This window comes from Chenopodium quinoa, unplaced genomic scaffold (assembly GCF_001683475.1).
Source record: "Chenopodium quinoa cultivar QQ74 unplaced genomic scaffold, ASM168347v1, whole genome shotgun sequence".
Taxonomy (NCBI): Eukaryota; Viridiplantae; Streptophyta; class Magnoliopsida; order Caryophyllales; family Amaranthaceae; genus Chenopodium; species Chenopodium quinoa.
In genome coordinates, this window is record NW_018742204.1 from 9,525,027 (window position 1) to 9,596,699 (window position 71,673).

Genomic DNA, 71,673 nt, shown 5'->3' on the forward strand with positions numbered 1-71,673 from the left:
CATCTTCATACCAAAATGCAGTTTTTGAGCTGGTTTTTGAATCCAAATGGATGCCAAGAAGTTCATTCAGTTGGTCGAGGAGAAGAAGAAGCGAGTTTTGGAAAGGAAAGAAGCCCCGTTTAAATGGCAGCAGAGGCTAGAAGCTGCTGCAAAAGCAAGAGCTGATGCCGAAGCCAGAGAAAGGAAGGCAAAGTTGGCAAAAAAGAATAAAAGAAAATCTGTATCTGGTTACGAGAGTGAGAGTGAATCTGACAGCAGTCATGGGGACAGAAAGTCCAGAAAAAGATCTCATAAGAAGCACAGAAAGCACTCCCATTCTGATTCTGGGGATGAGAAGAGGGAGAAGAAATCCAAGCATAGGTCAAAGAGACGCTCTTCGGACTCAAATGACAGCAGTGATGATTGTGATAGCTCTGAAGAAGATAGAAGAAGGAGGAAGTGCTCTCAGAGAAAGCACAGTCGGCAATCTCGCAATGGTTCAAGATCCGAGGATTCTAGTTCTGATTACTCTTCTGGTGAAGATGCTGCTGTGAGGAGATCTCACAAGAGGCACCACAAACGCAACAAGAAGTCAGACTCTGATTCTTCTGATTACTCTGAAGCGGATGATCGGAGGAGAAGCCATTCCAAGCACCACAAGCGTCATCGTCGATCCAGGTCTAATGACTCAGATTCTTCTAGTGATGATGACTCGCTGGAAAAGAGAAATCACAGGAGGTCCCGCAAACAGCACAGAAGATCACACAGTGTTGATTCTTCGGATTCTCATGGCCACAAGCATGATAGGAGGAGCCGATCACTAGGAAAATCATCTGATGATAACTGTGATGAAGCTGCCAAACATAGACACAAGAAAGGTGATCGTCACCACCATCATCACCATCACAAGCATGCAAACCACAGCAGCGTGAAAGAACTTGCTGCTTCGGGCAGTCAACCATCTGAAGCAAATGGAAATTATCTGCAGCATGGAGATACCAATACCAATTGCCATTTGAATGGCAGCTGCTCAAAACAAGAGGTTGGCACAGAGGTGAAAGGAAAGATTGACCCTGAGAATGGACACCTTGCTGACCTCAGCAAGTAATTACGAAAGACTAAGTTTTTCGTTGAACTTGATTGTCGTCTTGTTTTAGCATTTTCTATCATTGTTAAGGGTTTCTGTGAGGAAGTCATCTTTCTCTTGGTTTCAGGAGTTATCCTAGCCTTTGCACAAGTATTGACCTTGCTTTACATTACCTAATGTGGGTTCATTGTTAATTGTACATCGACTTTAGTGTGTTTTGCTTTATACCAGTTCAGTCAGCTGATTTGATGAAATAGTTTTCTTTATTCTCTACTCTACACAATTAAGCCAATTTTAACTCTTGATGTTTTAGGGTGATTTTGGAGGATTAGGAGTTTTGGACAAGGTACCTTGGAATGTTGTGCTTTTTTTAGATATCACCCTGTATTTTCCAGTTTAATTAATCTTGCTGATCATTCCTGTCTGTAGTTCTGGTGATAACAAACTCAGCAACTATCCATTTTCACAGAGGTTTATTATGAAAAACATGGTCGTTGGGAAGAGTTATTCAATTCTCCGTGGTAACTTGTCTAGTGAGCGTGCTTTATGCAAACATTACATACAAGCATTTCACGGAGAACTTGGCATTTGAACAAGAAGGAATTGTCATGTTGTAGCTCATACATTTTGATCACTATGCTTATTGAGACTAATAAACAGCAGAAATTTGATAAAACAGCAGAAATTTATAGGATTATAAGATTTGTTCTCTTGGCGCTTCAATTACAAACCAAGATGTTGAAGAAATAGGGGCAAGTAATTGTAGAAAGAATATGACAGGCTTAATTATATACTTCTATATGATTTTCTAGTAATTTAGAAAAGTCAGAGTTAAATCTATTCAGCTAGTGTGAAAGGAATTTGCGAATTGGCTATAAGAGGCCATGGAAGGGTATCTTATAAATAAATACTTGTACAATAACTATGGGGTCAAGGGCCTCAAAGTTTGGTGTAGTGGTGAGAAGTTCGCCTTGTGACCTCATCCTCCAAATTGCAAAAAACCATGAGGGTTGATATTAATCAGGGTCCTCCTTACCATTTTGGTAAAGTGATACTTCTCTGTTATATTTATTTTTTGTATAATTTTCATTGTAATATTGTAATCAAAATATTATAAGATACGTATTTCCAGTAAAATAAATTCAAAACTAAAAATCGATTTTTTTTTCTTTTCTTTTTTAACAAAAAGCAAACCATGGAATAAATAGCAGAGTCAGCCAAAACAAAAGATTGAATTATGGTAGGGACTTTCTCTAACTAGACCCTACAACCCTCATAGGTTCTACTTAAACATGCCAAGTAATGAGCCACTTCGTTTCCAGATCTTCTCACTAATGAGTAAGACCACGAGCTACACGAGGAGCCTAACTGGAGGATGTCCTGATGCGCTTCCCATAATCTAAAGGTTCAAATTTCTTATTTTTAAGTGCATAGTATAACTTCAGATTATTGGTGTCAAGGACGAGGTTGTGAAATCCAACTTTTATGGTGATGCTAAGAGCATGACGAATAGCTAGTCCCTCGGTAACATCCACATTTGCACTGCCCTTGATCTGCTTACAAGTCTCCACCACAACATCACCTTCTGAGTCCCTCACCACACCCCTAAACCAATCTTACCCCTATCAAATACCGCAACAACCGAGTTAGCCTTATAAATTCCACCCATAGGATTCCTCCACTTAGAAGTATTTTCTCTTCCACTCCCCCCCCCCCCCTCTTCCCACCGTTTACATCAATAACTTCATATTCACTCACCAATTGCATTGCCTTGTGACTAATGACACCCCTCCAACTTTCCTTTATCAAACGCCCAGGTGTTTCTATAGAGCCACAAGCCCCACAAAATGAACCTAAAAACACTCCACCACCGAGGTCCATAAACAATCTTTAGCCACATTGACACACCACTGACGAAAGTTACCTCCTTCAAAATTTGGCACTTGTAAGTCTGTAACCTCATAACAAAATGCGACCAAACAATGCGCACTTCAAGACAAGTAACCAGCATATGCAATATTCTATCCTAGAAACAAAATCTGATTTTTAGAGGGATGACTTCAAGCCATAATTTTTTCCACTTGAACTCACCATATGAAGGAGAAGTAGAAGCTTTGCTATTTTTCAGCATGTTATACGCACTTTGCATACTAAAATCTCCATATTTGGAGTGTCTCCATGACCAAAAACCATCAATGTTAAACATGAACAGGGATTTTAAAATCGCCTCCACCTCAGCTTTCGAGAAAGGCTCATGCAGCAAGTCAATGTCCCAATGCCCATCTTTAGGTAACTCACTAACAAACTTGGGACCATGCCCCCTCCTAGATTGGCAAACTAAAAATTCGAAACTCTAGTAACGTAGGCACGCACCCACATATCTTCCTATATTTCATCCTTTACCCACTCCCAATCATCTTCTTTACTCCTTTTTCAAGGACCCATCAAGCATTAGCTATAGATTTCCAAGTATAGCTCGTTGTAGGACAAATTTTTGCATCCAGAAAAGAAGTATATGGAAAATATTTCCCTTTTAACACCTTAGTCATCAAAGAGCTCTCATTATTGAGGATTCACCATCCTTGCTTCACTAAGAGTGCTTCATTAAAACGTTCTATATTCTTGAACCACATACCTATACGGCTATACCCCCTTCTTTCTTGGGCATAAACATTTTTTCCTATGCCACCCAAGCTAATTTCCTCTATGGCCACATTTAACCACTAAAAGAATTATCTATACATCTTTTCACCTTCCTCAAGAATACCCTTTGGCAAAGCAAAACATTGCATACGCGCGAAATGGCTTGTGCAATAGCTTTGATGAGCACTTCTCTTCCCGCTTGCAAGAGAAATTTTTCCTTCTACCCGTCATCCTCTTCTAGATTCGATCTCGAATAATTTGGAAAATATTTTTCTTAGACGCACCAATATAAGTAGGAAGCCCAAGATATTTTTCATGGTCTTCAACTGCCTTAAATCGTCTGAAGCAATTTTTTCTTTGCAAGCTCCACATTTAGTCTAAAAGAGATCGACCTTAGATTTATCCATATTCAAAATCTGACCTGATACTGCTTCATAGATTTATAAAATATCGAGCATCTCATCTACTTCTTTTACACACGGTCGAACAAATAATAAGCTATCATTCACCAAAAAAAAAAAAAAAGGCTTGTGAGTGCAACCTTCTTAACTACCAAATAAATTATGAACGTTTGTGTACGACGTCTATACTATGTTGTGGAGAGAGACGTCTTACACAGATGCCTTTACCATGAAAAATACGTTTAACATAGACACCCCTACCATGGTATAAGCGTTTTTAAATCTCCGGGAGTCTCCATTGTGGCCTGGTATAGGCGTCTGCGTGAGATACCTAAATTATAGCATGGATGTTTGTCAAAAATGTCCATACCATTGTAAGGACATCTCCTACGAACGCGTATACCATGATGTAGGAGTCTCCGACAGACACCCATGAGCCAAAAACCTAAAAAAGTGATCCAAAATGGGTTTGACCTAAACATTCAGTACTTACGTAACTACGTTAGTGATAGCAAGGGTTTTCCATGACCGATCCTTCCTTTGATAAGGCATGTTCACAACGACTTTGATTAAAGGTGGTGGTGGCATGGGCTTACTTTGACGAGGTATGGTTGTGGTGGGTAGGAGCTAAGTGATTGCGGTAGGAAAACAGGTGGTTGGGGTGGAGACGATAACGCATCAAGTGGCTATAGAGAGGGGTTGAATAAATTAAGGGAAAGGGTTAGTGTAGGGAATATTTCAAACCATCCCACACTTGAGCCCCACTGTGACCATACACTTAAGCATGGTGGTGTCCAAAGGGAAGGAAGCTAAGCTAGAGCAAAAGAGTCGCCAACAAGTTTTAGGAACTTGTAAACCGTTCACAGGGTGAATGTTACACCCTTAACGATCCAGGAGATCGTTAACTCCAATAGGTCTGGAACCAAGATTGGAAGTTCGGGGATGAATGTACAAATACAATCTAAAAGAGAAAGAACTCGCCCTAATAATAGGCCTCTACTTTATTCTACTCGTATTTATGTGCGCTTTCTGACTAACATGCAATCAATAGATTTACCCTAAACCTGTTTAATCTATGTTGGTTGAATATTAATGCACAAATAAATTTTTATTGGCGATCACTTGAATTATAATCATGTTAACCATCAACAAGATTATTTATTATCTTATTAAGCGTGATTATAAGTACCAATTCCCTTTAAACATGCACAAAAGGTGTGATCAAGCAATAACAATAATAATAAACATCAAGCAACATAATAATCATAGTAATTATTATAATCATAATAACAATCATAATCATGTTAAAAATAAAACATAATATTAATAGCAAAATCCTAGGCAATGATACTAACAGGATTAATAACAAACCCTAGCATGTCATTAAACATTAAAGATCAAATCTTTTAGCCCTAACATGATACATGATATTAGGAAAGAAATAGGAAGCATTCATTTAATCATACTTGATATTAGAAATTTTAGTTGTTACCGTAAACATGATACTAGGAAGCAATAAAACATCATAACATGATACTAGGAATCAAAATAACAATCTAAGCATGATTTTTATATCAAAAGATCAATAAAGCAGTTAAATTACTTAACTGGATGTCTCATACCTCTTTCTAATAACAAAATACACACGTTAATAAATTCAATGAAAATAATAAAATCAAAACAATTAAATTAAATGATTGAAATAGAGATTTGAGACCAAACCCGCAGAAATATCAAACCTTTCACGTCTAGGACGAAGGCACCCTCGAACTTGGCTAGGTGTGTCTAGTGCTAATGTATGAAGAATTGTGTTTGTAAAAGGCTAGGCTAGAAAGAGAAGAGAGAGAATAAGCTTTAGCTTAGAGAGAGAGAAGAAGAAGAATTAGAGAATTCTGGTTATTGAAAAACGGAGGTCCAAGGACCCTATTTATAAGAAAATATTCCGAAATTGATTGAAAAGAATTAGAGTTCGAAAAGGAATAAAACACCCTTCGGTCGCCAACGACAGAGCTCGTCGCCAGGCGACGAATCTGTCGTCGGGCGGTGCAAGACAATTTTTGCGTATTTTTATTTTATCATATCTTTTGATCCAGAAATCCAAATAAGTCAAATAATATGTCGTTGAAAAGCTCTTGAAGTCTACTTTCCAATACAATTAGAATCAGATTAAAATATTTTGTATATAAAAAGATATGACCGAAAAAGTGGAAGGGTGTCAGTTTTGGATAGAGTTTCGTATTCCATTCATATCTTTTTCGTTTTAGCTCGGAATTAATATTATAATATATCATTGGAAAGATAATTCCAAGATCTATCAAACCATATAAGATTTGGATAAATATTATGAGGCACGAAAATAAAATCTGAATATATTCCATTTCGTACAAAACAAGGATTCTAAAAAGGAGTAGTTTTATTCAATTTCAAACTCTTTGAAACATAATTATCAATCCTAACTCCATTAGGATATAAGAGAACCTTATAGAGTATTCTAGAAGACTATAATCAATCCTAATAGCTTTAGGAATGATAATTAATAGGATTTTTTGTATATTACCACCCTAAAATTTAACATGTGTTGAAATAACCACCCATTTTTGTTGAAATTAAAAATAACCACCCATATTTTACAAAACTGTAGGTTTTACCACCCCTACCTATACTCTGGCCAGTTTTTCAAGCATGTGCCCCACAATTTCATCATGAAGAACCCTAATTTTCAATTCAAGTTAAATTGAATGAATCAAACAACGATTACATCATTAAATTCCTAATAAAACACATTCCAAACAAAAAATATTGTATAACTTGAATTTTACTTCATTAAAACATTGCAAAATAACTAAAGAAATAAAAATTAAGTGCGATCTTCAATTACCTTGTTGTACAAATCGGTGTAAAAAAATTTAAGTGCGTTCTTTAAAGGATTCGCTTGTCAATTTGCAAAACTTGGAGTAAAAATTGGTAGAATTTGTGAAAAAAATGAAAAATTTTAAGTTTGGGAGTAGTTTGTGAAACAAGGGAGGAAATAAATCGAGAAACAACTTTTATGAAAATAAAAAACAACCGTTATGTGGGGCCGATGCTCGAAAAACTGGTCGGAGTATAGGTTGGGTGGTAAAACCTACGTTTTTTGTAAAATAAAGGTGGTTATTTTTAATTTTAAAAAATATGGGTGGTTATTTCAATACATGGTACATTTTGGGGTGGTAATTTACAAAAAATCCTAATTAATAACATGCCCTCCTCTATATCATTGGGCCGCATGTAAGAATCAAACCGGGTCCAGTTTAGTATTTTGACCGTAACTCTCTCATTATTCATCGGAATTGGGTTTATAATATATCATTGGAAAGGTCTTTTCAAACCCCATCCAACTACACTATTATTGGACCCTTATCATGGACCAAACTAAACTGGAATGCACGTTTTTCATAAATAGGGTAAGAAAAGAAATATTTTCAAAAACAGAAAGAAGATATATTTTAATAAAAATATCCTTATAACTAGACTTTTCACACTTTCACTTTATTCGATTAAGATTCGACGCGAAAGGTATTAATCATTGGGTTTGGTTTTGGGGAGACACAAATGGGTGTCTACAGTTAAAATGATCATTTATAATGTCGTATGTTGTCAAATAGTAGCACTCTGGCCTTATGGTTGCGACCAATTGCAAATCAATGACAAATTTTTTAATTTTTTGTTTTGAAAAAAATAAATAATAAATTTTAAGAAAAAAAAATACGTAGCAGAAAAGTTTTTTTTTTAATTTTTTTTTTTTTGACAAGAAAATAATTTTTTTTTTTACAAGAAAATTAAAAAGTTACTCCTTTAAAAAAAAACACAAAAATTAGAAAAATAAGAAAAATCGGATCAAACAAAAAATTCAAAAATATTCACCACCTCCAAAATCTTCGCACGTAGAGGAAGTGAATTAGTAAAACAATACCACACCAACAAAGAGAAAACTCCTCCCTTTCTAAAAAACGATATCGTTTAACTCAACACCATCAAAACTTGTTCATTCGACCCTATATAGACCACACACTCAGTCACCTTCCCAAACCCTAGTCCCACTTTTCCCCCATTTTCTCTCTCCTCTTTCTCTCTCCTCCTCTCCAATGGCGTCGCGAAGGCTCATACACTCTTTCGCTCGCAACCTCCGCCGATCCTCCCGCCCTTCTCTCTCCTCCCCCAAACCCTCCGCCGCTCACCGCGCTTCCGCCCGCGGCTACCTCCTCAACCGCGTCGCCGATTACGCCTCATCCTCCGCTGCTGCTGCGCAGCCCTCGACCCCTGCTAAATCCGGTGGCGCCGGCGCCGGTAAGATCACCGATGAGTTTACCGGTAAAGGGTCTATTGGAAAGGTATGTCAGGTGATCGGTGCTGTTGTTGATGTTAGGTTTGAGGAGGGTTTGCCCCCGATCTTGACCGCTCTTGAGGTTCAAGATAATCAGACTCGATTGGTGCTTGAGGTTGCTCAGCATTTGGGTGAGAGTATGGTTAGGACTATTGCTATGGATGGTACTGAAGGTCTTGTTCGTGGTCAACCCGTTTTGAATACTGGATCTCCCATTACTGTAAGATCTCATTTTTTTGATTTGGTCAAAGTTTTTGTTTTGGGATTGGTGATTTGGAAATGTGGGGTGTTTTGTTTTTTAATTAATTTGTGATTTTTAAGGGTTTTGTTGATTTGCATTTTGAATTTTAGATCTGGGTCCAGATCGTTGGATCTGGATTTGTTGTGGTGCTTGATTTTTTAGAGATTGTTCATTCGATTTAGATTATTACTTTACTTTAGTTACCCCGTATTAGAGATTGCTCATTTTATTGTTGTGAATGATTACACATTTGAATTATTGCTTTTGTTTCGGGCTTTATCGATGAAACGGGTTATATGTTATACACTTTTCAATAGGCGTAATGTGTATGCGATCTCTGGATGTTGACCAAAGCTAGTTTGTGTTGAAAGGGAAAACCTTTGTATTTGTTGTATGGATTGAGGCGTGTTGTTGTATGATGTTAAAAAAGTGTTTGTTAGGGTCATATGCTTTTAAGAAATGAGGTCTTTTTTTGGTGCCGCCTCAAGTTATTCAATAATTTGGTCTAAAATTGTTGTCAATCATGAAAATGTATTTTATACTGTAGATTCCTGTTGGAAGAGCTACCCTTGGTCGTATTATGAATGTTATTGGAGAACCAATTGATCATAGGGGCGAGCTGAGTAAGTAGCTGACTACTCTAATCATTTATTAATTGTCTTAATGAATTTTATTAGAGTCTTAGGAATTTGGTGTTACTATGCTGACTTTTGTGGTGACATTGGCAGCAACCGATCACTATCTCCCCATTCACAGAGAAGCACCTGCCTTTGTTGAACAAGCAACTGAGCAGCAGATTCTTGTTACTGGAATTAAGGTGAATTTTACAATATAACTCCCATCTCCTCGTTGAACTGCTGTGACATTGTGGTGTTTTGTATGAGAGACTTGTATAAATCGCTTTGCCTGGATTTGCCTTTTCAAGGTCGTTGATCTTCTAGCTCCATACCAAAGGGGAGGAAAGATTGGGCTGTTCGGAGGTGCTGGTGTCGGGAAAACTGTGCTTATTATGGAACTTATCAATAATGTTGCCAAAGCTCATGGTATGTTTGCAATGGCACCTTTGCTCCATAGAATTTAATAGCTTTGTTTCAGTAGGTTTATGATGTTGGTTGTCATGATCAGGTGGTTTCTCCGTGTTTGCCGGAGTTGGTGAGCGTACTCGTGAGGGTAACGACTTGTACAGAGAAATGATTGAGAGTGGTGTCATTAAGCTAGGTGAAAAGCAGGTCCGTCACGATTTTGCATTAGATGTTTCATTTATGTGTCTATTTTACATTGGCTCATCCTTTGCCTAATCTTTCCTTTGTAGGCTGACAGTAAATGTGCCCTTGTCTACGGTCAAATGAATGAGCCCCCAGGTGCTCGTGCCCGTGTTGGTCTTACTGGACTAACTGTTGCAGAGCATTTCCGTGATGCTGAGGGACAAGATGTGCTACTCTTTATTGACAACATTTTCCGTTTCACCCAAGTATGAATTCTTGTTTGAATAACTTGTTTTTTTACCCGTTATTATAAATCTGTTGTTGGATGATTCCCTTAATTTATGACAATGCTTCTTTGGTTGATTTCAGGCTAACTCAGAGGTGTCTGCTTTACTTGGACGTATTCCCTCTGCTGTCGGTTACCAACCTACTTTGGCTACCGATCTTGGAGGTCTTCAGGAGCGTATTACAACTACCAAGAAGGGTTCTATTACTTCTGTCCAGGCTATCTACGTGCCTGCTGATGATTTGACAGATCCTGCTCCTGCTACAACTTTTGCTCACTTGGATGCCACAACTGTGTTGTCCCGACAGGTAATTTGAGGGATGACAGATGACCAAATGCTTTTATTCAAGTGCATCTAGTTTATCTTCTAACTTCCTACGTTTTGACCAGATCTCTGAGCTTGGTATCTACCCTGCTGTGGACCCTCTTGATTCTACATCTCGTATGCTTTCACCTCACATCTTGGGAGAAGAGCATTACAACACTGCTCGTGGTGTACAGAAGGTTCTCCAGAACTACAAGAATCTTCAGGATATCATTGCCATTTTGGGTATGGATGAGCTAAGTGAAGATGACAAATTGACTGTCGCTCGTGCCCGTAAGATCCAGAGATTCTTGAGTCAGCCCTTCCATGTTGCTGAAGTTTTCACGGGTGCACCCGGAAAGTACGTTGAGTTGAAGGAGAGCATCCAGAGTTTCCAGGTAATTGAAATTTCTCATGCTGGTCAAATGTGTAAATTTATCAGTTTACTGCTGCTCTAGTCTAGTTTTGCTTTTGGTTGATTGATTATAGACAGGTTGCACTTGTTCCTTTTATTGATATGTGATCATGCAATCTTTTACTTTCTCGATTTCTTATACGAAGTATTTATTTCAGTTTGTCTAATGTTGGTCGTGGCATATAATTTGCAGGGTGTCTTGGATGGTAAATATGATGACCTTTCTGAGCAATCTTTCTACATGGTTGGAGGAATCGAGGAGGTCATTGCCAAGGCTGAGAAGATTGCCAAGGAATCTGCAGCTTAAGGAAATCTGAGATAATTTGTTTTTTGACTTTTTTTTTTTCCTTTGGCTCTTTGCCTTGATAATTGCGAAAATAATTTTTAGTTGACATTGGCTTTACCAGCTCCCGGAGTTGAGAAGGATTTTTTTGGGAAGCCAAACATATGAACAAGGGTTTTTCCATTTTGTCTTATTTATCTTTGTTGCACAAGTGTGATGATGACGCTCCATTTTAACGGAGCAGAGAGGGTTAGCCTGCTAGTACAATCCCAACCCCCCCTCAGCTCCCTGTCATTGAATAACGGGAGCAGGAGACAACATATGGACACAATGTATATTTTTGTTCTTTTTGTCAAGTCCAGATTTTAAATGGTCTAATTACATTTTCATATAGCCTGCCTGTTTTTCAAGGTGAAAATGTATAATATTAATAAGCTCTTCTTGCAGCTAATAAGCAAACAGGTGTTTTAGATTTACACCATTAAAGATCACAGATTCACAGGTGGTTTGAATGTGTGTTGATGGGTGCGATGTTGGTTGGGATTTACAAAGGATTAACTACAAGATTAATTTGCCACTGTCACTCCTGTGAGTTCAGGCTGTCAAAGGTCAGGATGTGACTATGTGAGGGAAGAAATTGCTACTAGTTATGGCTCTTATGAGTACTATTAGGGTAATGTCCAGTAGTGTAGTCAATTTTAGTTGTCGAACTTTCCTCAATGTGCAACAAACCTCAGAAACAGTTACAATGCAACAAACCTCAGAAACAGTTACAATAGAGTATGGACAATACAGACGTATGTATCAATATAGGATCACTTATTATATACAAAGGTCAACTCAAATGGGACTTGTCGTGGGTGCCGTCTAAAGAGAGAAAATATTGTATAATTCCATCAAGGAAGCAATTAGCTTTGGAAGCTTACTGCTACGATACAATATACTACGTAACTAATAAAGGTACATAGGTTGTGCTAGCTTCTGTTAATAGCTCTTATCGAGTAAGACCAACTCTTAGAATCATGTTTTATTTATATGATTTTCTCTTATATGAACTCGTTAAACCATATTTAAATCCTGATAAAGAAATAAAAATTGATTTGTAGAAAATACTAGTATTACCTCCGTTACAGGTTATGTGCAACGATTAAACATTTTTCCTTTCTGTTTTATATCAAATCGTGACACATAACCTGTGATGAAGGTAGTGTAAAAAATGAATTTGGAGGCCAATAGGAGAAGCATGGATCATGCGGCTCCAATTGATTTGGATAAGTGATTACAAACCTCCCATCACAATTCACACCACAACTCCAAACAATGAGGTAAGTACTCGTAGTAGACTTCTCAACCCATTACAAAATCACACCACCTCCCATCTTTGACCACCTTCACCGGCACCATCTCCAAATCTCTACTACTTCTTTCCACCTTCCTCCACCTAACCAAACCTCATATAAACCCCCCAAAACAAACATGTCCATTTCTCTCTCCTCTTTACCCCACCTTTCACCTCTCCACCACCCTCATGCCCACCTCCACTCCACCCCTTCCATGTCTCTCCTCCGCCGCCTAACCCCCCCTCTCCGCCACCACCGCCACCGCTTCCTCTCCCTCGTCGCCTCCGCCGTCCGCCAAGACACCACTCTCTGGACACCCACCCCTATCTCCCTCATCGAACCCGCCGCCGAATCACTCTTCCACATCTCCATCAACGTCTCCGACGCCCCTCACATCGCCGCCTCCTACACTCGCCCTGGCCAGTACTTGCAGCTTAAAGTCCCTGACTCTCCTAAACCTTCTTTCCTCGCTATCGCCTCTCCTCCACTCCTTGCCGCTGAGCGCGGCGAGTTTCAGTTTCTTGTTAAGAATGTCGCGGGCTCTACCGCTGAGCTTCTATGTGGGTTGAATAAAGGGGATGTTGTTGAATTGACCGCTGTCATGGGGAATGGTTTTGATGTTGATCGGCTTTCGCCTCCCGAGGATTTTCCCACTGTTCTTGTCTTTGCCACTGGATCTGGAATCAGGTATTCTTCGTTTCATTATCACATACTATTAATTTTCAATTGTTCTTCTTTTTGACGTGATTGGTTGTAGAACTATATTTTAATTTTGCCAATTGAATTACTTGACATTTTCCCAGAATTTTATTGTGCATTTGTATACCAACTCTATGATCACTCAACTTCTGTGACTATAGTGTAAGGATGCTATTATTTATTCTCTATATGCCACAAAAGAGTTAAAGAGTGTAGTTACAAAGGTGCTTTTTTACTTATAGAATACGAGAAAGTAGGATTACATATAGAATATAGCTACTGTTGGATTCTTGTTTGTGCATTTGGGGATTCTCTCGATAGTCTTCGATTTTAATGTCAAGCTCTGTTCTTTACTCACTCTATGTTTGGATAGAGAGAAATAGAGGGAAATGAAGAGAATAGAAAAGGAAGGATGCATCATCCTTTGTTTGGATACTCTATGCAATAGGGAATTGGAAGGATCCAATTTCCTTCCCGTTTAAATAAACCAAACCCCTCTGTTGGAGAGATTTGAAAGGAAAATGGAAGTTCCATCTACAGATCTACTCTCTTCCCTCTTTTTCCTTCACCTCCCTTTCCCTTCACTATTGTTATCCAACCATAGCGTCAGGCTTTGGGCAATTGGAATTTTTTGGTTGAATTGATTAATGGGGGGGCTTAGTTCCTTCCTAGTTTTTGAGTTGATAAAATGGAAACCGATTTGTATCTTACTATATATTACGATGTACAAGTCCTTTAGCACTGCAGTTTGGCTTGCTGTATTTGGGTTTCATATGATGGTATTTGTTCATTGCGGCTTGCCTTTTTTGGTTTTTGTGAATCTTCCTTAGTCTGCTTTTAAGGTGCTAATGCTGTATTCCTTCATGACTATGTTACGATACCTGCTGTCTGACTTCCATATTTCCTCTTGACAATTTGCAGTCCAATCCGATCTCTTATTGAATCTGGCTTTAGTGCTGACAAGAGGTCAGATGTGAGGCTTTATTACGGAGCTAGAAATTTGCAAAGGATGGCATATCAGGTGGTTCACAAAAATACTTTGTTGGTCTATGAAAATATGTAATAGAATAAATTACAGAAAATCTCTCTCTTTTTCAGCTCTTTTTCTTATGTCTTATCTTTATTATACAGGATAGATTCAAAGATTGGGAATCTTCTGGTGTTAAGATAGTTCCAGTATTGTCACAACCGGATGAGAAATGGACAGGTGAAGCTGGCTATGTGCAGGTACTGTAAAATTTTTGTTGATAGGTGTGGCAAATTTTATTTTTAAGTACATTGGATGGTGTAATCATATATTAACACTTGTTTTTGGGGCAATTAAACAGGCTGCCTTTTGTAGATCCAAAAACATTTCAAACCCAAACTCTACTGGTGTTGTACTGTGTGGGCAGAAACAGATGACAGAGGTAATTGATCTTTAATGGTTTGATTTGCAGTGTTTTTCTTTTTTCTTTCTTATTTTCTTCTTAATGAGTACTCTACTATTTGTGGCACAATATCTTGCTTAGCTGTCATTATTAAAGATAATATTGTCGTACCGTAATTGTTTTAAGTGTCAGTTAAAGGATGCAGCTGATGTAATATGGTATTTGTTTAGTTCTAGAATTTGTTTTATTGCTTCATAGATTATCAAAAGTTCTAATGATCCATCAGCATCAGGTTTTCTTCTAGTTTGTTTGGGTTCGAAAATGAGGGTATTGGAGGAGAATTAGCATATGAAGGAATTTAGTCTGCACAAGACATAGTTTGTGGTATTTGTACTAATAAGATGAAGTAGTCCAGAATTCCAGGTGAAAGCTCAATCTTTGGAGGGACTTTGTTCATAGATTACCTCTCTAATTGTAATTCTCAGCAACCTTTGTTTTGCTAATTTAGAATAAGAAGAATTGAGTACTGAACAGAAGTAGATGACTCATCTTGGTCACCCTTACCATATCCATGTGTCCTGAAATTGAAGGTCCCTGATATCTTCATTGGATATTAGTAAATTGAATAACAACATAGGTAAGAAATCACAGCAGAGATGTAGAAAAGCATTCTAGAAGAGTTACTGATTTAGAGTACTTCTTTAACTTTATCTTATATGCTTATGACAGAGATTGATGTTCCCACAACTCAGTATTTTTCATAATTTTTATCTTGACAGTCAACACACAAGTCAGACAACTAAGGGAAACATTATATTAAGGTCCTTCTATAAGACGCAAAACCAAATAGGAAAATAAGAAACTTCTCAGCCATATGTGAGCAAAATATATTTTTGTGGTGTTCTCTAAGGCCGTGGTGTTCTCTAAGGCAAGCCCTGAATCTACTCACATTATGCTCTTTTTTGGCTTAAGCTTAATGTTATCTTGTGGAACATAGGCTGACGGGTATGGATCTGAATTTACATATGTTGCTTAGACTCAGATTAAGGTGTTCAGTCTGAGTAGGATTCAGAGGATCTGACATTCTTCCCAAAAAATTCGGCCTATTCGTCGAAATGGTCAAAAGAGTGTCTTGGACTAGCTTTCTAGATAAAGCTAAGTATTTTGAAAAATGATTTTGACACTTAATCATACAATTATATATATAAAAAAAAAGATTTGTAGACAATGCTTTTGATGGCCTGTGAAGATGCACATTTTCTCAACATTTGTACCTCCTCCGTTTTTTTTTTCTTAACATTTTAGATAGTGTACACTTCACATACTTATCTTCAATTACATTTCGTGACATACATTTAAAGAAAAAATAGTCATATATCATATTGGAACTTGTTAGATTCGTCTCAATGTCTACTTTATTAGAATCTTTTTATAATTTTCACAAATGCATAATTAAAGATATAAATGGTTGAAGTTATGCATTGACGAACGTGAAAAAAACCGAAGTGTTACAAGTAAAATAAAATGAAGGAAGTAATTTTTTATAATATGATTATGAAACTAAACAAACCTACACACATGTTCCTAGAAGTTCTTGAAATTATCAGTGCCCAAATCAATCTTTTATTTCAAACACCTGTAGTTTTTGAGTAAGAAGGAGGTCTATTTGCTTGATACCAATGGATTAAATAAGAGTTATCAAATGTGCTCATAGGGGTTTGATGGAGTTGTTAAGAAATAGTATTGATACAAAACAAGTCCCTTATATGTAAAGCCCATCTTCCAACTCCTCCAAGTCTTCCCTTGTGGTGCCTATTACTTAATTTTATTTTATTTTATTTTATTTTTTTTTGGAAAAATTCTCAATGGTACTCATCATCCTTTTATTTTTCTCAATGGTAAACAACGAAAATTTTAATTATCTATGGCACTCATGTATTTTTAGTATATATTATCAATAATATTAATGATATATTTTGGTTAAAATATTTAACTAGGCTTAGTTTTATAATTATTTTTTAATAAAAAGAAAAAAACCCACCACCCACTCCCCCCCCCCCCCCCCCGCCATCCCCAATCCCCCCTGAACCCCTCCTCGGTGTCTGTGTCGGCCGCGCTCTTCCAGAACCCCTCCCGGCGTCGGCGCCGCGCTGAACCCCCCTTCCCTACACCGCGACCTCAGACGACAACCCGATTTAACCTCAACATTACCATTTATCTCCGGCAAACACCTCAAAAAACGTCAAACTGGAAAATGGATGATCTCAAACTCTTAAACAATAAAAGTTGGCATCAGTCACCAAATCTATAACTTTCTTCAAAATACTTCCTTGATCTAATCGTCTACATTTTTTTTTTGGGGATTTCAGATTTAGGGTGTGAGATAATATTAGAGTTTTGGGGGGAGGGGGATTGGGTTGGGTTGCACGACGAGTTTCGTGGGAGAGTGAGGGGATCGGTGGTTCATCGGGAGAGGGAGACGTGACAGGGGGAGGAGAGTCGATGCCGGCACTAGAGGAGGGTGGTATGGGCACCACCGGCGCCTGCAGAGTGGTTGGGGCCATAGTACGAAAATGCGGTTTTGGTTGCGATCGTGGAAATGGTCGCGTGATTCGGTAACAGAATTGATGCGTTGATCGTAGATCGTATCGTTGTTGTCGCGTAAGAAATTAAAATTAAATTTAAATTGTAAACTCTATATTTTTACAATGGTTTCTTTCTTAAATTTTGAAAATTTTATATTCTTAAAGAGGTATATTGCTGTATTTCCCTTTTTACTGCTATGTATTCTTACACGCCTCTTTATATTTAAATTTTTTTTTTTTTTGAGTGTGGGACCCATGTAGTAAATTAGTACTGGTAATTGAAAAAAGGGGAAGAGAAGGGGGGGGGGGTCACGTGGATGTGAGATAAGGAAAAAACAAAAGGATAGAGAAGTAGTGGGGTCAAGTCAATTTCAAAAGGGGATTAAAAGTGATGTACCAGTTGTATCCCATTTTTTTTTAAAGAAAACTCGACTTTTGTGGAGAATTCAGAACCCCTCGCCGGAAAAAATGTCTACAAAGCTTTTAACTCGGTGTTTTTTCTTCGGAAATTCGTTGGTAATGTTTGATGGGGCCGAATTTCACTTTAAAACGGTCGTACCGGCCGAAATCGCAGAGTATTGTAAAGCAGCATGCTATACCGATAAATATCAGAACGACAACTTCAAAATCTGTTACGTCTCGGCCGATTCGCGACATAACGACCGAGTTTTTGAACCATGATTGGGGCTGGTAGTTTTTTTTTCTTGTAAAAAAAAATATATTAAAACAATTTAATCATTAAAAAAACAAAAACAAACAAACCATGGTTAATAAATGATTAAATTGATAAACTAATGTTACCATTGAATTGATAAAGATAATTCATAAGTACCAAAGATGAAAGTTTTGTTGTTTATCAATGAGAAAATTAAAAAGCTTGTGAGCACCATTGAGAATTTCCCTTTTTTTTTTAAAAAAAAAAAAAAAAAAAAAAAAAACTTGCAACAATTCAACGAAGTATAACATTTACATACTCAACTTCAATAACATTTCGGGACTTATACTTTAGTATAAACATAATCATATGGAATTTTTATTTAAACCTAATTTTTACAAATGCATAATTTAAGATATTCTCTCTTCATCTCATTATACAATGCCTCTTTGGTTTTTTACGTGTGAATTAAGAAAGTTGTTAATTCCTTAAAATTAATGATTAGAAGTACATATACGCGCATATGTACTTCTAATCATTAATTTTGAGGTATTTAATAATAAGTTCGGGTCATTAGTGAATATAATCATCAATTCCCAACACTAATATAAATTCCCTTTTTATTAAAGTTGGGAAAATTGAAGAGATAGAGAGAGAGAAAGTGTTGGAAATTGATGTTAAAAGTACAAAAAAGAAAAGAAAAAAAGATGACAACTCATTAAAAATAGGGTAATAATGTCAAAAAAATAATACCTTTAAATAGAAAGAGACATTGGATTTTAGTTTACCCAAAAAGGAAAAGAGACATTATATTGTGAGGTGTGGAAGTATACAATTGAAGCTATGCGTTGGCAAACTTGAAAAACAGAGATGTTGCTACTAAACAAAAACAGAGGAAGTGTATTTTTTCCTCCTCCCGCCGCCACTCCTCCATCCTTTATCAATACCAAATCTTTTTGCTAAAACCATTTTCATTGTGCTGTTTTCACATTACCTTAAATGTCATCATTATCATCTCTCTTCATCTCATTTCTCAAATTTCTAACTGTGGCAAGGGACTCATCCTTTCATGGAGGCATAGTTTTCCATGATGGATGCACTAGAACTTTTAGAGGTTGGTTCCAGCCCCAACTAATCAGAGCCTTGATTGCTGTTATTGGCTTTCAAAGCATTAAACAAACCCATCATCTTAGAAAAAGGTGGTTGTCTCGTATAAGATATTCCAAAAGTTTTTTCTAGATGTTAGGCCTGTTTGAGAATGTGGAGATGGGGCGTTCTAGTTATAGGATGGATTGGGTTGTTGAAACTTTGACATTCATTAATGTTATGGTTCAGGAGTGGTGGTGGTGGTTGCTTACTCTAGTAGCTATAGTGGTGTGTTGGTTGTGGGTAGAGTTGGCAATACTGACCCGACCCGTGACACGAATTGACCCAAAACGTAAACCCGAAATTGACCCGAACACAAAGTTGACCCGACCTGACCCATACCCGACCCAAAGTGGAGTTGACCCGGAACCCGAATTGACCCGACCCATATTAACCCGACTCGAAATTGACCCAATACCCGAAGCGACCCAACTCAACCCGAAGTGACCCGAATTGATTGATCCGAACGGACCCAAAACCCGAAGTGACCCTAATTATACCCAAACTGACCCAACCCAAAATTCACAAATACTCAAAATCTTAACTGATTTCGGGCTTAATTACTTTAACCGAATGAAAATTTATCAAAAACAACCTAAATTAAACAGTATAGTATTGTGTGTATAATACTGCAGAAATGTGCATGTAATTTATTACTCGTAATTCATAAAGAGTTCTATTTGATTAGGAACACTAGTTTTTGATATTGTTATTATTACTCTTAGCTTCTTCATTTAAGTGTTACATTGAATTTTTTTCCACTATTCACTTTAGGCCTGTTCTGATTTATTGGCTGGCTGGATTGGATTGAACTGAATATTTTATGAGTGAAGGGAATTTGGAACTGATTGGAGCTCAAGAGAACAGATCCTTTATCTAATTTGAATTTATGACTAATTAATCAACTATAATGAATTAATGATCATACATATGAAATAATACTGTGTATATAGTACTTGTCTAATAAATGTATTATTAATATTCAATTGTTATACCTTATACTTATTCACAAGTATAATATATTATTGGTTAAATTTCTATATCGACATAAACGAAAATTGACCGGATCCGAATAAACCAGACCCGAACCCGAAGATTGACCCGACCTGAACTCTACCCAAAGTGTTGACCCGATACCCAACTCGACCTGAATTGCCATTGACCCGAAACTGACCCTAAACCCAAATTGACTCGACCCGACCCGTACTTGACCCGAACGACCCGTCTATCAGGTGGAGTTGTGGGTATGATGGTGCCATTGCAATAGCATAAGGATAGTGAACCGGACAAAAGGGCCTATGTTGAACATCTATCTCATTTAATGTATTAGTAATACTGAATTCATTTTCTCCTTTAATTTGTTTCTCTTGCATCTCCTTAGGTGATTTAGAATCAGGTTACATAATTATTGATGCTTAATGAAGTTTGGTGATGATATGTCCCAAGAATTTTAAGATATGATATCATGTGCTGTTTGGTATGACTGTATGAGTTAGTTTGGGTTCGGTTCTTTCTGCTCACATGGGATCAAAACATGGGAGCCAAAATGGAGTTGTTAGGATCTTGCCACCTTCTGCACATCACTATAGAACTACCCCAATGCCTTAACAGGGCTTCCGTTCTTTGTGCCTCAGACTTTATATCTCACCTGGAATCAACAATGCTTTCACTTGTATATGAATGAGTACATGACCTTCGATTCAATTACTAATGTTCTATTAAGAATTATGAGATAGGTTGTCATATTTGATTGGTAGGCATCTACTTGATTGTATGAAATAGAGTATTTATGAGAGCTGAAATAGAGTTGTTAGAAACCTGTCAGCTGTCACCATGAGCAAGCACTATAGGACTACCCCAATGCCTCCGACAGGACTTTCGAACTGTGTTGCTTGAACATGTTTTCACCTGAAGTGTTCCCACCAGATAACGATGCTTTGAAACTGTATGTAGCCATTTCTGGTTCTTTGGTCATGTACTATTGCTCAACACTAGCAGCCAAGTTTAGGTAATGTAATTCTTGTCTACTGTAGGGTTGGGTGGAGGAGGTGGGGGGAGACGTATGAATCTCTGTACGACACAGACTATACTTCTTCTGTAGGCCACAAAAAATGAAACATTGAAATAGTTGAAATTATTCATTCAAAAATAATTGAAATTATTTATTGGTTCTTTTTGCATGTAAGGGCTAAGGGGTTGGATTTAAATGCTACTTCTGCCGTTTCTATTTAGTTGACGCGTTTAATTTAGGCACACATATGAAGGAGTGGAGAGAGAAAGAGAATGATAGAGCAAGTGGGGTACACAAGTAAATGTAAGGTATAAAACTTACCCAAAAAGAAAACGTGTCAACTAAAAATAATCTTCCTAAAAAGGAATGTGTCAACTGAAAAAAAACGGAGGTAAGTATGATTATGGAAAAATTCACAACCATAGTAACCCATTGGACTGGTTAATTTTTATTTTTTTATTTTTTCCTATCTATCTCTTCCTCTTCAGCCTAGCCAAGCTCCTCCCATCCCGTGCCACCACTCTAGCTTCCCTCCCTTAGCCACTATAACCTAACCCTAACCACCACTACCACCATGAATAATACCTTCTCCCAACTACCACTGCCACCACCAGCCACCATAACCAGCACGAAACGAACCCTTTCTCCCTCTCTTTCCTCTTCTTCTCTCTCCTCCCATTCCATTGTCAACTGCAACAACCCATCCACCATTTTTCTGGCTTTTTGCTTTTCATTAAACCCTCAAATATCCCACAAAGTTTACTCAATTTAGGAGAGAATAAACCCTAATATATGAACAATATGCTTCCTCTGTCTTCATCCAAATCTCCATATCTTTCCTCATCTTTTACCTCTAATCATACCTGTCACCCTTCATCCTCCAAATTCATCCGTATACCTGTCACCTCCATCCTCAAACGACAATGTTTCATGTTTCAAAGCTCAGTTGCTCTGCTGGCCAAACACCCACACCCATACTCCTGTACCAAGGGCTGTGCACCGGTCCAAAACCGGAGCGGACCGGGACCGGAACCCGGAATAAGCTATTTTTAAGAACCGGAAACCGGACCGTATTCTGCCGGTCCGGTCCCGGTCTGGACCTGTTTAATACGGTCCATTCCGGTTTTGGACTGGTTGGGACCGACTGTACCTTCTTTTTTTTTTTTTTCCCTGCATTTTAACCTGTTTTTTTTTTTTAACCTGTGTACTTTCGAACTAGAACAGGAGCAATTTCCGGTGAGGGCTGTTAGGCGTCGACGGCTGGAGTGATCGGAGGAGGAGGCTGAGTTTAACAAATTGAATTTAATTAAACAAAAAAACAAAAACAAAAAAACGAAGAGAGGCTAACAATCGAACTAGAACATACCTGGAGGCCGGAAGTCGAAGAGGAGGGCGGTGCTACGGCCTGCGGAGATGAGGGCGGTGCCGTGGTCCGGGACCGTGGTTGAGAACAGGGGCGGAGCCGCGGCGGCGTTGGGCAGAGAGTGAGAACGGGAAAGAGGAGGACAGAGAGTGAGAGTGAAGAGGCGTGATTCGTGAATGAGATTGATAGAAGTTAGGGTTTTTAGGAAATTAAAAAAAAAAAAAAAAAAAAAAATATACACTTTTCATTAGCTCTGATGCATTTGAGGGTCTAAGAGAATTATCAGATATTCAGCCGTTGGCTGACAGTTTGTCACCGCTGGTAAGGATAGCAAACTCAGTTCTATTAGTTGCTGCTCTGCTTCGGCTGCTGGGTTTGGTTTAGGGTATCAATTTGGGGGTTCCCAAATGTTGCGCTTGGTGCTGCCAGTGGGTTTGAGTGAGGGAGACTTGTTCTTAGGGACATTAGAATCTGGTTGATTTATCCAAACTGAATTTGCACATAGCCTTGTTTTGTTGTTGTCTATCATGTTAAGTTCACGAACTAAATATTAAGTCGATTATACATCTTTGTTTTGCTATAGTCAACCACAAATTTGGGACTTTTAGAATTTTGCAATAGATGAACTATATTATGTGTCAGATTTTTTGGTTGTTTTTGGGTAGCAAATGGTTGACACATGAAATTGCATTTTATTTTCTTACCAGATTTAGTTAGTGGTGTCTGTTTTGGAAACTTTCAGAAGTTATATTAATAAATGCATGCTTATTGCAGGAAATCACTTCTATATTGACGGAAGATGGGGTCTCTACTGACAATATACTCAAGAACTTCTAATCTCATCAATTTCATGAGATGGAGCTCCTCTTCATCTGTTGTATAATTGTTACAGGAAGCAGTGATGTTCTTCCATTCATTTATTCCTCGTTGCTGAGTATCAATTTTCTCAGCTTGGAATAGCAAAAATAAATCTGATTTCTAAAATTTTGACATATATTACAACAGTAAATTAGCAATATTGTTCCAGTTATGCACCTTCCTTCGTGAGTCTATGCTGTATCTAGATACATAGTTGATAGTTCTCTAGATTCAACATCAGCTATACCACATTGTCGTCTCTCTCTTGAGAAAAGGATTAGGTATACCATATAACGTTGTATTATGAACTCTGTTTAAACTTTAAGCTTGTAATGTTCCCTGTATGTCTGCAATATAACAGTGGTTGAGTTGCTCAATCTTCTCGCTGATTAGTAGCTATATAGGCAATAAACAAGTAATAACATATATGGAGTAACTAGTTTGAAGCTGGGTTCTGTGTTCATGCCCGTAAAAAAAAAAAAAATTGTTCATGGAATAAGATTTAATTAAAATTTGTCAATTACTATCTCAAAAAAAAAAAATAAAAAAAAAATAAAAAAATAAGAAAACGAGATACATGCCTAATCCCACCATACAAAACCTTGAAATTGGGTTTAAATAGGTCATATTCGACCATGAAAACTTTAGATCATGATCGAATTTCATATGAAAACCTTCGACTTATTAAAATTTATACAGAGATGAAGGAATAAGAGAGAGAGGGAGGGCAGAGAAGAAAGAGAGAGAAGAGAAGAGAAAGGGAGGATCAAGGAGGGAAAGGGAGGATCGAGACATAGAAAAGAAGAAATAAGAGGAGAATATGAAATGAAGGGGGGACTGAGAGACAGAAGCGCTAATGTGAAATGAAGGGGGAAGGTGGGCGGCTGGATTAGTAGGGTTTTGTTTTTGTTTTTTGTTTTTTGTTTTTTTTTTTTTTTTTGACGAATTCCGTTATAAAATATGTACTTTATGACGGAATTAATCCGTAGGAAATTTCCTACGAAATCAAAATTCGTTAGAAATAAAGTATTTTCTAATGGATCCCCGTAAAAAAAAAAAAAAAAAAAAAAAAAAAAAAAAAAAAAAGTATTTTCTAATGGATTTAAATTCCAATAAAAATTTCCGATGGATTTTTCAAAGGAAAATTTATAATCGTTGGAAATTTTCGACGAAATTTGTCAGAATATTCGTATTTTCTAACGAATTTTCATGTCTGAATTGAAGTTATTCGTTGAAAATTGAGTCTTTTCTTATATTGATTTTATTAAATCCACCGTGGGAACTCTGTTTCATATAAAATAATTGCAATTATATAATTTGCTCTTCTTTTTACCCATTTCGAATCTTGTTTAGACTTTTTGTGTGTTTATGCTATCTTCACTTGAACAATTGATACAGTATGAAGGTGGTGCTGCAACTTGGGCCCCTATAGATGGTGTGCACATTTTTAGTTGCTATTATTTTGTGTCTAATTAAATGCATCGTTTATATGAAGAAAAAAAATGATTTTCTTAGATCGATTTAATCTAATTTTGCCTCCTTGATATTTAATTGGATAAATAACTTGTTATGTTATCTAATCTTCCTCGTGACCTTTAGGGCATATTTTTTCTGTGATTATTTTCTTTGCTTTTATATACTTGCAACACATTAAGGTATAAAATTTATATTGTAACAACTTAACAATAATGACATAATTTTTTTTCAATTAATTTGTATGTTTACCTAGTCTAATATGTTCTTTAATGTGCGTGTTAAAATGGCGTGGTTAATAAAAACAGGGTAAGTATATCACAAATTCACACAAGATCTAATTTTCATACAACAAGTCAATAAGAGTGAATAGAATTTTTTTTTTTTTTTTTTATTTTTTATTTTTATTTTTTTATGGTAATAAGAGTGAATAGATTGATTGTATTTTCTTTATATCTTTTTTAAAATCTAACCGAATGATCAAGTTTTATTGTATACATTCCGATTAATTTGTATCTCATTAGATGCATTTTTTTTAATAAAACAATTTCCACTATATTAATTTTAGATATTTTAATTTACTCTTTTAAGCTCTAATTGAACAAGTAGTGTTGTGCAGTTGTGCTTATGTAATCATCTGTTTCTCAATTTGGCATTTAGTACAGTGATCTTTTATCCTTCTTGTGACCTTATGAAGGATGTACACTATTTTTGTTACTTTTTTCCTCTGTTTTAAATTAGTGGAAAATTGTAAATTACTACCTTAAAAATAGGGGTGTAAATGAGCCGAGCCGAGTACTCAAAAAAAAAGTTGTTAATTAATAGCCCTAAAATTGATTAATTCTAGTAACTACTATCTTTTTCCCTAATCAGCCTACTTAATTATTTAAAAGCATCATTATCCGTCTAAATTGTAATTATTAGCTTTTTTTTGAAACAGTAATTATTAGCTTTTAAACATAATTAATTAGATAAACCCTTGCACCACCACCATACCACCATTGCACCACCTCCGGCAGCCTCCTTACCACCTGCAGTAGCTCCCCCACCGTGAATCTCGTTCCCCTTTCGATCCCCCATCGCGAAAACCACCTCTTCTGTTCCCCTAGCAAGAAATCCAATCTAATCCTCACTCGTTTCCCCGTCACGATTACCACCTTCCTCTCGCTTTCCACCTCAATTCCCATCCCACTCCTTCCCCTACCATGAAACTCATCCCTCTTCCGATCCCTCACAACTAATTGCATCCCCATCATGTGGCTGGACTATTTCCGAGGCTAAGGGGAAGGGGAAAGGTGGTAATCGCGATTTGGGAAAAGGGAGAGCTGGGTTTTAAGGGTTGGGGCAAAGGGATGAGCGATAATTACAGTGGATTTATGGTGGGAGAACAGGAGAGGATAGGTTTTGTGGTGAATGACCAAGAGGAGGATGAATTTCGGGGTGGGGGAGCTGCCGGAGGTGGTAAAGGGAATTTGTTGGAGGTGGTGTGGAGGTGGTGCTAGGATTTATATAATTAATTAAGGTTTTAAAGCTAATAATTACAATTTTATCAAATAATTATGTCATTAAAATCTTAAGTAGACCGATTAGGGAAATAGGTAGTAGTTACTAGTATTAATCGGTGTTAGGGGTTGTAATTAACATATTTTTTTAGGGGTAGTAATTAACAAAGGCCCTCTTTTTGAGATAGTAATTCACAAATTTTTCTAAATTAGTTGACAAATTTTAACATTTGATACTATTCATAAACTCTACATTGATGACTAGCTTATGTGATTCATTGATAAGAAATATCACTCTTATTAGATTTGTTGGAATTTTCTCAATGAGTTCAATTTATAAATATCAAATTTTTATTATTTTAACTTTTGTTAATTAGTGATATTTACAATTAAATTTATACATTGGCAAATGTGATAACTGTAATGTGCCAGCTAATTTATTGGAAGAAGGGTGTTTATTTGTTGTTCGTTTAATACATCACAAGAATTGTGTTTCATATAAACATTTTCTATTAGATTTATCTTTTGACCGTTTATTTAAGATTTTTTTTTTACTCTTTTTCAGGCTTTACCAGATATTCAGGTCTTTAGTATTTGACGTTAAGGATAAATTTTGTTGATGCCCCATATTACCTTATAAAGGATCGATGAAAAGGGGTTCACCTATTTCAAAATATCAATTTTTTTTTATTGCTAATAAAAATATTTATTGTTGAATTTATGCATTGGTAAACATGATAAATGCATCGTGTAAACTAAATTAGAGCAAAAGAAGAATTAATTTGTTTCTCGTTTTATATATTACAAGAATTGTGTTACATATAAACAATTTCAATTAAATTTATGTTGTTCTCATTTAATTTTACCCATTTTGAGTTATAATCTAAGCATATTTGTATTTTATGTCATTTCTTTTAAAGTATAAACATAGACGAGTTTCCTCGTGACTGTTTAATAGGTGTGCTTATTTTTTGATGCTATTAGTTTCTTTCACATTGAGGGCTTCAAGCAATAACCATGAGATCAATCTATCTTTTGACCCCTTTTTTAAGTTTTTTTTTTTACATATTTTCAGGCTTTACCGGATATTCAGGTCTTCTGTATTTGACAGTTAGCATGAACATTATTGATCCCTCTCATGACCCTATTTTTGTTGTTATTTAGTTTTGTCTTATAAAAAATATTATGTAACTTCTTATACATACAAATGGTCCATCACATGTCCCTCCCTCTCCCTCTCCCTCTCCCTCTCCCCTTAGCCTCGTAACATTAAAGAAGATCTCGTGTTAGCACTTAGCAAGATCCTAAAAATACATTTGCTATTTTGGACAGTTTTTCTTTGCTGGTTATGTTTTAATTATTTGATAAATTAATATGTATTTTAACATATATTTCCTCATGCAAATATTTCCAATGCAACGATTCTCCTACCAAAATATATTTACCTACTCCTAAAGCAACTATTCCTATTTATAAAAATATTCATTTACTCCCAACTTGAATATTCATATTTCTAATGTTGAATTAATTTCGCAACACCTTTTTTTTTTTTTTTTTTTTTTTGAGGAAAATTTCGCAACACTTGATATATGTGACAACTAATCATTACGTTATACTATCTCATTTTCCTTAATATCTGCGTAAAATCATTAAACTTAACAATTAAAGATTATATAAATTGATGTGTCAGCAATCTTTTATTGTAATTATTCTGAGTATCTATTTTTAAGAGAAATTATCTTAAATGACTTTATTAACGTCATATTGTTACATAACCTATTAAATGTAATAATTGACTATTATTTTAAAAACATTTAATAAAAAGTTGAAATAAATCTTTAATTTATAGAAATGCCCTACAAAGAAGATACTTCAATTAAAAAATATATTAAAGAAAAAGAAATCACTTTTAGTAATATATACACCTCATATTCAAGTATAACATAATAATTAAAATATACAAAAATGATGTACTTAAAAAAAATCAATTAAGAAAGAAAAATGGTGTACTTAAATAAAACGAAGGGAGTATACATTACGGTCCAAATCTACTACACCCAAAAATTGGTATAAGTATGAAAAAAACTGTATAAAAATGAGAACCGATTGAATAAAATAAGTATTGCAATCAATTATACGGGTACGTATGCTAATATATACTTTGATCAATAATATTTTTAATCATCAATATAATTATTTATTATAAAAATTTGATATTTAAAACTATGCATTAAAATAATTCTAACAAATATCCGTATAACTATATAGTCTTTTTTTTTTTGTATAAATCACAAACATTTGTCAAAAGTCAAACCGTAACACTTAAAAAAAAGGAGGGAGTAATAAGAAACGGATTTAGGCAGGCCTATTTGTACTCCTCTCTCTCTCTCTCTCTCACTCTCACTCTCACTCTCATTCTCTATTTCCCTCTTTCTCTCTCTAATTTTCTCTTTCTTAGTTTGCTAGCACACTCAACTTTCTCCATTGAGACTTCTGAAATTTCTATCCTCCATTGAAGCAACTTCTAAGGTATCATTTTTGTAATCACCCCTTAAAAATTTATGATTCTGTTGGGCTAATTAAAATGTCAGTTGTAATTGAATTAATTAAAAAGATTTCTGGGACTTTACCAGCTTTTATTTTTATTTTTATTATTATTACCATTCCTATAAACAATTTCAGAGCTTTTTTTTTTTTTTTTTTTTTTTTTTTGTTTTTTTTTTTCCCAAAAGTTGTTGATTTAATTTTTTTTTTCTTGTCTAAATAAATTTTCCTGAATTTTGCAGGTTATAAATAAAGGAAAATTGGGTTCAACCTGAAGGAGATTTTGCTGGAGAACATAGTTTTGAGGAAGAAATAATTTTTGGTCAATTTTAATTTTTGTTCTAAAAAAAAACGATTTTAATTATTTATTTTTACAAAAATAAAAAATAATATATGTTTTTTGTTGGAGAGTGATTTTCCAAAGAGTTGAGATGGAAAATTACAAAGGAAAATCAATTCCAATTGTAAATGATTTTGGTATCAATGGGCCATGGATTCCATTCACCCCTTTGAATCCTCATCTTGGACCGATCAATGAAAATGGTGATGTTGGAAATTATTTGTCAGCATTTTCTCAACAAAATAATCATGCTCAAACTCTTTTATCTTATTCAGGAACTCCTCCATCAATTAATAATGGTATTAGCAGTATTCCTAGTAGCAGTAGCAATACCAACCATCACCAACACCTTAGGTATGATGATGGTGGTAGATTAATGCAGAGAAGGGGTTTAGAGTATTATCTGCCTGCTTGGAATAGCCAAGGTATGAGAACTAATGTGGCTTATCCTTGGACAAACCCGACAGCAGCCGCGGCTCAGGGTAGTTATATCAGTGATTACCCCTACTTGAGTTCTTGGGAATCATCAATGCCGTGGACACAAAATGGGATCGGAGATGGCACATTCCCCGCCGCCTCCGCCTCCGCTGCAGCAATGGAGCAGTTTGAGACTATGTCATATACAGGCCTTTTATGCAGTAATGATATTTCTGGTCTGGGACTAGGAATGGGAAGTGAAGCAGTTTACCAAGGATGGGATTACAATCAGTATCTTGGAGGATATAATACTGATGTGTATGGAAACCCAATTTACAACCCGATTTTCCAAAGAGAAATGCAAAGTTGTAAGTTTTCTTGTGTTTTTCAAAAGCTTAGAGTATTTGCTTGTCAAATTGTTATGTGAAATGTGGGTATTCTTACCATTTTGCTTAGTCTTTCACAACATTCTTAGCACACATGCAGACCTCTAAAAAGTGGTGTAAATCTGGGTAAAAAAAACAGGGATGATTTTAGTGTTTTGTGATGAATATAAATACTCCCTCCGTGTTTTTTTTCAAGTATTACAATTTGATCGGCACATAATTTTAGACAATTTAATTGACTTAAATAAAATAAGAGGTAAGTTGGGTACTTGGAGTATTAAAAAAATATAAAAGAAAGACATTGGAATTAATAGTTTATTGAAAAGTAATGTGAGAGAAAATATATAATAAAAAAAATAGTAGTGGGTTTGCGTGGACCATGAAAGGAGAGATATAAAATTTTAGTGTAGCTTTTTGCCAAAAAAAAAAGTGTACCACTTAAAAAAATACGGCCGGAAATGAGAAGCGTAACACTTAAAAAACAGAGGGAGCTACAATTGAAATTAAAAAAAAATATATATCCACATAAAATAGACATTAAAAAAAATATTGTTAAGTAGGATTGCAGTAGTTTTTTGTTTGAAAAATATTACTCGTAGTTCCTATCTATTTTTTGTCGTGTGGTATGGGTAATTTATTCACTGGGTAGACGATTTTTCTACGGTATTTACCATTTAGCCATCTAAATTGATGATATGGCAAATTAAAAATCTAGTAAATATTATTAAAGTAACAACCACTGACGTTATCATTGCTTACGTGTCATTCTCTTATTTAATTTTTTTTCCACCAAAATGCAAGGATGATGTCATATTGTTTTCCCCTTTTTGAACTACCCTATTTAACATTATTTTGAAAATTAAATTCAAATTAAATTTTAAATTTTAGATTTTCTGCGCATATTACGCTATTTAATTATTTACAAGTAGTTGTTAAAAATAGTTAATAATATAGTTTAATTGATTATTCCTAATTAAATTTGAAAATAATGGATTTTTGGAAATTGTATTTTCACATTTAATTAGAAAGTAATTAGGAAGACAGAGAAAGTAGTTGTTTTCAACATGTTCTAAAGAGCCTATAATTTATATCATATTTTAAAACCGTACATTGCACGGGGCTAACCTAGTGTAAATAAAAAAAAGGAAAAAAAATTAGTTTCAATAACCCGAACTTTACACAAAATTCTTTAAAAAATCCCAATTTTGAATAATCCTAACTATGGATTGTTTATTTTCTTCAATCTTTATGACCGGTTACTTGTTAAAAAGATTTTTTTTATAATTAAATGCCACATGTCAAGAGCTAATTAGCCAAAAAAAATTATCAGAAAACCAAGCACCTCCTCCTTCCCTGACCAGCCCCACCACCCACCGAAACCCCACTCATCCCGCACCGGAAAACATGCACTCCTCCCGCCAGCCAACCCATCCCATCCACCCTCCTTGAACCACCAACCGCATTCTCCATAACCCCCTTCCCTCCCCTCGAAACACCCACAAAACACCTCCCCCACCCCTCCAAAAGCCCACGAAACAACTCTCCCACCCTCAAAACACCTAACCCAGGTTATTCTGGGTAGGGGGAGGGGTTTCGTAAGTGTTTGGAGGGGTGGGGGAGGGTTTTGTAGGTGTTTGAAGTTATGGGGATAGCGTGGTGGTTCAAGGGGAAGGGGTAGGGAAGACGGGACATATCACAATTAGACACGTGTCACATAACCTGTTATAACATGTCATTGACTTTTGTTGACCGGGTTGGGAATGAAGAAATTAAATACCCCCAAAATTTGGGTTATCTAAAGAAAACAAAGCAAACTTGAGATTATTAATATAATTTTTCCTAAAAAAACCGAGAAAAGAATAAGGAAAGATGATGAATGGATTCTATGCTTGCAAATTGAAATTTACTTACATCTTTTTTTAAATACCTTTCATTGGATATTACTGTTCTGACATTTCCCTAAGCTGATACTGAATTGCTGACAATAATAAGCAACGGTGTTGTAGGTGCTTCTCCTCATCAGTACCAGAGTGTTTATGATGCCAACTCTTCTCAAGATACAAAGCACGCAAATGGAAATTATTCCAATTTTGCTCCTGCAACTCCAGACTCTCGGTGGAGAATTGATAGTAATGAGGCTCCAGGGAACTCACCTTTTGGCACTTATCAAAGGTCAACTGAGCAGAACAGGTTGCCAGAACAAGTTAAACAAGTTGCTGCTGCTGTGATGATCAACGTTCACAATGTTCAAGAAGGAGTCACCATTCCCAATACACAAGAATCATCAACTGGTAAGGTCTCCATGACAGTAGAGAATCACAACCCTGACAAGGGAAGCGACCAAGTTATTGACCTAAACAAGACACCACAGAAGAAAACACGACGGAGAAAGTACACACCAAAGGTCTTGAGCGAAAAGAAACCTAAACATACTCCAAAACCTAAAACCCCCAAGCCCACTGATCCCAAGGAGGATACACAAGTTAAAAGAAAGTATGTGCGGAAGAACAAGGTGAACACACCTTTGGAAACTGCTACAGAAGGAGAGCAAACACCAGCAGGAGCAACTGAAGCAGGAGTGTCAACACCAACAGGAGAAACTGAAGCAAGAAACTCAAAACAATCAGGACTTGTCGCCAAGTCCTGCAGAAAATCCTTGAACTTTGACTTGAATGGACAAGCAGAAAGTAACTTCCCTCATATGCCAAATGGATATTTGCATGTTGTGCCACAGCCAAACATGTGTGACACTACTCTTAGAATGGGCCAAGAATTGATGGTTGAAACATCCAAGGTGTGTACTGCTTATGAGCTTAACTATACCCAACATCAGGAACTCAAAAAATACCTCTCACTTCCCACAAAAGACTACCAGAATAATACACAGCCTGACCTGATTAACCTCTCCAAGGAAATAGATGAGGGTCATCACAGTTTGTTAGGAAACAACACTGAGGTTTCTTCCAGAAATGAAGCTCATTTGGCACAAAGTCCCAATTCAAGCCCTTGTGCAAGTTCTAACGAACAGAAAATTTCAAGAGGATCAAAGAGGAGAAATTATTGCATGGCAGATATTGCCGCAGGAAGTGTGGATGCTGCCAATCACTGTACCTTCTGGCAGCCAAACCACTCAAATTTTGGAAATGCTACTACTGGAGAGCTTCATACATTTCTCTTTCCCGAAATTTTCAAGAAGAAGAGAACTGAAAAGGTACAAAGGCCACACATACCAAGTATGCCATCTACTACTGCTACATCCGAAGATATCAACCTGGTAGCCGACACTCAAAATCATTCAAGAGTTTATCCCACCACATCAAAGTACTACTGCAACCCTGCTTCTTATAGTAATAATGCAGTGTCTCATAATCATGCTGAGTTACTTATGGGAAGCGTTGAGGACACGGTGCAGCCCTTGGATAGTTGGACTGACATGGCAAAGTTGAAAAAGAAAAAGAGATCAAAAGGCACTACTCGTGTTAGTGATTTGGCCCCACTGAGGGGGAAACCAGGACCCAAAGGTCCTCGCAAAAAGACAAGTAATACTTCAGAACATGCTTCCACAGAGGCCCTAGAAGTTGACAGCACACCAAAGCCAAGATCAAAGAGGGAATCTAGGAAACAGAATTCTTCAAACAAGAGGGACCTAATCTTGTATGATGCTAATCAGCCTGCCAGAAAAGCAACAGGTAAATATTAGCTAATCAGCCATTTACATCATCCAAAGAGGAATATAACTCATTGTGCCACTTGCTGCAGGTTCTGTTCCAGCACTACCATGGGTAAGAACTAGCTCCAGCTCCATTGAAGATTTGACTGAAGGAATGAAGCTGCTGGATATCAACAGAGAAGGCTACAGCTTTTCACTTCAAGAACAGAATGCACTGGTCCCATACAAGGCAAAGAAGGTAAAAAATGCAAGAAACGGGCTAGTTGTTTACGGGAGAGAAGGGACTATAGTGCCATTTGACGGGCCATTTGATCCTGTTAGAAAGAGACACCAACGGCCTAAGGTTGACCTTGATGATGAGACCACTAAAGTGTGGAAACTTCTTCTTGAGAACAGTGACAATAAAGGTGTTGATGGAACTGATGAGGATAAAGCAAGATGGTGGGCAAATGAACGAAGTGTCTTCCATGGGCGTGTGGACTCATTTATAGCACGCATGCGTCTCGTTCAAGGTATCATACTCAAAATCCCTTTCATCTATTTTTTCATTTTTCAGTAATATAATAGTCCTATGGTTTATTCTAAAGAGAAAGAAAATAAGAATCACAAAGAGAGAGTCTCTAGTACATTCCTAAGGGGCTGGCATTCCAAGGTTGTAAATCCTAAATTAATACTATAAGCCTTGAAAGGTATACAGATTATTGATTTTTGAGATTAATCTAGACAGGTAATGTCTAATACAATTAAAACCTTGATGCTAACATTATTACTAGAGAATGTAATTTTGCAAAATAAAAAGTATACATGATAAAAGATAATAACTGTAGAGTTAAAATGTTTAACTTGATTACTAAAAATCATAAAAACAAGTCTTGGAACTTAATGTAAGATATAATTTATTTGACAAAAAGATCTGAACACATTAATATGCTAAAAATTATGCATAGCAACTAAATCAGCTACGAGTACATTTCATTCATTATTACTAGACAATGCAACTTTGCAAAATAAAGAGTGTACATGATAAAGATGATAATTGAAGAGTTAAATTGCTCAACTTGATTACTAAAAATCATATTACAAGTCTCGGAAGTTTGTAAGATACATATTATTTGGCAAAAAGATCTGAACACATTCATATGCTAATTATTATGTATTGCGAGTACATTTTATTCATTGTGAAAAGAGATTAAGCATATCCATTAATCAATTTTCAATTTAGACATGCCATTCAACAGATATCAATACTGAAATACTGATTGATGCATAACACAGGTTTGAAGCCTTAGAAAATTTCATAAAAGTTGCAATTATAGTTTACGAATTTACCTTCAGCCATAGTAATAAAGTTGGTAAGTAACAAAAAACGTTTGCTTCATACAGGAGATAGACGCTTCACTCCTTGGAAAGGCTCTGTTCTGGACTCTGTTATCGGAGTCTTTCTTACTCAGAATGTAGCAGACCATCTTTCGAGGTAACAACATGCTGAAATTGAGAGATCAATATATTCCATTAAAAACATACTTGAGTTGAGTACATAATTAACATAGTGTTTGGATAAAGGAACGGGAAAGAAAAGAAGGGGAGGTAGGGGAGGGAAGGGAAAGGAAAGGAAAGAGAGGGGATGGAAGAATTGAGGAGTTTTTCTTCCAAATCTCTCCATTGTTGGAGGGCTCAATTTCTCACAATTTAATCACCCCATTTCTCTCCCCTCCAATTCCCTTTCACATTTGTTATCCAAATGAACCCCTTCAATTCCCTTCCCTTTTTTCCTTCCATCTCCTTTAATCCAAACACACTGTAAAAGGTTTTCAAGAGAAATTACAGAGAAGGTAAAAGGGTGGAAATCAAAGTTGACTCATGAGCGGGTGTTCAAAAGTTATTATCTCAACCGCCGGGGGGGGGGGGGGGGGGGGGGGGTAAAACTTCCCCTCTACCTCTTCCTCCTTCCTGTCAAACACCAATTCCACAAATCTTCCCCTATTCATTTAATTTAACTGTTATCCCCTGAATTCTTTATCCTTGTCTAATCATTCCCTGAATGAGAAGTATCTTAAATCTTGTTTGATTGCAGTTCTGCCTTCATGAAAATGGCTGCTCATTTTCCACTCAAGTCAGAAGGGAGTGAAAGTACCCTCTCAGTGGAGTCAACAACTACAACTGCTTTGGCTGTTGAACCAAATATTTGCATAATTGAACCAGAGAAAAGCATTACTTGGAACGAGAAGACAGATAGTGAAGAGAAGGATGTTGTTAGTAGCAAAGAAGTGACTGGAAGAGCTCCTGGTTCAGTTAGCCCTAAGGATTACTCCAGTGAAAACAGCCAAAAAACCCCCAATAATTCAACAGTTGATAATGCAAATAGCCAAACTACAGAGACAGAGACAGCAAGTGTCTTAGGAGATGACAGAGCAAACGATGATGCAACTTCATCACAAGATTTACAACACTCAGCAGTGTCATCCCAGAACACTATCAACTCTCCAAATCTGCAGACTGCTGGAACAATGAGCATTTTTTCAGAGAATTATTCAAATACACAGCCTTTAGTAACTGGCTCCCAATCCAATTATTTTGATTGTTCCACCTTGTCTGTGAGTCGGCTAAAGATGGCAGAGAGTCCCTTCCTTAATGAACCTTACAGCCAAACCCAACAAGATCCGCTAGAGTGCATCAATCATGTAACAATCAGTTCTCTAGAATCACAAGGATTCTGCGCAAATAATGACCAGTTGAATCTGAATTTTCAATTACCAGACGTAGATAGAAGATCTCCCCATATATCAAGAAAAGATGAGAACAGCAAACCAACAGAACAAAGCAATCTGACTACAGAATCAGCGGTGCATCATTTTGCACAGGAGAAAAGTTCAGATAGCATTCCAAGATCTTTTCCTGATAATAACCACTCATTTCATGTTCTTGAGGGTGATAACATGGTGATGCATTCACAAAAGCAGTCAATGAAGGAGCCATCACATGATGTTTCATCTGCAAATGTTCAAACAAGTTCAAACTGGAAAAGTGCAAAATTGAAAAACGAAGTAACTACTGATGTTACCGAAAGTACTGCAGAATTAAAAAGGGCAAGCAATGATCTGAAAATAATTGAGAAAATATCTGAACAGAAATATGCATCAGGTGGAATTTCAGCGATGACAAATGCAAGCGCTGGCGAATCTGAGAAAGGAAAGGCAGAGGTAAAGGCTAACGCATTTGACTGGGATAGTTTGCGAAAACAAGTAGAACCAAATGGTATAAAAAAAGAAAGAACAGCAAATACAAGGGACTCAGCAGACTGGGAAGCAGTAAGACACGCTGATGTGAATGAAATTGCTGAAACCATTAAGGCTAGGGGCATGAGCATCAAGCTTGCAGGTCGGATAAAGGTGAGATTTATAGCTCATATATTCCACTTGTACAAATTTATCTGAGTTCAATCACATAAATTGTTTGCATCATTACTCATGTCAAATAATTGTACAGCGTCTGTTGGACAGGCTGGTCAAGGATCATGGCAGTATCGACATGGAATGGCTGAGAGACATTCCCCCAGACAAAACAAAGTATGAGAAAATAAATCATACGGAGTATTAAATTTCTCCTTAACACCAGCCATGACATGAACTACCATTAACCACTATAATGCCCAATTTTTTGTTAATGATCCAGAGAATACCTATTGAGCGTAAAAGGGTTGGGATTGAAGAGTGTAGAATGTGTGCGACTCTTGACACTGCACCATCTTGCTTTCCCAGTAAGTCTACTTACTGGTTCCATTCAAAAAAAAATTTAAAATTGAGATTTCATATTGACTGTTGCTATATTCAGGTTGACACCAATGTTGGACGTATAGCTGTGAGGCTAGGATGGGTTCCGCTTCAACCCCTACCAGAGTCTCTTCAATTGCATCTTTTAGAACTGTAAGCTCTACACAGTTTATGTTAATTGCTGCACAAATGACAATTTTCAAACGATATTAACACCATTTGCTGTCTCAGGTACCCTATCTTGGCATCCATTCAAAAGTACTTATGGCCACGGCTTTGCAAGCTGGACCAGAAGACTTTGTAAAAACAATATTCTCTTGATGAATTTTTTCTCTTTAATTTGATTATTGTATTCTTAAATGAGTACAAACATTAACAATTGAAAAATGTTATTGAATTTATCATTCTATTTGATGCAGATATGAGTTGCACTATCACTTGATCACTTTTGGAAAGGTACATTGACATTAAAAAAAGCTTTGTAGCCTTTGTTTTCATTATAGATCATAACAGGATTAATTTATATTACATGCAGGTATTTTGCACCAAACAGCAGCCTAATTGCAATGCATGTCCCATGAGAGGAGATTGCAGACATTTTGCCAGTGCATTTGCAAAGTAAGCATCCCAATTAAAAAACTTACCTTACAAGGTTTTGAACAAAACATCAAGCAGTTGTAACAGCTGTTAGCTCGCTTGAAAAAGCCTCCTTAAAATCTTGGAGAATTTTGTCTGCAAAACCTAGCAACACCATACAATGAAGTTTGAGCTCATTTTAAATGGTCTAAAAAAATATATAATGATAAAAAATACAATTGTTATCCTAGGAAGAGGCATGGGTTAAAGATGTATGATAACAGACTCAACCTTACAATTCACCTAAAATTATTTTTATCTTAGTGAATCATATATTGTCCTTGGAAGAGGTTTTCCCTCAAAAAAAATTCTTAAAGTGGCAAGGGTGAAATATATAATTACAGAATGAATTCTTGTATTACACCTTAATTTTATTTTTGACTATTAAAAAGTGATCATGCCTATGGTATATATTCAAAATTTTAAAAGTACCAGAGTGAAACAAATGAATACTAGATAGGTTATAGAGAAGACCTATTTGTAAGCATAGACTAGTATTGCCAAACAAGTTTCCCATATTATACATAAAGCTGCTATGTGCCTTATGTGTTACTAAACATTTATATTTCGGTAAATATTTGTTGTTTGCTGCAGTGCTAGATTTGCCCTTCCAAGGCCAGAAGAAAGAAGCATTATGCCTTCAAGTGGGGGCAGTTCAGCACATCCAAATTCTCAAGCTAGCACCAATCCTTTGCTTTTGCCCCCCTCTTATTCACAAAGCAACTGCGTTAATGGTGCTCCAATAAGTGCAGTTTCATCTTCCCCACTGGCACTACACTACCAACAGACTCAACTGGAGAGGCAATCTGAAATTAGGAACTGTGAACCAATAGTGGAAGTTCCTGCATCACCAGAACCATTACCAGAGCAGGAACAAACATTATGTGATATTGAAGACACATTTTACGACGATCCAAATGAAATCCCAATAGTTAAAATTCATATGGAACCATTGTCTCAGACTCTAGAGAATTGCAGGGATAGAAATTCAAGTGCCTTGGTGGCTTTAACACCTGAAGCTGCTTCCATTCCAACACCAAAGCTCAAGAATATAAGCCGACTGAGAACAGAGCATCATGTGTAAGTTAGCAACTCCATCCAAATCATGTATACTTGGAATGTTACTGTGACATAAATTCAAGATTTCCTAGTCTAGGTCAATAATTAAGGCAAGTTGGATGTGGTATGAGTACATCCCTACTCCCCTTTTCTTATCTTTTGCCTGTTTTATCGGGTGAAAATGTTAATGAAATAAACAGAAACCACTTACAGCTATTTCTCATGCAGGCTTCTAGCTAAAACTTTAATGTATACACACGCTTTCAACTAGCACGTCTAGTTGTATGCAATTTACTAAAATAAAAATAAAATTTTAAATTCAAGTCCCTTCTCAAGAAATATATGAATGTTTTCTATGCAATTTACTAAAACAATATTATATTTTACTAACTCTTTTCTGTATTACATTTGCAGCTATGAACTCCCCGACACACATCCTCTCTTGAAAGGGGTAAGTTATTTTTAAATTGCATTATCTGTGTACACTTTTTGCCTTGGTTACTTTCTCACTGTCGCTGCACAATTGTAGTTGGGAAAAAGAGAGCCTGACGACCCATGTTCATACCTACTTGCAATATGGACCCCAGGTCGGTACAATTAGTTTACATATATCATCACAATGATTCTACTGAGGACAGCCAGGGGGCTAGTTCCATTCCAGTTTTCATCTCAATAACTTAGATCAGAGATGCTAATTGATGGCTAAAACAGGTGAAACTGCAAGCTCTATTGAACCTCCTGAAAGAAAATGTCACTCTGAAGATCCCAGCATATTGTGCAATGAGGAGACATGTTCTTATTGCAACAGTCAGCGGGAATCAAACTCCCATAGCGTACGGGGAACACTTCTGGTAAGAGATTAAAACACAAACTGCATATATTGTGTTTACCTTCATTTGACATACTATGTCATGCTTGCCTCTATTTTTATATTCAGATACCATGCAGAACTGCAATGAGAGGCAGTTTCCCACTTAATGGAACATATTTCCAAGTGAATGAGGTAGGTTCAGTCGATTGGGTACATAAGAACTAGAAATTTTGTGCAAATCATTCTCCCACTCATAGCTTATTCGAATCGTATGCAGGTATTTGCTGACCATGAATCCAGTATTAATCCAATAGCAGTCCCCAGGACTTTGTTATGGAACCTTCCAAGACGTATGGTTTATTTTGGAACATCAATTCCAACCATCTTTAGAGGTACTGAAAGAAAAACTGCTTTGACTCCACACATGTGAGGATATTCTTTGTTCTCATTTCTAAAATTTACGTCCAGGTTTGACCACTGCAGACATTCAACGTTGCTTCTGGAGAGGTAAGCAATTATGGCACTAATCCTTAAGCAATTTAATCACAAATATTTCCCTCCCCTCTTGCAAATATTTCCATATCACCACAGAGATAGTAGAAGCATGAAGTACGAATCAAGGAAGAGAATTATACTTCTGACACAATAATATTGATAAAGAGGAAACCAAAAAACTATTGCTAAGACTGTTTGCTTCTTTCTCTCTATACCAGTTCCCAGACCCCCTAAGGTGCTTAAGATTAGTTACCAACTTACCAAAGTTAACCATACAGCAACATGCTTTTAAACAATTATTTCCAATTTAATCTTGAGCCCAAATAGATGAACAGATACCAGTAATGCATATACCAAAATTCCTTAATGCTACTCTTTAATTCCTTCCATGTGTTATTAATATCCTTGCTGATTTGCCATCATGAACAATCTCTTAAACTGCTTAAAATTGTTGGCATAGATTGCAATGGATTCTTGCAGATATTTAATTTACATATTGGCGTTCAGAAAATCAAAAGTGAATATTTTGGCCCTGTGAACCTCAGTTTCTTCAAACTTAAATTTCAAAGTTCTTAAATCCTTTTGACACCTGATCAAGAGATAGCTCAAAAGCTATGTTGATTCAGTATATTTTCATTTAACCTTGACTGGCAAATAGTAATAGATAACAAAATAGTAAAAAGTAGAGGTGATCAAAAATTGAACCGGGCCGGGCCTTGACATTAAAGCTCATGCCCAAAACCACAAAAAAGTAGTGGGCTTGTCGAGCCAAGCTGGGTTAAGCCAGGTTCGGGTTTTTAACTGAAAATGTAGTTTTAGGCTTGCCCAAACCCACATTTTTTCAAGCTAGGTCATAGTTGATCACCTCTAGTAAAAAGTAATAGCAAATAGCATTTTCCAAATTTCAAAAGCATTTGGTATATCAACAATAATAAAAGTAAGTTGAGTCATTTAAAATCAAGAACTAAACAGAAGAGTAAGAGTGCATTTTGCCAAATATAGTAGCATGAGGTAAATGATTTATATGCTAAAAGGTAATGGTTTCCAAGGAAAATCTACTCATCAATATGCTCCAATTTGCCTTTTATCAAAGACAAAATTAAAATCCAATCTACTAATGTATTTACCAAACAACGCATATAAATTATACTACAATCTACTCTACCATATACCTGTATCTTTTTGTTTAAATTTTATATATTGACACAAACAGAAAAAGAAAAAACAAAAAGCATAATAATGAATTATGTTGTGTAAAATTCTATGTACACCACTCTACCTCTATATCAAATTTACATGTTCATGCTTAGTTTTAATGGCAATGCAGGATTTGTTTGTGTAAGGGGATTTGACCGAAAAAGAAGAGCACCTCGTCCACTCATAGCCAGATTGCATTTTCCAGCCAGCAAGACTAAGGGGGCAAAAGGTAAGACGCATGATGAGTAAATGACGATGAACTGGCTGTTGGAGTCACAAAAATATCAGCGAGGTTAAAAGAGATAACAGCGTTGTCTGGAATTAGGAAATGTATCAAGATATTGACCTTGTACATCATTTATAAAGATTGTAAGCAATTTAAATTGATGCTCCAATTGAGCAAGTTTCTGCAGTAGGAGAATAAAGCATAGAATTGCGATCAACATGTGAGTACAGTACTTCATAACAGACAAATTGAGATTAAAAAAAAATTGTTCTCAGTGAAAATTCAGCATCGGCCAATGTTATGCAGTGTTGATGACAAAATTAAAAGTGTCAAAAAATAAACTGGGTAGAATTAAGCTGATATACTATATCAAATTGTACATCTTCGATGAAAGCAGCAAAGCTATTGAAAAAATAAATCATTTCTTAAGGGATATAGTTTATATTGCTTAACATTATGTGAAACACAAAATTGTTAAAAACTTAAAACAGAGTGGGAAAGTAATTTACCAGCAAATCCCAAAGTTCACATGATAGGTTGAAGTGGTTCCCCTAGCTTCTGAAAAAACGATATTTGACAAGCTGCAAGAGGAAGACTTAGAATTAATACCATCTAATCTAATGCAGTTAAAAATTTCAACCCATTCAACAAAAGAAACATTTACCCAAAAATACTTTACTTCTTACAGGTTAAAAACATCAAAGCCTCTTATTATAAACCTAGATTAGCCTGGCTTTAGGTATGCTTGGTGTGAAAGTCAATGCTTGGGCATCAATTCACATGAGACTTACAAGGATCAACAATCAATGGCGCTATAGATAGTGTCCATTAAACGTATTATTGAGAAAGCATATTTAAAAAAGAAAAGGCATCCTACCTTTTAACTGGCTTCTAAATTGGTTCAAAATTCACAGCAAATTCAGCCAAAAAACAAGCCCTGAATCTGCAAGAAGATGAACGGACGCCTCAGTGAGTTCTTATCACCAAAACAAAGCCTTATAACATATCTTAAGTTTCACTTATAAAATCGATTGAGTTACACATGAACCAGGGGATCTTCGCAAACACAGGTTCTAAAAATTTGTAGTAACACACAAACTGAACTGACATTTAGCTTAGTCTTACTAAAAAAATAGTAGAGGCTTGATACATACCAAGGCAGATTTATAGTTTAGGTTTAGCATTGAATTGAATGGTATCACTTACATAATACATTTATTTTATATAGTATGTGTAACAGCTTATATACTTTTCTTGCAAATTGCATCCCACCTTCCAAAAAAAAAAAAAAAAAAAAAATAAATAAAAATTACGTTTTTCTTGTTTTCGGAGTTACTCCATTTTACTCAAAAGGGTTCAGTGACTTAAGACGCCGTCACAGGCTTAAAAAAACCCTAGACAGTTTTAAATTAAATTCGAAAAGATAATTTAATCGCTTCAGATTCAAGTAGAACCTTCAACAATGGTGATTTCTAAAGGATTTAATCGTCGTCTTTTTGACAAATTATAAAGCAAGCTTAATCAGAAACCTAGAATGTTAGAGATTCAAATCTACCACATCAATACAATATGAAATTCACATATATAATGGCCGTCTTTCCAATACATTGAATTCAATTACCTAACATTTTAAAAAATAATAATATTTAAAATCTAATCGACCAGATTAATTAAATGTATTAGATTCTAGATGAACCTTGAAAAATGGTGAACTTCGTCGTCTTTCCAACAATATTTATAAAAATTTCGAGATTCAAATCTACCAAATCAACTTTTTCTTCAGATTCTGGTTAAACCTCCAAAATTAGCAATAAAAGTTTGAAATTGCACATCTTAAAGTATAATAAAACAATTTCAGTTGCTCAAAGTGCGATTATAGATCTTACAAAATAAATCTGAATCTAAAACAAAAATTAAACTTCGAGAATTCGACTTACCTGTCGAAATGAGTGTTCTGATAGATAGAAAAGACGAACACTCGAGACGCCACCATTAGAATTATGAGCAGAGGAGAGAGAAAACAAAGTAAATGGAAGAAGAAAGTGGTTTTGAGGTTTTGCCGCTCTTTTTTTTTTTCAAGTTCCCTCCAACTTTTTAAAGCCCGCCATGAAATCGTGATTTTGCTATGCGGCGAAAACTGTAAAAGTTTGGGAAAGTACTTGATATTCTTAATAATGGTGGTAACATAGGTTCGATTAATCAGACTCACATTATGCTTATCCCGAAAAAGAAAGTATGTGTGTCTCCTGTTGATTATAGGCCTATCAGTTTGTGTAATGTGTTATACAAAATTGTCACTAAGGTGCTTGCAAATAGGTTGAAATTTGTTCTCCCTTCAATTATTCATGAGTCACAGAGTGGATTTGTTCCAGGTCAATTAATCACAGATAATGTGTTGGTTGCTTATGAGTGCTTTCATTACCTCCGGAAGAAGAAAAAAGGGAAAAAAGGGTACTTGGGCTTGAAACTTGATATGAGCAAAGCCTACGATCGGGTGGAATGGAGTTTTTTTGGAGAAAATAATGCTGAAATTGGGCTTACCGGTTAACTATGTGGCCTTGGTTATGAATTGTGTTACGACCGCTTCTTTTGATGTCCTTGTGAACGGTCAACCTTCGAAATCCTTTAAGCCTAGCCGGGGGCTAAGGCAAGGTGATCCACTATCACCTTTCCTTTTTATTATGTGTGCGGAAGGTTTATCTGCTCTGATTAAGGATGCTGAAAATAGGAGACTTATCCATGGGGTTAAAATTGGTCGGAATGTCAATCCGATTTCTCATTTATTTTTTGCAGATGATAGTCTTTTGTTTGTGCGGGCAAATGAAGAAGAGGTGGAAAATGTGCTTGGAATTCTTTCAACCTACGAAGTTGCTTCTGGTCAGAAACTGAATATGGATAAATCTGAGGTGTCCTTTAGCCGAAACATTGAGCAAGAACGGAAAAATATTCTTCAGATGAAGTTATCTTTTAAGGCAGTCGAGGGTCACGATAAATATTTAGGGCTCCCAACATATATTGGTAGCTCTAAAAAACAGGTTTTTCAAAACATTCAGGATCGTACCTGGAAAAAATTGAAGGGTTGGAAAGAATTTTTTTTATCTCAAGCCGGGAGGGAAGTTTTAATTAAGTCAATAGCTCAAGCGATCCCTACTTATTCTATGCAATGTTTCACCATCCCGGTGAGCATACTCAATGAAGTTGAAAGATTGTGCCGGAATTTCTTTTGGGGTCAAAAAGGGGAAGAACGGAAGATGAGCTGGGTGGCTTGGGATAAGTTGTATGTTCCGAAAAGTCAAGGTGGCCTTGGGTTCCGCAATATGAGAGCTTTTAATAGAGCCCTTCTCGCAAAGCAGGCTTGGCGAATTCTTACCAAGGAGGACTCGTTAATGTCAAAGGTCCTCAAAGGCAAGTACTTTCCTAACTCTTCCTTTATGGATGCGAAAATTGCATCACATTCGAGCTATACATGGAGATCGATTATGAGTGCAAGGGATGTGCTTTTAAAAGGTATTAGGAAGAATGTGGGAAATGGTGCTACTATTGATGTTTGGAAGGATCCTTGGGTGCCTAGTCTTCCGAATTTTCGTGTGGTGAGCAGAAGGAACTCAAATGATGATAATCCATCCACTGTCCGTGACCTGATGGTTGACAGAAGCTGGAATTTGGCTGTTCTGAACTCTAACTTTTCAGCTCTTGAAGTGAAGGAAATTGTCAACATCCCAATTCCCTTATTTGATAGCTCGGATTCGTGGTCTTGGCATTGGTCAAAAAATGGATGCTTTTCTGTGAAGTCTACTTACCACTTGTTGAGTATGGAGCATGCTCAATCGAAAGCCTCCAATTCTAATCCCCCAATTGCTTTTGACTGGAAGTGCATCTGGAATTCAGACCTCCCCCCAAAGATTAAAAATTTCTGCTGGCGCGCAATCAGGGGAGTCCTTGCTGCTCGTGTTTCTCTGCTACATAGAGGTATGAGTGTTGATTCTGTTTGTCCTATGTGTGGGGATGCTCAAGAGACTATCTTGCATATGTTGGTGTTTTGTGAGGAGGCAAAGCTTTTGTGGTACCTATCTCCTTTGCGTCTGGAAGTTGGGAAGTATAATGGCAGCACTTTTGCGGAGTGGTGTGGTGGGGTGCGCTTGATTTTCAAGGATCACTCGTGGTGGAATGTCTTCTGGAGCACTTTGTGGGGTGTGTGGCTGCGTAGAACTGACTGGATTTTCGCAGGGAAGAAGAGAGAGATAACTGAAGTACTACACAAAGCAATTAACATTGTTGGTGAGTTTGATTTTGCAAATGATCATGGTTGCAACCACTCTGTTTCTGAACCCCTGGAGTGCAAATGGAATTCTCCTCCTGAGGGAGTTATAAAAGTGAATTCTGATGCGGCTATCTTTGAGTCGAGAATGGTGGGGCTTGGAGGGGTTATGCGTGATAGTGTGGGGGATGTTGTTGCTGCTACGTGTTTGCAGGTAGCAGGAAGCTTCGATGTGGATGTGGTGGAGGCAATGGCAATGCGACATGCTTTAGTAATTGCAATGGAGTTTGGCTTTTTGAGAGTGTGCCTCGAGACGGACAATATCAAGCTCCATTATGGCTTGAGTAAGCAGAAGGAAGATCTTACTGCCTTTGGTTTAATTACCAAGGATATTCTTAAGCTTGCTAATTCTTGCCATGAATGCTCATTTGCTTTTGTGAAGAGATCAGGAAATCAGGTTGCTCATAGTCTTGCTAAGCTTAGTAGTAAGTTTGTTTCTCTTAGAGTTTGGTTGGAAGAGTATCCCATTGAGATACATGAGGTTGTAATGGCTGATTTAGGCCTTTCTTCTACTTAATATTATTCTTATCCCTTCCCGTCAAAAAAAAAAAAAAAGATAACCCAGAGAGTTTTAGGGCATGTTCGACAACATTTTTTCAATATTTTTTTTTGGAGTTTATTTAATCCAGTTAAAATTTTATTTGATTTTATTTTTTCAAGTATATTTTCTCTCTTTATTTAACACTTGGGTTGTCGGATAATTTCGTGGCTATGGTTATGAAATGTATGAGTACCGCCTCTTTTGATGTGCTTGTGAATGGCCAACTGTCAAGATCGTTTACATCGAGTAGAGGTTTAAGACAAGATGACCCTCTTTCACCTTTTCTTTTCATCATGTGTGCGGAAGGGCTTTCGGTACTACTTCGGAATGTTGAAAATAGAAGACAAATCCATGGTATTAAAATTGGTAGGAGTGTCACTCCTATCTCCCATCTTTTTTTTTTGCGGATGATAGTCTTCTGTTTATTCGTGCTAGTGAGATAATGTGCTAGAAATCCTTTCTACCTATGAAATTGCTTCGGGTCAGAAACTGAATATGGATAAATCCGAGGTGTCCTTTAGCCGAAACATTGAGCCAGAACGGAAAACACACTTCAGATGAAGTTAGCTTTTAAGGCTGTCGAAGGACATGATAAATATCTTGGACTACCAACTTACATTGGTGGTTCAAAAAAACGGGTTTTTCAAATATTCAGGATAGAATCTGGAAAAAATTGAAGGGGTGGAAGGAGAAATTTTTATCTCAAGCAGGAAGGGAAGTTCTTATAAAGTCAATTGCACAAGCTATTCCTACATATGCTATGCAATGCTTTACTATACCGGTTAGCATTTTGGATGAGGTGGAAAGACTATGTCGGAATTTCTTTTGGGGACAAAAAAATAATGAGAAGAAGATGTGTTGGATTGCATGGGAAAAATTGTATGTCCCAAAGAAATTCGGTGGTCTCGGTTTTCGAAATATGCGAAATTTCAACAAAGCTCTCCTTGCTAAACAAGCATGGAGAATTTTGACTAATGAGGACTCACTGATGTCTAAAGTTCTCAAAGCAAAATATTTCCCGAAAACATCTTTTATGGAAGCCATAGCTAGCCAAAATGGGAGCTTTACCTGGCGCTCGATTTTGAGTGCGAGAGAGGTCCTTGAAAAAGGAGCTCGTAAACTATTTGGTGATGGCTATGCTACGAGAATCTGGAATGACCCTTGTGTTTAGGGTAATTTTACCCCGCCACGTGGTCCAATCAGAGGACGACACGTGTCAGCCTCAGGAGGGCCCAAAGTGGACCAATCTCTGCTTTACACGTGTCACTCCAGAAAAGAAGGGAAAAAGGGCGGCCTTCAGGCCCAAATCCCGAGAAAGTCGCAAAGCGGCGCAGCCCACCACTGATTAGGGTACATTGACCTAATCAGGGGCGCAAATCCCAAAGACCCTATAAATAGGGAGATTACCCTCTTTTTGGGGGCACGTGTTGATCATTTATTACACATTTACTCTTTGATAGAGACATCCTGAGCTTGGAATCCGAGCAGATCCCTACCTAAATTTCCGCACCTTTTTCTCCCTTCAAGTTTCTAACTTGTGCGTCGGAGGCGGAGCAACACCCATCCGGTGTCTCCGTTTGTTTTGCAGGTACAGCTCACCCCGGATCAGGCTTCGTGTTGTAACTCTCCCGAGGGACAAAAAACACCCAAAACATTTGGCGTCGTCTGTGGGGAGAGTACCTCGAAGATGGTTCAAAAGTCTGTACCACCCCCTAACCGTCTGGGTGAAGACCCAGAAGTCTTTACAGACTATGAGGATGAAGATCCTCAGGTCAAAACCTTTACAGCCGAAGACGGCTCTCTCAGAATCAAGCGCATCTGGCCCAGAGAGACTCTGGAGCGGGGTGCCTCCCAGGCGGGTGCAAGTAGACCCCCTGGGCAGCCGGAAGGGGAAACCCAAACGGCAGCTAGATCAGCGCCTGTCACCCGGGACAAGCTCATGAGATTCATGACAAGTTTCAAGGGTGAGATTAAAGAGCTGATCACCCAAAGCCGGGCTGGTCCAAGTAGAGGTCAGTCGGCCAAGAAGACTCCTCTGGAAAAGGGGAAGTCAGTCAAAAATCGGCAGCCAACTCCCCATCCAAAGGAGAAGGCAGCCGGGACCATTGATTGGTCCAAAATTCTTCTCCCCAAGGGGAATAACAATAACTCCCGCCGGACTCAACAGCCGGTGAGAAGTAAAAAATCAACTCTTGATGCCCGGGAGATCATTAACCGGAAGAGAAACCAGTCGCTGTCTGAGTCGGCTTCAACGTCGAACTTTCCTGACAGCTTCAACAATACCTCTGCCAGGAATGCATCTTCCTTGCATGAGAGTCAGACAGGCAGTAATACCGTCCATTCTGGCCCTCACATGATTGGAGCTGTACCGTATGTGCCTACTCAGGCTTACGGACAGTATCCTCCTCACTTTATGCAGCCGGCCCTCTTTGGAGGTCAGGCGACATATCCAAATGTCAAGCCATTGGACTGGCAGCTTCGTCTGCTACGCCTGGGTGAACAACCTTCTGCGTTCACCCAGGAGATAACCGAAGCGGCTCAGCCGTCCAAGGTTAAGAATGTGTTGGTTGGTACCTATGACGGTACCACCAATCCGGAAGACCACCTCATGGCTTAGACCAACCTCATGTATCTGCAGGGGTTGGATGACGCCACTTGGTGTCGGTGCTTCCCGGCTACATTGAAGGGCATCGCCCAACAATGGTTTGGCAACTTGCCGGCTGGGTTCATCGATAGTTTTAGGAAGCTCGCCTTCCTGTTTGCTTCCAACTTCTCAATGAACATCCCTGCTAAGAAAACAAGCCTTGATTTGAGCACTGTTAAGCAGGGAGAGAGAGAAGGGTTGCGCTCCTATGTCAGGCGGTTCAATCTGATCAGAATTCAGATCCAAGGACTGTCTGACGAGGTAGCTTTTACAGACTTCTTCAAGGGTCTGAGAGACGGGTCGACTTATAAGTTCGACCTAGCCAGAAAAGGGGCTTTCACCTTACAAGCGCCCCTGAGGAAGGCGGAAAGCTACATTCAAGCTACTGACCTCTGCTTGCCTGGTAATCAGTCGGACTCCAAGAAGTCCGACAAACCGAAAGACAACCGGTCTGCTCAGCCGGCCAAAAATAAAGAGGAGAGCAAGAAAAGAAAAGAAATCTAGGCGGTTAATGATTCTGACCAGCCGTCTCAGAAGAAAAAGAAGGAGTTTAAACCGTACGTCCCCAAGTACGAGTTTAACAAAGACTACAACTCCATCCTCATGGAGGTAAAGGACCGGCTGTCCATCGAGAAGCCGAATCCTATGAAGAGTTCTGTCCAGTCACGGAACAAAAATAAATTCTGTTAGTTCTATGAGGAGGTCGGCCATGACACCAACGACTGCTTCAGTCTTCAACGGGTGTTGGACCGTCTGGCTGACAAAGGGCTGTTGAAGTCCTACATTTCTGAGTCCCCAGCCGAGGCAAAAAAGAAAAACAAGGGTCAGTCCTCTAAGACTACCCCCCAGCCTCCTAGTAGCTCGGATACCGACAAGGAGCCGGTCTACACAATAGCAGGCGGGTTCTCCTGTGGTGGCCCTACCATCCGGGGCACCAAAAGCCATCTTCGAAAGATGGACAAGGATGAGGATGAGCAGGCGTCTGCAAGCACCTCCTTCCCAGACGTCTTGATTACTGAGAAGGATAGGGGCAGCGTCCGCCGTCCGCATGATGACCCGGTTGTCATTGAATGTAAGGTTGCCAACCAGCTGGTTGGACGGATCCTTATTGACACCGGCAACTCATCTGACATCATCAGCCTCCGGTGCCTGCAAAAGCTGAAATACAATGTCAACAGCATGCATCCGGTCACCCACCCCTTGGTTGGTTTTGGGGGTGGGATGGTCTACCCAGCCGGAAGAATTGACTTGCCCATTCGGCTGGGAGAGAAAGGCCAGGGACGATGTGGTCCTCGTTAAGAAATCGAATGGGACCTGGCGCATGTGTGTTGATTACACAGACCTCAACAAGGCGTGTCCAAAGGACAGTTACCCGCTTCCTAAGATCGACAGTCTGGTCGATTCTACAGCCGGTCACGCCTTGATGAGCTTCATGGATGCCTACTCCAGCTTCTATCAGATACCCCTGTGGAAGAAAGATCAAGAGAAGACGGCCTTCGTCACTGATCAGGGGTTATTCTGTTATACTGTGATGCCGTTTGGATTGAAAAATGCGCCTGCCACTTTCCAACGAATGATTAATACGGTCTTCATTAATCAGATTGGGAGGAATGTGGAGGAGTACATTGATGATATGATAGTCAAATCCAAGCTCCAGACAGATCACCTTGCTGATCTCCGAGAAACATTAACCACCCTCAGGCGGCATAAGGTTATGTTAAATCCTAAGAAATGCGTCTTTGGTGTTAAGTCGGGAAGTTTCTTGGATTCCTGACTGATCAAAGGGGGATAGAGGCTAACCCTGAAGAGATACAGGCGGTGATAGACATGAAGTTACCCCGTTCTGTCAAGGAAGTGCAGAGACTTACCGGCTATCTGGCCGCCCTGGGGAGGTTCCTCAGCCGGTCAGGTGACAAGTGCCTCTACTTCTTCCAAGCAATCAAGAAGAAGACCAGATTTGAATGGGGGGATGATGCTGAGACGACATTCCAGAGGTTGAAAGAGCACTTACATTCTCTACCTAGGTTGATCAGCCCTTTACCTAGGGAGACGTTGTACATGTACTTAGTCGTCTCAGATCATGCCCTCAGTGCCGTTCTCCTTGCTAAGCGAGACGGCGTGCAGCTCCCGGTTTACTTCATTAGCCATGTTCTTAAAAATGCTGAACTCCGGTATCCCATGGTTGAAAAATTTGGCCTTGCTCTGTATATGGCTTTCAAAAAATTGAAGCCCTACTTTTTGGCACATCCGGTGGTGATTTACACCGACCAGCCACTCAAGCGGCCAATGTCTACCTTGGACTCATCCGGGAGAATGTTGAAATGGGCTATTGAAATGCAAAGTCTTGAAATCACTTACGAACCAAGAAAGGCAGTGAAAGGTCAGGCGTTTGCCGACTTCATTGTTGAAATGACCCGTCCGGTGGCTCCGGATAATCTTGATCAGGTTTGGAAAGTGTATGTAGATGGGAGCTCTACAAAGAACGGCTGTGGTGCAGGCGTAATCTACGAGTCTCCTGAAGGGGACGGATTTGAGTATGCACTACGCTTCAAATTTCAGGCCTCTAACAATGAGGCGGAATATGAAGCCCTGCTAGTCGGTATTCGCATGTGTAAGGCGACAGGGGCTATGAAAATTGACGCCTACTCTGATTCTCAATTGGTTGTTAGCCAGTATGAGGGAAGCTACGAGGCTACTCATCCGGCTATGATTAAATATCTTCAGGCAGTCAAAGAAGAGACCAAGGCACTTGAGGAATTCCGGCTAAATCAGGTTCCTAGGTCGGAAAACAATCAGGCGGATGCATTGTCAAAACTGGCGTCTTCCGCCTGCCATGATACGCCTCGGTCAGTCTTCTGGGAAGTTCTTGAAAAGAGAAGCATCTATGAGGATCCCGTTGGAATTTTGGACCGAAGCTCTACCTGGATGGATGGCATCTGAGCCTATCTCTTAGACGGCACACTTCCTGACTCGCCACAGGAAGCAGCCGTCCTGAAAAAGCAAGCTGCAAGATTCGAGTAGAAAAATGGAGAACTCTTCAAGGCGGGGTTTCTGAAGCCTTTGTTGAAGTGTGTCACCCCAGAAAAGGGGAAAGAAGTTCTCTAAGACTTGCACTCGGGATTCTGCGCCTCTCACATAGGCGGCAAGTCCCTAGCCGTCAGAGCCAGACGACACTATTTTTGGCCCACTCTTGAGGAAGACGCCAAGGAGTTGGTGAAGAAATGTGACAAGTGCCAAAAATTTGGCAAACTCATTCACTGTCCGGCTACTGATCTGACGACCATCCACAGCCCAATCCCGTTTACAAAATGGGGCATGGACTTTCTAGGTCCTTACACGCCTGCTCCAGACGGAAAGCGCTACATCTTGGTGGCTGTGGATTATTTCACCAAGTGGGTAGAAGCTGAGGCGGTTAAAAACATCAAAACCTCAGACGTGATTTCCTTCATCTGGAAAAATATTATCACCCGGTATGGGGTACCTATGTCTATGGTGTTTGATAATGGTCCTCAGTTTGAGACGCCTCAGCTAAAAACATGGTTGGGAGATCAGGGGATCTCAAGCTATTTTGCATCCGTTGGCCGGCCCCAAGCAAACGCCAAGTTGAAGCCTTCAATAAACTCATCTCAGACGGCATTAAGAAGAAGATAGAAAGAGCCGGTGGCTTATGGGCAGAAGAGTTAATCCATGTCCTATGGGCCATCCGAACAACAACAAAGGGGGCAACCGGTGAAACCCCATTTCTCATGGTTTACGGTGCTGAAGCCGTCTTGCCCATCGAACATTACGAGCCGACTCTTAGGGTCATGCTATATGATGAAGAGGCAAACTGGGAAGCGATGTGCCTGGCATTGGATACACTCCCAGAGCGCAGGGGCAATGCCGCCTTGCGTCATGAGATTTACCGTCTGAGAATGACGAGAGCCTACAACAAAAAAGTACACAAGCGTCCTTTGAAAGTTGACGACTTAGTGTTACGAAAAATGGAGGCAACCGGTAGGGCCAATGAGCTGGGGAAGCGAACCCCAAATTGGGAAGGCCTCTACCGGATCTATTAAGAAGTAAGGGATGGCACCTACCGCCTGGAAACTCCAGACGGCAGGCGTTTGCCTAGAACTTGGAATGTAGACAATCTAAAAAGGTACTACTTCTGAGAATGTAAACTTTTTGTAAACAATGAGTCAATTAATGAAGATTCAGACTTTGTTTGCAAAATTGAGTTATTGTTTGATTACCCATCCGGGTAATACCCAGACGGATTTTTAATTTACCTAACAGTTCGATACTTAGTAAAGGTTACCTTTGTTTGACCGCCTGGGTAATAATCGGATATTCGGATCTCGTGTTTATTTAAGTTTGATACTTTGTTCATTTAACTAAGTCTGATTATCCGCCTGGATAATACTCAGACGGATTTTTCTTTTACCTAACCAAGTTTGATACCTGGTAAGATTAAATAATTGTCTGTCCGCCTGGGTAATACCCAAACAGACTCGTTTGTTAAAAAAAAAAAAAAAAAAACTAAGTTCGATACTTAGTGTAAATTCAATACTTTAAAAACTAAGCACAAAAACGTTTAGTGGCTATACAACCGGTCTCAAACAAGACCAGAGGCTAAAATGGCCGGATGGTTGCTCATTTTATAAAATCGCCTGCCCTAACATGGACAAAGGCGTCCGGCGACACCCCTCCGGGTGCAATCGTCGCAGAGAACAGACTATTTGTCGGTTCTACGTACCCATGCAGACGGCAAAAATTGAACGATCAAATTGGTCAACTCATAGCCGTCTGACCAAAATGACCGGTGAGGAATGATCAAGTTGCCGAATACCGAATGCCCTGGGGCATCAGTCGGTCACCGACTGAAGATCTCACTTGGTTGTTTATTCCAAAAATTGCAATTCCTACCTCAATTGGGGCAAAGGAGTCGTGCAATGGCTATGAAATCTCTACCAAGACGGATAAGCACCGTCTGGGTAGTAACTGGAACGACTGTTGGTGTACGACTGTGCACTTGGTTTGGGGCAATCACTATTGTGATTGATTGACTTGCAAACATATCATGCTCTTTACAGCATCAGACGTCTTCAAGTCAATCAACCAACTCCACTTGAAACCAACCACACAGCCGTCTAGGGGCAAGGACAGCCGGACTATTGATTAGTTAGGCAAAAATGAAAAATCGCCGCATGCTTTTAATAAGTTAGGAAAAAATGAAAAATTAAAATTTACACAAAAAAAAAATTCAGATGCAAAATGATCAAAACCGACTCAGTCGGTGCATTTAATAAAGTCCACCCAACCAAACGGTTGTAGTGGATTAAAATGTTAACCGGACCCCGTCCGGAAGAAAGAAATTGTTAATTAACACGGCTCCACAGCCGGTAAATACAAGGATACTCGGCACGCAGGCCGGAAAAAGCAAGTTTTGGCATACAGCCGCTGAATAAAAGAAAAAATAAAAAAGCAGATATTGGCATACTGCCGCTGAATAGTCACTTCTGGCCTGCAGACGGTGCCTCCTGGTCCTCCTCCTTCTCCTCATCATCTGAGGGTATCTCTTGTGCTTCACCAGGACCAGGAAGCTCAGGTGCGGACGACTCGTTGTTGGAGTTGACCCAGGCTTCGAAAGAGGTAGGCTCTGGCTCACCTTGTTCTCTCAAGTACACCACGTCCTCGGCGTACCTGTGAGCCAGTGCCTAGAAGCCATAATCCACGTCCGGGTACAGGGCAGCCCAGGCGATCTTCATCCGGGCGTCATTGTCAGCGTCACTCTCAGCAACAAGGCGGTTTTGCTCCGCCTCCAGGGTTGCTGCAAAGTTTATCTGAGCCTGAGCAACCTCCTTCTCCAGCCTCTGAACCTTGGTCTTCAGTTTGGTGTTCTCTTCAGAAACACCTTTAAGTGTGCCAAGGTCCGTCTGGGCCTTCTTGAGCGCCTCACCAGCCTTTTTGGCGCTCTCGTCCGCCTTCTTTTGGGCCTCCTCCGCCTCCTTCTTAGCCGTCTCAGCATCCGTTGCCCGCTGATTGGCCGTCTTCAGATCTGACTCCAGCTGCTAGATTCTAGACGCCTATGTCATAATTATTGCTTTAGTTTCAAGTTCATTTACGATAGTCGAGTGTAAAGCAATATTATCAGCGTCTATGGCGGACTTCTTGGCCCTTTTTACCTCTTCCCGTTTGCGGGAATAAGGACGTTTGAGCCCGTCCACTCGCAGCATGGCCTGCAAAAAGTCAGGCGGTATAAGTATTGCAGGCGGGATAAAACACTTGGAAAAAATAAAATTGAATTGACAAGTTTCTTACCTCAGCCAGAAGGGATAGAATGCGTTCAAGATTGAACGTCTCTATCCCAGGGATATTGTCCTTATCCCTCTTCCGGACGGCTTCCAACATGGCCTTGGAATGCTTCTGGACGTCTGGCCAGCGGGGAGATTGATCTGCACCACAATCAATACGTGATGAGTGCGAAACTAAGGCAACACCTATTTTTTGTCGGCCGTTTGAAGATGACGTCTGTTGAGAGTGGGATTTCACCCGCAAAGGCCACCCCAGCTCAAGCGGGGATTCAAAAGGGTTCTTACCTTCAGAGCCGGCCAAGCGGGAGCCGCTTGCAGGCGTGGTGAACCCCGCAACTGCTGATAAGGGGTTGACGAGATCAAGGCATAAGCTGCCACCTATATTCTCGTTTTGCCCCGCTATCCGCATCTGCTGATGCCCGGATGAGGCGCCAGGAGTTGACGCAGAGGTGGTTTTCTTAATTTTGTTAAGAACGGCGGGGTTCTCCTCCCTAGCCCGTTTGATTTGTTTCTCAAACGACTTTCCAACCTCTCCTCCCTGCAAAAATAACCAAAGTGAAGGTTAACATCCGGGAAAAATGATTTTAAAGGATCAACTTATGAAAGGGTTAGGCATTTGATACCTTGGCCTTGACCTCAGCCGCAGCTTTCTCCGCAAGATATTTGCGGATGGTTGCAGAAGACCGCTTGGGAGTTTTCTCCGACTGCAACATGTTTAATGCTTCTTCTGCAAAAAGAAAGAAATTGGTCAATATCATAAATCAATTTCGATAGAAAAATATTACAGAAGGATATAAACCCAGGAGCATACGTTTTGTAAACATGAGCCCTAGCCCGCAGGCGGCTAGGAAACACTCATCTCTGAACCAGGCGATCTTGGGGATCCAGTTCTTGGGAACTTTTATTGTTTCCCCGTTTGACAGAGTTGCGTCTGTGAGGCCGAAAAAGTCTGCCTCAATTATCTTGTTAAAATCTTCCTCTGGGATCCGGGGAAGAGCGCACTTCCTGCCCAACAAGTCGGGCTTCTTATTGTACAGACGAAATTCATAATTTTCCCGTCTGGTTGGGGCTGACATCAGGTAGAACCTGTGCTTCCAGCCATCGAACTTTGAGACCTTGTCCAAGGTCATCATATATTGAGGCTGCGTGGTTAGAGTGTACCACACCCTCCAGCCGCCTGGGCTTCTGCTAAGATAGTGCATACTAGCAAAAGCCTCCCAGCCGGGGTTAAGCCCCTGAAACTCGCAGGCGGCAACCTACCCCAGAATGTTTGTCCAAGAGTTGGGGGTAAGTTGCCAGACTCCAAGGCCATAGCCTCTTAAAATTGCTTTCACCGCCTGGTGAAGGGGGAAGCGAAGGCCAGCCTTGAACGCCGCCTCATAACAGCCGAAATAGCTGTTGGCGTTCTGTTGATCGTCCCCCCAGGCGATGGTGCCATTCTCAGGCGGCACCCGGATTCTATACCCGTCTCCTAGCGGGTGTATTTGGGTAAAATTCTTTAAGTTCTCCTCCATTTGGATCTGGTCTTTGGAGGAGACGTGGATGTTGAAGGGATCATCCTTCTCGTTCCACTTTTTCCTTTCTTCCTCCTCGCTATCCGGAAGCGGGGGTAAATCGTCACTACTCTCAGAGGTAGAGGCGGAGCTGTCGCTCTCCGTCTCCTCCTCACTTTGACCTAAGGGGGCAGAGACGGCCTTGTCGCCGCCTTGGTCGCACTCTTCCAAGAAAGAGTCAATAGGGGTTGAAGGGGCGCGCGGAGGGGATCTCTCCAGAGCCGTCTGGTCACCCTGACCGGACGTTTCTCCCTCAGGCGTTTGGCCACCTGAGCCTTCGCTCTTGTAATTTGGATCAGTCGCTATCTGCTTTATCCGAGCCATCGTGTCCTGCACAGACACGTAACTGGTCGAAATCTGAGGCAAAGGGTGGTCCCAACACCCCGAGACGACACTCCCAGTCTTAGACTCAGCCGTCCCTAGTGACCGGCTGGACTCTAACCTAGGCTGTGCCGTGTGTGTTGGTGATGCATCCATTTATTGCAAGAAATATGTACAAGCGGTGAAAAAAGAAAAAGAGCTGAGAGAGGCAGAGACGGTACCTTTTGAAGAGATATCTGAAACTAGGCGGGTCCGGCTGGGTCTCTGGAAGATGAGCTTTCTTGCTTGCGCCTGACACAAACGGATGACTTCTGCTCTCAAAGTTCTCTCTAGAAAATTTTTGTAAACGTACCAAAATTATGAGGGTAAACGACTATGTATAGAGGGTAAAAACGGGGGCATTTCCGTAATTTACCTGGAAGGTGAACAGTTACTCTTTAATGGTAAAATTACCGCCAATCGGAGCGTGACACATGTCACAGATGCCACGTGGCGTGCCACGTCACATCTGTGAGGGGCAAATGTTTAGGGTAATTTTACCCCGCCATGTGGTCCAATCAGAGGACGACACGTGTCAGCCTCAGGAGGGCCCAAAGTGGACCAATCTCTGCTTTACACGTGTCACTCCAGAAAAGAAGGGAAAAAAGGGCGGCCTTCAGGCCCAAATCCCGAGAAAGTCGCAAAGCGGCGCAACCCACCACTGATTAGGGTACAGTGACCTAATCAGGGGCGCAAATCCCAAAGACCCTATAAATAGGGAGATTACCCTCTTTTCGGGGGCACGTTTTGATCATTTATTACACATTTACTCTTTGATAGAGACATCCTGAGCTTGGAATCCGAGCAGATCCCTACCTAAATTTCCGCACATTTTTCTCCCTTCAAGTTTCTAACTTGTGCGTCGGAGGCGGAGCAACACCCATCCGGTGTCTCCGTTTGTTTTGCAGGTACAGCTCACCCCGGATCAGGCTTCGTGTTGTAACTCTCCCGAGGGAAAAAAAAAACACCCAAAACACCTTGGATTTCTACTCTTCCGGGATTTAAAGTCATATCTGAGCAAGTGGAGGAGATGAATGAGCTGAATTATGTGCTTGATTTATGGTCTGACAGGAAGTGGAACTTGCAACTGCTTAATGATAGGTTCTCACCTTGGGAGGTAAAAAGAAATCTGCAATGTGATGATCCCTCTGTTTGATACAAAAGATGTGTGGACTTGGCATTTCTCGAAGGATGGCAGATTTGATGTTAAAAGTGCATACAACATGTTGACTTTGGAGAGAGCTCGTGCACAAGCTTCTTGTTCTACGGGTGCTGCTGTGTTTGAATGGAATTTAATCTGGAATGCTAGTGTCCCTCCGAAAGTTAAAAATTTTGCTTGGAGAGCTGTGAGGGAAGGTCTTGCAACTCGTAAAAATCTCCAAAATAGAGGTGTGTATGTTGATGCAATATGTGCTATGTGTGGAGAGGCAAATGAAAGTATCCTTCATATGCTTGCTCAATGTGCTGAAGCTAAGCAAGTGTGGCGTCTGTCCCCACTCCGGCTGGATGTGGATGGTTTTAATGGGGAAAATTTCAGAGATTGGTGTAGCAAGGTGCGTGTGAAGTATAAAGACGCTCAATGGTGGGACATTTTCTGGTGTATTGCTTGGGGTTTGTGGTTTCGAAGAAATGCGTGGTCTTTTGAGAACAAGAGGAAAGTTGCAAGGGAGATTATCTCTAAGGTCGTGGGTCTGGTGGCTGAATTTGAGAAGGCAAACGATGTCAGCAACGTTGAGAGTCAGAGTACAAAGCTCCCTGCTGTGTGGAGCCGTCCTGAGGTAGGCTTGATAAAAGTAAACTCTAATGCTGCTACTTTCTCTGATAACTAGGTTGGTTTGGGAGGGGTAATGAGAGATTTTGAAGGAGATGTTGTGGCGTCTACCTGTGTAATGGTAAAGGGGTCAGGAGAGGTGGATGTGGCTGAGGGTATGGCGATGAGACATGCTCTGAACATCTCCCAGGAAGCTGGATTCAGAAATTTGTGTCTTGAAACTGACTGCTTGAAGCTACACAATTCTTTGGTGAAAGGCATAGTGAACCCGACTGTTTTTGGGGCAATTGTGAGGGACATTTTGGCTTTGTCTCGCCAATGTTCATCCTGCTCTTTCTCTTTTGTGAAGAGAGATGGAAACAAAGTAGCCCATAGACTAGCAAAGCTGAGTAGTAGTTACGAGGGTCTTCGAGTTTGGCTTGAAGATATCCCTAATGTTTTGTATGAATTCGTTGAGGCTGATTTAATGCCTCCTACTGCTTAATAAATTTGCTGAATGTTTCCCGTCAAAAAATATTTAACACTTGTTCACTTTTGTTTTATGGTCGTATTTTATTATTTGCTTTATTTTCTTTTTTAAATGTGTATTTGTCACCCTTGTTTTTTTATATTATATTTTTTTTTTCAAAATTTTTATTTTTAAAGTGACTTCACTTCCATCATATACTTAGGGAGTAATAAATTATTCCTTCATTATTATTGTTAGGGTTCTAGATTTTCTATGACTTTTTTTATAAAACCCAGTGATTGCATTTTTAGCCCTTCGTTATTTTGGGTTTTGAAATGTTAGGCTTTGGATTTCTTAGTCGGTATGCGTAATATGAAGGAGGAGATAATTGAGTGGAAAATCAATGAGTGGGCCCTACAAAGGTCTCAATTGAAAGGATTTCCCAACCATTATGCATAATTTAATGGAGGAGATGAGTGGAAAATCGTATAAATGAGCTCCATAAACGACCCAATTGGACGTATTTTCTCAACTGTTATGCGCAAGATGAAGGACGAGAGAATTGAGTGGAAAACCGTATGAGTGGGCCCTACAAACGATTCAATTGGACGAAAACCATTATAGGTAGTGGTAGACAAACTTCTGTCATCTTTATGATTAGTGCTAGACAAATTTTGTCATTGTACAGGTAATTCTAAAAAAGAAAAAAAAAACTGGTAGTTGTTCACAAAAAACTTATCTTTATTGGGTTTTACGATGCGAGAGCACGATGTGGAACCAAAACCCCCCTCGGACCACATGCATTATTAATTCGACTAATAAACATGCAATTAATAAAGCAATAAACACATAAGAGAGAGAGTAGGGAAAAGATCATCTTACCCTCGATGCGTGCTTCACTAAAACACGAGCACGACCCTCAAAAAGCTCTAGACACGCACGCGCGAATCCTCTTACTTTGCACACTCATGCGTCCGAACAAGGTTCTTATCTCGTAGCTTAGACAGGACTAAACCAAAAAGGGAGTTTTACGAACTTAAAGGTTTTCTCTCGCTTTAGAAAATGCCTTATTGAGTTCTATTCAAAGTGTGTAAATTCTCAACTCCTAAAGTTGGTATTTATAGTTAAAGCATTTCTAATTCCATAACCATCTTTCCATGTGGGAGAATTGATAAAGTGAGATAATAAACAATTAATTTAATTCTAAATTAAATTAAATAAGCAAATCAATAAGTAAACAACAAGTGGCAACTTGTTAAAGAGGGTATGTGAGGACCACACGGAGAGGACCACAACTCCCCGTGCTCCCTAAGCAAACTCACACACTCACCAATCAGCCCAACCATGGTGCGCCTGCTGGCGAAGCCTGCCTTAGGCACCAAGGCGACCCTGCTGGCGGCCTCGTCTCGCGATTAGGCTTGTCAGCGACCCATGGTCGACTGCTTGCACACGCAAGCCTTGCATTGCTATGCGGGTTGCTGTGCATGGTTGCTTTGATGCGGGTCGGCTAGCGTTAGCGAGGCCCAGCATGATGGCATGCGGCAGGCCTTGCTAGCACGCAAGCTTGTCCAACAAGCCATAGCTAGCCAACACTCGTAAGGGTTGCTAGGCTTGCAGCCTAGCTAGCATTTAGGCAAGCAAGCCCTTCGTAGCCTCCCTCGCATGGCTAGGCTAATGCGAGGTTATGGCTATGACCGTTGACTTCTTGTTTAACTTATTCATTGTCTTACCGAAACCTAGAATCGACTCGACGTTTGACGCTTTAGGCTCGCAATCCGACGCTTAAATTTGTAAAATCCTTATCAACGTATTTAATTCTTCAGATTAATTCGTCACCGTTGTTTGGTTTCACGATTGGGTGTAATCCATAAGGTTCAGCTTACTAATCGGAAGCGACCTCTAGCCAGGCATTCCGACCACTTGATTTCACTAAATAATTAATTAAAAACCCTTTATCGAAATAATACACTTGTTTGAAGGACACCAGTCCTTACAATCTTTTGGGTAGATCTACACAAAATTTCTTATTTTAAGGTTCTTATAGGTTTAGTCATCACTTAAGTGGGTTCATTTGGACGCATAACCTTCTACATGCCTCCAACCTTGCAAATAACCCTAGGCATCACCAGATATCAAGTGCCACTAAGGCTGTACTCCAACGAGAGTCGCTCACCCAATTGTTTACTTTAAGCTTCTATTATACGAAGATTTTGAACGGAACTTTAGGTGAATTTAAGCATTTCTTAACTAATGGAGAAGGGTTTTTTTTCATCTAACATCCATCTTTTAAGGATAGCTCAGAATGACTTAAGGAACTTGAGCTAAGGCAGCGCCACTGTCAGGGATTCACGGGATAAAAAGGTGTTCGCGACAGTTTTTAGGTGAAGCTAGGATTAGGTTTTCGTAGGTCTCTCACGTTTAAGTTGTACTCTTTGATTTTGATACTCTTTGTGTGGCAGAGGAGTTGAGTTTTGCGGTTGATGGAAACTTAATTTGTTGCCTTGGAATCTCCAAAGGAATTTCCAGACGATGAGGTATTTGTTTACCTTAATTTCATGTCATTTCTAAGGCCTTTATTAGTGCATCAAGGAGTTACAATATAAAGAAAAACTCCCACAAAGTCAGAGTTTAGTTTAGTTCTGAATAGGTTATGTGTTAAACAAAAGTTTTTTTTTTTTTTTTTTTTTGGTTCCATCTGGTTCACCTTTTACGCTAATTCGGATTAAGAGTTCAACTCTGGGTGGTTAGTTTAGTTTGTAGTTTATGGTATTTGTCTTGGGTTGTTCCTTTTATCTTTTAGTTTTTGTCCTTGGATTAATATGCCTGTTTTTACATACTTGTGTTAGCTTGGGTGATCTTTGGTTTGTTGGGTTTTATGAAATTTCACTTTCACTTTTAATAGTTGGTAGTAGATGTCTTAGTTAAAACAGTTTTAGTACCCACATAGAGGGTGCTGATAAAACTATGGTTTGTTGCCAAGAATAAGGGGAAATGAAGGTTTTAATTTATATGGAGTGCCTTTTCCTAGGTTGTCCAGATAAAATGGGACTATTGTTGGGTTTAAGGACTACTTCTTTAAGATTTGACTTTAGGTTAGGTCGTTAGGACAAGTTTGGAGCCATAGGATGATTAGTGATCTTCCTTTAGGATTAGTTTGTTACGATTTTGCTTCCGTGTGTGTCATAATTCCATTTGAAAGCTTGCTTTACCCCTATTTGAATGAGAATGGGCCGTAGATAGTGTCATCTTAATTACCCAAGTATCTTTGATGATCAACGATTTTTTTTTTTAAAGAAGGCACCCCAACTTGGTTTTGAGGGTTATAGAGCCTCGATAATGTTTAAGTTATTTCAAGGTTTGCGTAAAATTTCCTTACATGAGTATGTAAAGCAAAGTTAGTAGATAGGAAATGTGACTGACTCGAAGCAAGCCGATTTTGGGCATTTTTCGTCTACTGAACAACTTTCACCCAATTTCAATTCTTGTTAAATAAGGGTCTTTTCACATTTACTGAACTGAACTGATTGGAACTGAATGTTTTATGAGAGAAGGAAATTAGGAGCTGAGCTGAACTGAATTGAAATTAAGCTAAAGTGAACCTGCCCTAAGTCCTCGTCATTCCAAAAAAACAACTTGCTTTCTTTGTTTTCGATCCTTTTCATCTTCTGTCCCAAAGCACAATGATGGGTACTTAAGAAAGTAAGCCTTAGTTGTGATGATCACTTTTATAATAGCTTAAAGGTGTTGGTTGTGAATAGCCATAGTTTGTTTTGTTTAGCTTTAATCTATCTTCCTTCCTGTTTGTATTATGTAAACTTTATTTAATTTATGAAATTTTATCCAATGTAAAAACAAATGATTAGCTATATGTCAAATAAAATGACAAATCTTTACTATGCAATACTACAAATACTTGACAACATAAACCCTACACAACATTAAAGACAAGTTTCTTCCTAACTAGTTCAAAAGCAATCTTACTATCAAATGTTAAAGATTTGTAGTTAGATCATCTAGAATTGAATGATAGAGACAATTCAGTAGAATCTAATGCTCTACTTTCTAGGGAAAATGAGCTTGAGCTTACACTTTTGCTTGTTCCAACAAACACTTGTTCAGTTGTTGGCTTGACAAGATCACTTTTTTGCGGTACATGCAGAGACAAGACTCCTTCTATCTCTAATAGCACTTCTTTCATGGTTGGTCTTTTCTTTCCATCCAAGCTTAAGCATCGTTTAGCAAGATCAGCAATAGCTAAAAACTCTTCCTTTGAACCTTCTGGTAGGATTTGCGAATCTATAATATCAAGCACACAAGAGTTTTCCATATGAGAAAGGAACCATGAAGTCAAACTTCGATCCTCTTCAGATGCAGCACGTACTGCCTTTTGTCCCGTTAGAAGCTCAACAAGGACCACACCAAAACTATAAACATCACTTTTTTCAGTAAATTGGTGGGATTGGAAGTACTCTGGATCCATATAACCAAACGTTCCCATTACACGAGTAACCACATGGGTTTGGTCAATAGCCACTGATCTTGAAGTCCCAAAATCTGATAACTTTGCCCTATACTTGTCATCCAAAAGTATGTTTGAAGATTTAATATCCCTATGAAAGATAAGAGTAGAAGTCGAGGAATGCAAATAAGCAAGTGCTCTAGCCGAATCAGAAGCGATTTGTAACCGCATTTTCCAAGTGATTGGAAACTCTTCACTTGGATTATGAATATGATGGGAAAGTGTTCCATTAGGTATAAACTCATACACTAGTAATGGTACATCGGTCTCCAAACAACATCCCAATAACTTTAATATGTTCCGATGATTAATTTGTGACATAATAACCACTTCGTTGATGAACTCTTCTCGTTGGCCTTCCTCTAATTTATTTGACTTCTTTACAGCTATGATTCTTCCTTCACCCAACATTCCTTTATAAACTGTACCATGACCTCCTTGTCCAAGTATTCTATCTTCATTGAAGTGGTCTGTGGCTTTTTCTAGCTCGTCCATTTTGAAGATTTTTATTCTTTCTACGACTCCTTCATCATAAGACATTTGTTGTTGAAGTAAGTTACCGCCATTTCTCTCAAAATTCAACTCCCGTTGCTTAATAGCTTTCTTTTTTTGGCCATTGAATGTAACCACCACCCGAAAACTAACAAAAGTATTGATCCAAAAAACACACCAAGTCCTGCAATTCATAAGTGATTTTAATCAAATATATTATTTTACTAAAATAATTTTTCAATAAGAGGATTGAACTTGACTACGCCTTAACCTTCATGGGTTCTTTTGGTCTAACACTTCTCTAGCTAGCTAATTTTCACTAATTGTCATTTACATTTCTAAATAAAACAAAAATAATTGTCTCATTTTAACTAGCCACGTACAATACTAACACTATACGTTGACTAATCATATATTTTTTATTACATTTATATAACAATAAAAAAATGTTTTAAAATATATGTTGAGATTAACACTGTGTACTGTTCATCAAAATGTAGCAGTTGCGAATGTATTTGTTAGTTGAGGTAATAAATGCTAATTGTGATTAGTTGTTAGTTGTTAATTAGCTATGACTATGTGAATATAGATTATTACTCCCAAAGTTTTTATATATTAGTGCATCACTTGTGTATGTACACAGAGATTGGCAAGCAAATTAAAGTGAATTTTCTAATGTATATATGTGTAAAGTTTAAAATATAGTATGTTGATAATAATATAAGTGAGGATATTTTATTCATGCATTAAGAGAATATGAGTAGGGATGTAAACAATAAAAAATAGAGTAAAATGGAAAAAAAAAATATAATAAGTGGGGTTACTGGAATTAGAGCATTATCAGCAATGGGCATTTTTTTTGCTTAATTAATCTCTCTCTAATAACTTTCTCACTCCTTTTCCTCATGCGTATTTTGTTGGTCATAAAAATTTTCAACCAAAGGTAAAAAAAAAATAAATAAATAAAAAAATAAAAAAATAAAAAATAAAAAATAATAATAATAAAAAATTACTCCCCCCAATTCTCTCTCTTACTTTTCCCTATAGTGTTTAATTGTGATATACTTCTATTAATTTATAATCTATTAACTAATACTAAAACAGAAAATGCTTACATCATTTTTGACACATGTCAAACTATCATTAAAAAATTTCCCGCCAAAATAATATATGATGTCATTGTTAATTTTTTTTTGTTATTTTACTTAGCGTATTTTTTAAAAGTACATTGTATAGTTATTTTTGGAAAAACATGCATCATTAATGCAATATAATGTGTACTACTTTTAAATATTTTCAACACAACTAATCAACAATTTTTTTTTCTCAATTTAATTTTAATAATTTGGCCTTATTATTTTAAATTTCTTATACACATTGCATTTGTATATTTCATATGAATCGCCTTATTTTTATATATCACAGAATAATTATGGAAAAAATTGTTACTACCGTGCGATGCACGGGCACTAATCTAGTGTTTAACTAAATTTTTTAATGAATAAATGATTTACGATTACAATATTAAATACTATTTTAATTTTTTAACGAGAAAGTAATTATTTTACTTAAGTATATTCTGTGACGTACATCCATAATTTAACATACAAGTCATTGAAATCAAAACAATTAAAATAAATCCAATAATTGATGTGTCATTAAAAATAAATAATATTAAAATAGTTATTATTTTGCTGAGCTTCCATCTAAACGATGCGTTTGGGTTGCTTTTGTTATTCATCCTTCCCCAAAATGCATCGTTTGGGAAGTGTGCCGAGCAAAAAGTAGACAAGTTGCATTGACAGCATGGGGCCCACAACACTTACGGTATACTTCCTCCGTTTTCTTTTACTTGCATCAGTTCCCTAAAAAGGAAATGTCACAATACTTGCAATACACTATAAAAAGAAAGTTATTTTAGGAAAAAACTATACTATTTTACTTATTTAAATCACATGGTCCACTAAATTACACTCCTAATAACCATTCATCCTACTTTAAAGTTTATTATATCATGTAAACCCCACCTTTCTTAATTATCGCGCTAAAGGGTGTGTTGCATCTAAAAGAAAACGAAAGAAGTAATAAAGTAGGCAAGTAATGATCATGTGCCCTAAAAAATGGTTTATTGTCCCCCTAAATTATTATCTTTTCATCTAAATGTTACTCCTTTCCTTTCATAATGTTAGTCTCAAATACCATTTTAGAATTTTTAAAAAGATCTACCCATATTAAATATATTCCATTTTTAATTGAATATTTATTTCCTGTTTTATAATTGTTAAATTCTGATTGGTTAAATTAATTGATCGTTGATTGATGACATGGCTCTAAGTAAGGAAATTCCTCCCTTGAATTATGCAATTATGATTGTTGCTTTCCAAAAAAAAAATCAAAATTTAAATAGGACAAACTAATTATGAACTGCCTTTCAAAAAAAATAAAATTATGAACTGTTTTTGTACTTTAATGTTAGATTCCAAATACTCTTCTTTTCTTATTTAATGCGATTAGTTCCACATAGGACTATCATATAGAAACCAAGGGAGTAATTTTTAACATGTAGAATATATTTTATTAATGTATATGCATAAAAAAATTAAATTTATAGTAAATTAATTAATTTTGACTTAACCACATGCATTGCATGAGTATGAGGTTAGTATCTATTAAGGGCGTGTTCGGCGCTAGCTTTTGAGTAGCTTTTAGGTAACTTTTAGTGGTTTGACCAAGTCAAATCACTACTTGTCAAAAAATGTGAGTGTTTGACAAAGTAGTGGTTAGGGCAACTTTTAGTGGTGGAGGTAGCTTTTATGAAAAGTTAGAAAGATTAGCTTTTGAAATTAGAGGTAGCTTTTGAGGTAGCTGTTGAAAATTTAATCTATAGTTTTAAAAATAAAATGTTGATTTGTATATGTAACAGCTAGTCAACCGCTACTTTACCGAACCCTCATATCTAAATTATTTATCTTCATAGCTAACAGCTTGTTGACAGCTAACATCTACATACACAGCTCAAAGCTGTCACCACATCTACAGCTATTTTCACAGCTATATTTTGCCGAACATACCCTAAAACAAGTAGTACACTTTTATTTTTTAAAATCGCTGAACAAGGCAAGTGTGATGTTTTGTTCAACTTATTTCAGGACATTGTTACTACCTCAAATAAGATTAGAACAAATAAGTTCATTTTAGAAAGTTCTAAACGTCATTTATTGTTTTATACACTTTTTTTTAATTATTGATAAACATATTTAATTTTGTAATGAAAAATTATGAAAATTACCTATTAAAAAAAATAAAAAAATATTACGAATTTAACAATATCCCATTTGATACTACTTGCGTTATCTTGAGTACTGCCCATTAACTATTATTAATAAGGTCAAAGTTTGAAACTTTTTACCATGTATAATTGCATGTATTCGTTTGTTAAACATTATAAAGTTGGATCTTATTAGATTCATATTGTTATGAGTTTTCTATATATCAACTTTGTATAATTTTAAGTAATGGACAATAAAGAAATTAATGGTCAAAATAGTGCATTAGATATCGTTAAAAATGCAAGTAAAGTGAGAACAAGTTATAATGAGAACCAAGGCTAAAATGAGAACAAGAAACTAATCTAGGCCCTTAGATTATTCTAATCGGATGGTCCACATGCATCCGATTATAAGTAAATGAAAAGTTAGTAAAAGTAAATGAAATCAGTCATAAAGTAAATGAAATTGCCTTAAAAAGTTAAAAAACTGAATTTTTTTAAAAGATGCGAAATTACAAAATTGCCATTGATGAATGCTGGTGAAACGTAAACCGTTAGATTAAGCGTGATTAAAGGCTAATATAGGTTACTAGTTCTCATTATTTAACTTGGTTCTCACATAATTATATATATATATATATATATATATATATATATATATATATATATATATATATATATATATATATATATATATATATATATATATATATATATATATAACCAAGTTATAATGAGAACCAAAGCTAAAATAAGAACTAGGAACTACTCTAGGCTCTTAAATCATGTTAATCAGATGGCTCACATGCTTCCCGTGTCATTAATGGCATTTTCGTAATATTTCAACTTTGTAAAGTGTTTTCCAGCTTTATTTCTAAAAAGTAAATAGAAAGTTAGTTAAAGTAAATGAAATCAGTCATAAAGTAAATGAAATTGCCTTAAAAGTTTAAAAACTGGAAAAAAGTTGCAAAAACTGCATAATTACGAAAAAGCCATTAATGAATGCGGGTGAAACGTGAACCATCAGATTGAGTGCGATCAATGGCTGAGATTGGTTCTTAGTTCCTATTATTCACCTTGGTTCTCACATGATCTCAATTATATATATATATATATATATATATATATATATCATAATAAGACAAAAAATATATCTGTAATTAATTATATTTTTCAAAGGTATTTTCAGTAATAAACTTTTTCTCCACAACTACATAGGGTCTTTTCTCTTCAGCTTATTTTCAGTTCAATTCAGCTCCAATTAGTTCACTTCATTTCAGTTCCTATTTTCCTTCTCTCATAAAGTATTCAGTTCACTTCTGTTAAGTTAAGTTCTGTTCAATTCAGTTCAGTAAATCAGAACAAGACCATAATCAAACACTCAATCATCTTGTTTAGTTATGATTTGATTCGGTGAAACTACTAAATTTTGTTCGAATAGTGTGAAAAGACAAAGTGATTCAAATATTGAGAAACAAAAGAAGTACATACAACTTAACATGAAAAGGTTAAGATGTTGATTTCTTTGTTTAACTAAACAAACAACATAGAGAATGAAAAACTACTTTTAGGAAATATTTTTAAAGGTTATCTAACACCTTATGGGCGTTCGTTAGCACTATTCCTTTTTAATATATGGTATGATTTTTGTAAAGATATTGAGGAATGGGAGAAAAAAAACTTGAATATATTAGGGTGGTTAATGAGCGCGAGGCGCGACACACGCGCCATATCTAATTCTGTTCGAGGAGCACTATTTTTTTTAAGGTGTTTAGAGAGCCACGAGTGCAATTGATGAGACTCGATGCTAGAATTATATGGCACCGGAATGAGAGCTCTAACCACTTGAGCTATCCCTTTCTCTCTCCAAGAATATTTCAATTTTTTTTTTTTAAAAAAGAAGCAATGATATACTTACCAATGACAATTGCATGTATTAAATCATACTGGTGGCTATTAGTGATAATACATGGATCATCCTGCGTAGCCTTGCCAAGGTAGCCTTCTGGGCATGTACAATTATAACTTCCAGGGAAGTTATGACAATACTCTTGTGTTTCACAATTATTCAAGCCAGAGTCCTTGCATTCATCAATATCTGGATATTAACCCAATAAGCGATTAGTATAAATTACATTGATGCATGATTTACAATATAGAAAAACCTCATAAATGAAACAAGTGACAGAGAGTAAGTATAAATTACTTGATGATTGGACTTACTAGTGAAGGTAGATTACCTTGACAATCATTAAGGTAGGGATTGCCCTGGAATCCAGGTTAGCATTGGCAACGGTAACCCCATAGCCCCGGTAGGCCATCAACACACACGGAGTTACCTTTGCATAATAATTTTTCCTTAGCTGCTAGCACGCTTTCGCACTCTTTTGTTCCAATAGACCAATTATAGATCATTGAATAATTATCGAATATACTTGTATCATTAGACACAAAGAAATCTGTAGTAACAGAAGCATTTTCTTTGCCCACAGAATTATGGTGTGGTGAAGACAATAATAATATTGCTACTAAGATTAATAAACTATGAACCCAACCAAATTCTCCTTCCAACATTCTTTTTGTTCACAAAGTTATGTGATGAACTCATGCATGTTTGTTTTTACAGAATTATTTATAGAACAAGACAGTGGCGCCCAGGGTCTTTGTGGAATTGCTTTATTATTGCCTTTCTTTTTATACTTTTTCTTTTGCTTGGTGTTGAGCTTTATCAATTTCTTTAAGGAAATGATTTTTCTCTCTTTTTTATTAGTCTTTTCAATGTAGGAATATAATACTATCTAGGGATTGTTATAGACATACACTAGATTAGGTCCCGTGCCACACACGGTAATTTTAAATAATTATATTGAATCAAAATAACATTTAATTAAAAAAACATACATTTGTTAACAAAAACAAAAAAATACTTAAAGAATTTGTTTCTAAAAAACCAAAATATTATGATTTAATTTATTTTGAAATTAATACTATAATTTAATTAAACATACATTTGTTTTTCAAAAAATGTAAATTTTTCTAAAATAGTATGATGAATTTATTATGAAATAACCCATTAGCCACATAGGTATTTTAATGTACACATTTGACAATACCCGGCCTATAATATTTGTATATTTAACCAACATATTAATACTTTGACCCAAACATCCTCAATACCTAAAGTGACCCAAATTAAAATTACCTTATACTCGAAATAAAGTGAACAAAAAATACATGATTAAGCTAATACCCAAAGTTATCTAACCAATATAAGTCCAAGTTAATTGACCCAAACCAAATCTTGTACAAAGTGATAATGATGACAAAAATAACAATGATATTAATCGAGATATAGAGAAAGTATCTCGATTCTTCTTTTTACTATCTCTATCCTTTTTTTTTTCATGTTTCTTCATATTATCTTTTACTTTCTCATGATTCATCATCTTATCTTTCACACCACCAATTCCTTTTATCAGATGTCTCGGACAAGACCACTTCCATCTATTCATTTATGTCAAATTATGTATATGGTCAAGATCTGTATATACAAAAGGTGAATTCTTTCTCTTTATTTATTTATTTTTTTTTATTTTTTTTTATGCAATGCATTCTTTCTCTTATCATAATACTGTAAATAATTCTGACTTCAATGTTCATCCATAATACTCGTAATGTTATTTACCCATAAAAAAAGTGAATT

General features: G+C 37.7%; 4 protein-coding genes, 2 long non-coding RNA genes and 1 pseudogene across 8 annotated transcripts in view; 5 read left to right on the plus strand and 2 right to left on the minus strand.

Moving 5' to 3' along the window:
• Positions 1-1,371, plus strand: part of LOC110712996 (pre-mRNA-splicing factor CWC22 homolog) — a 2,790-nt gene extending 1,419 nt beyond the window's left edge. The window contains exon 3 of one of the 2 annotated variants that reach the window (XM_021891487.1): positions 1-1,371. This exon is cut by the window's left edge and continues 12 nt beyond it. In XM_021891487.1, the coding sequence (XP_021747179.1) occupies positions 47-1,087 (1,041 nt within the window). In that variant the 5' untranslated portion in view covers positions 1-46 and the 3' untranslated portion in view covers positions 1,088-1,371. The other variant, XM_021891545.1, reaches the window with a different exon arrangement.
• A 6,790-nt stretch (positions 1,372-8,161) lies between these two features.
• LOC110713261 (ATP synthase subunit beta, mitochondrial) lies at positions 8,162-11,600 on the plus strand. Its single transcript, XM_021891741.1, has 9 exons — positions 8,162-8,693; positions 9,262-9,337; positions 9,443-9,531; positions 9,640-9,757; positions 9,840-9,943; positions 10,027-10,185; positions 10,289-10,513; positions 10,596-10,907; positions 11,118-11,600. The coding sequence occupies exons 1-9, from the start codon at positions 8,235-8,237 to the stop codon at positions 11,229-11,231; spliced, it is 1,656 nt and encodes a 551-aa protein (XP_021747433.1). The 5' UTR covers positions 8,162-8,234; the 3' UTR covers positions 11,232-11,600.
• An 895-nt stretch (positions 11,601-12,495) lies between these two features.
• On the plus strand, positions 12,496-23,611 carry LOC110713327 (fruit protein pKIWI502-like). Its single transcript, XM_021891808.1, has 5 exons — positions 12,496-13,234; positions 14,168-14,267; positions 14,378-14,473; positions 14,575-14,655; positions 23,151-23,611. Exons 1-5 carry the CDS (start codon positions 12,684-12,686, stop codon positions 23,211-23,213), a joined length of 891 nt encoding a protein of 296 aa, XP_021747500.1. The 5' UTR covers positions 12,496-12,683; the 3' UTR covers positions 23,214-23,611.
• A 286-nt stretch (positions 23,612-23,897) lies between these two features.
• Positions 23,898-42,060, plus strand: LOC110713130 (transcriptional activator DEMETER-like). 2 transcript variants are annotated; one of them, XM_021891626.1, is made up of 20 exons: positions 23,898-28,738; positions 28,996-29,878; positions 31,903-33,585; positions 33,656-34,078; positions 34,950-35,040; positions 35,641-36,955; positions 37,053-37,132; positions 37,239-37,323; positions 37,398-37,489; positions 37,568-37,636; positions 37,756-37,792; positions 37,872-37,954; positions 38,567-39,052; positions 39,446-39,482; positions 39,561-39,618; positions 39,743-39,882; positions 39,969-40,034; positions 40,120-40,234; positions 40,311-40,349; positions 41,665-42,060. In XM_021891626.1, the coding sequence occupies exons 2-20, from the start codon at positions 29,185-29,187 to the stop codon at positions 41,781-41,783; spliced, it is 5,712 nt and encodes a 1,903-aa protein (XP_021747318.1). In that variant the 5' UTR covers positions 23,898-28,738; positions 28,996-29,184; the 3' UTR covers positions 41,784-42,060. The 2 variants fall into 2 exon arrangements, with proteins under 2 accessions (XP_021747318.1, XP_021747359.1); XM_021891667.1 differs by lacking the exon at positions 23,898-28,738 and having other exon boundaries at positions 28,921-29,878.
• On the minus strand, positions 33,481-35,731 carry LOC110713406. Its single transcript, XR_002509915.1, has 3 exons — positions 35,392-35,731; positions 34,896-35,051; positions 33,481-33,567 (listed from the first exon to the last, which is right to left on the minus strand). It is a non-coding gene; the product is annotated as an uncharacterized LOC110713406 (long non-coding RNA).
• Positions 42,061-63,559: 21,499 nt separating the features above from the next.
• Positions 63,560-70,841, minus strand: LOC110713458 (annotated as a pseudogene).
• A 452-nt stretch (positions 70,842-71,293) lies between these two features.
• LOC110692424 overlaps positions 71,294-71,673 on the plus strand; it is a 737-nt gene continuing 357 nt past the window's right edge. Inside the window, exon 1 of the long non-coding RNA XR_002505468.1 lies at positions 71,294-71,526. This is a non-coding gene — a long non-coding RNA (uncharacterized LOC110692424). The remainder of the gene's footprint in view (positions 71,527-71,673) is intronic.

Excerpts from the sequence above, each read along its gene's own strand:
- LOC110713261 (XM_021891741.1), top strand. The coding sequence starts at position 8,235 with ATGGCGTCGCGAAGGCTCATACACTCTTTCGCTCGCAACCTCCGCCGA. Across the intron at positions 9,758-9,839 it reads TAATGTTGCCAAAGCTCATG|GTGGTTTCTCCGTGTTTGCC; the intron begins GTATGTTTGCAA and ends TGTCATGATCAG. Across the intron at positions 9,944-10,026 it reads TTAAGCTAGGTGAAAAGCAG|GCTGACAGTAAATGTGCCCT; the intron begins GTCCGTCACGAT and ends TTTCCTTTGTAG.
- LOC110713327 (XM_021891808.1), top strand. The coding sequence starts at position 12,684 with ATGTCCATTTCTCTCTCCTCTTTACCCCACCTTTCACCTCTCCACCAC. Across the intron at positions 14,268-14,377 it reads TGCAAAGGATGGCATATCAG|GATAGATTCAAAGATTGGGA; the intron begins GTGGTTCACAAA and ends TTTATTATACAG. Across the intron at positions 14,474-14,574 it reads GTGAAGCTGGCTATGTGCAG|GCTGCCTTTTGTAGATCCAA; the intron begins GTACTGTAAAAT and ends GCAATTAAACAG.
- LOC110713130 (XM_021891626.1), top strand. The coding sequence starts at position 29,185 with ATGGAAAATTACAAAGGAAAATCAATTCCAATTGTAAATGATTTTGGT. Across the intron at positions 34,079-34,949 it reads ACGCATGCGTCTCGTTCAAG|GAGATAGACGCTTCACTCCT; the intron begins GTATCATACTCA and ends TGCTTCATACAG. Across the intron at positions 39,483-39,560 it reads CACATCCTCTCTTGAAAGGG|TTGGGAAAAAGAGAGCCTGA; the intron begins GTAAGTTATTTT and ends GCACAATTGTAG.